The sequence below is a fragment of the Sturnira hondurensis genome, unplaced genomic scaffold (genome assembly GCF_014824575.4).
Source record: "Sturnira hondurensis isolate 20B ecotype Veracruz unplaced genomic scaffold, ASM1482457v3 Scaffold0008860, whole genome shotgun sequence".
Taxonomy (NCBI): Eukaryota; Metazoa; Chordata; class Mammalia; order Chiroptera; family Phyllostomidae; genus Sturnira; species Sturnira hondurensis.
Genome location: NW_028081491.1, coordinates 4247605 through 4312880, shown reverse-complemented (window position 1 = coordinate 4312880; position 65276 = coordinate 4247605). Strand labels below are relative to the sequence as shown.

General features: G+C 38.6%; 1 protein-coding gene across 1 annotated transcript; it reads right to left on the bottom strand.

Moving 5' to 3' along the window:
* Positions 1–15945: 15945 nt before the first annotated feature.
* FAM240B (family with sequence similarity 240 member B) lies at positions 15946–59227 on the bottom strand. Its single transcript, XM_037056169.1, has 3 exons — positions 59131–59227; positions 30324–30469; positions 15946–16348 (listed from the first exon to the last, which is right to left on the bottom strand). The coding sequence occupies exons 2-3, from the start codon at positions 30464–30466 to the stop codon at positions 16255–16257; spliced, it is 237 nt and encodes a 78-aa protein (XP_036912064.1). The 5' UTR covers positions 30467–30469; positions 59131–59227; the 3' UTR covers positions 15946–16254.
* Positions 59228–65276: the final 6049 nt, after the last annotated feature.

Genomic DNA, 65276 nt, shown 5'->3' with positions numbered 1-65276 from the left:
AATGTAAAAACAGGAGGAAGCCTCAGAAAGAATGCTAGATGAAGTAGAGGCAAGTCAGCTATCAGATATAGAATTCAAAGCACTAGTTATCAGGAAGTTCAAAGAGCTCACAATGAGCTACCAGAAACTACTGGAGAACTACAAAGAACTCACTGCAAATTTCATGTATCAACATGAAAAAGGAAAGAGAAACTATTAGCAAGGGCCAAGAGTAAATGAAGAATACAATCTCTGAACTGAAGAACACAGTAGAAGGGATCAAAAGAAGGATCGATGAAGCAGAAGATGAAATCAGCAAGTTGGAGGACAAAGAAGAATAAAACAGCCAAAAAGAGCAAGAAAAGTTAAAAAAGGAAAAGAGGCTCAGAAAGAATGATGAGGGATTCAGAGAAATGCAAGACAACATAAACACAATAATATCCAAATAATAGGGATGCTAGAGGAGAAGAGGAGCAAGGGATAGAAAATCTATTTGAAAAAGTAATGAGGGAAAACTTCCCTAATTTGATGAGAGAAAAAGCCACAAGAATCCAGGAATCACAGAGAGTCCCAATCAAGAGGAACCCAAAGAGGCCCACTTCAAGACACATCATCATTAAAATGGCAAAATTCCAAAACAAATAGGGAATCTTAAAGTCAGCAAGAGAGGAAAAGGAACATACAAGGGAGCCCCAATAAGGTTAGCTGCAGACTTCTCAATGTAAACACTCCAAGCCAGAAGAGAATGGCAAGAAATATTCCAAGTTATGAGAACCAGAGGCCTACAACCAAGGCTACTTTACCCAGCAATGATCTCAATCAAGATAGAAGGCCAAATAAAGAGTTTCCAAAACAAAAGAAGTCTAAAAGAATACACTGCTACCAAAGCAGCTCTGCAAGAAATACTAAAAGGACTGCTTTAAGGAAAGGAAGGAAAAGACAGAGACACAGAGAAACACAGGTATAAAAATGACAATGAGTACCTATAAATAATAACCTTAAATGTAAATATTTAAATTCTATAATCAAAAGACAGTGAATAGCTGAATGGATAAGAAAGCATGACCCACACATATGCTGCCTATAAGAAACCCACCTCAGGACAAAAGAGCATCACAGACTAAAAGTGAAGGCCCGGAAACAAATTTTCCAGGCAAACAGCCAGAAAATAAAAGCTGGGGTAGCAATACTCATATCAGACAAAATAGACCTCAAAAAAAAAAGGAGCCATAAACAGAGACCCTGAAGGTCACTTCATAATACTCAAGGAAAGAACCCACCAAGAAAACATAAACATTGTAAATATATATGCTCCCAATATAGGAGAACCCAAATATATAAGAAAAATCTTAGAGGACTTCAAGAAAGATATTGACAGCAACACAATTATAGTAGGGGATTTTAACACCTCACTGTCAAAAATGGACCGTTCTTCCAAACAAAATATCAACAAAGATATTGTGGCATTGAACAATGCCCTAGATGAAATGGACTTAACTGATAAATATAGAGCCCTTCATCCCAAAGCTAAATACACATTCTTTTCAAATGTACATGGAATATTTTCAAAGATAGACCATATGATAGGAAACAAAACAGGCCTCAACAAATTTAGAAAAATTGAAATCATACCAAGCATTTCCTCTGCCCACAAGGGACTGAAACTGGAAAGCAATCCCAAGGGAAAAAACCCAAAACACTTAAAATCATGGCGATTCAATAGCATGCTATTTAACAATGAATGGCTCAAGAATGAAATTAGGGAAGAAACCAAAAAGTTTCTGGAAGAAAACGAAAATAAACTCATGACAATCCAAAACTTATGGGATACAGCGAAGGCAGTCCTGAGAGGAAAGTTCATAGCAGTACAGGCCTATCCCAAAAAGATAGAAACATTTCAAACAAACGAACTAACCCTAGGCCTACAAAAATTCGAAGAAAAACAAAGACAGCCCAGAGCAAGTAGAAGGAAGGAAATAACCAAGATCAGAGAAGAATTAAATGACATCGAGACTAAAAGCACAATTCTAAGGATCAATGAATCCAAGAGCTGGTTTTCTCAAAAGATAAACAAAATAGACAAGCCTGTAAGCAAGCTCATCAAGAAAAAAAAAAGACAGACGATGAAGATGAACACAATTAGAAATGAAAGAGGAGAGATTATGACTGATAACACTGGAATACAAAGGATTTTAAGAAATTACTATGAAGAACTATATAGCAAGAAATTTGAAAACTTAGGTGAAATGGACAAATTTCTAGAAAAATATAATCTTCCAAAACTGAGTGAAGAAGAAGCAGAAAGCCTGAATAGGCCAATAACAGCAAACTAAATTTAAGCAGTAATCAAAAATCTCTTAAAGCACAAAAGCCCTGGACCCGTTGGTTTCACAGGAGAATTCTACAAAGCACTGAAGGAAGAGCTAACCCCTATTCTTCACAGACTATTCCAAAAAATCCAAAATGATGGGAAACTCCCAAACTCTTTTTATGAAGCCAGCATCATCCTAATTCCAAAACCAGATAGAGATGCAACAAAGAAAGAAAACTTCAGGCCAATATCTCTGATGAACACAGATGCTAAGATTCTCAACAAAATATTGGCAAATCACATCCAACAATACATCCAAAACATCATACACCACAACCAAGTGGGATTCATCCAAGGGATGCAAGGATGGTTCAATATCTGCAAATCAGTAAATGTAATACACCACATAAACAAAAGCAAAGACAAAAATTACATGATCATATCAATAGATGCAGAAAAAACTTTTGATAAGGTACAACACCTATTTATGATAAAAAACACTCAGCAAAGTGGAATAGAGGGAGCATTCCTCAATATAATAAATGCCATGTATGAGAGACCTACAGCCAACATCATACTCAATGGGCAAAAACTAAAAGCTTTTCTACTAAGATTGGAAACAAGACAAGGTTGTCCACTTTCACAACTTCTATTCAATATACTATTAGAAGTTTTAGCCACGGAGATCAGAGAAGAAAAGGAAATAAAAGACATCCAAATTGGAAAGAAGGAAACAAAACTGTCACTGTTTGCAGATGACAGGATAGTGTACATGAAAAGTCCTATAGACTCTACCCCAAAAATGCTTGAACTAATAAATGAATTTGGCAAAACAGCGGGACACAAAGTCAATATCCAGAAATCAAAGGCATTTTTGTATACCAACAATGAAACAGCAAAAGCAGAAATCAAGAAAAAAATCCTATTCGATATAGCAAAAAGAAAAATAAAATACCTAGGAATAAATCTAACCAAGGAGGTAAAAGACCTGTATGCAGAAAACTACACAACACTGAAGAAAGAAATCAAGGAAGACACAAACAAATGGAAACATATACCATGTTCATGCATCGGAAGAGTTAACATCATCAAAATATCCATACTACCCAAAGCAATTTATAGATTCAATGCAATACCTATTAAAGTACCAATGGCATATTTCATAGATACAAAACAAACACTTCAAAAATTTATATAGAACCATAAATGACCCTGAATAGCTGCTGGAATTTTGAGAAAGAAGAGCAAAGCAGGAGGGATCACAATACCTGATACCAAACTGTATTACAAGGCCACTGTAATCAAAACAGCCTGGTACTGGCATAAAAACAGGCATATAGACCAATGGAACAGAACAGAGAGCCTAGAAATAAACCCAAGTCTCTAGGGTCAATTAATATTTGACAAAGGGGGCAGCAACAGAAAATGGAGTAAAAATAGCCTCTTCAACAAATGCTGTTGGGAGAACTGGACAGCTACATGCAAAAAAGTGAAACTTGAGCACCAACTTACACCATACACCAAAATAAATTCAAGGTGGATAAAAGACTTAAATATAAGCTATGACAACATTAAAGTCCTAGAGGAGAACATTGGCAAGAAAATCATAGATGTTTCACGCAGCAATATTTTTACTGATATGTCCCCTAGAGCAAGGGACATAAAGGAAAGAGTAAACAAATGGGATCTTATCAAAATTAAAAGCTTTTGCATGGCTAAAAAAAAATAGTATTGAAATAAAAAGAGAACCAACTATATGGGAAAATATATTTGTCAATGATACCTCAGACCAGGGTTTAATCTCCAAAATATACAAAGAACTTACTCAACTCCACTCTAAGAAGACAAGCAATCCAATTAAAAAGTGGGCAAAGGACTTAACCAGACACTTCTCCAAGGAGGGCATACAGAGGATCCAGAGACACATAGAAACATGCACAATATCGCTTGCTATCAGAGAGATGCAAATTAAAACCACAATGAGATACCACTTTACACCAGTCAGAATGGACATCATAAACAAAGCAAGAACCAACAAGTGTTGGAAAGTTTGTGGAGAAAAGGTGACCCTAATCCATTGTTGGTGGGATTGCAAACTGATACAACCACTATGGAAAACAGTATGAAATTTCCTCAGAAAACTAAAAATGGACCTGCCTTTTGACCCATCAATTCCACTGGTAGGATTATATCCTAAGAACCCTAATGCACCAATCCAAAAGAATTTATGCATCCCAATATTCATAGCAACACAATTTACAATAGCCAAGAGTTGCAAGCAACCTAGGTGCCCATCAGTAGATGAGTGTATCCAAAAACTACGGTATATTTACACAGTGGAATTCTATGCAGCAGAAAGAAAGAAGGAGCTCCTACCCTTTGCAACAGCATGAATGGAACTGGAAAGCATTATGCTGAATGAAATAAGCCAGATGTTGAAGGACAAATACCATATGATCTCAGCTTTAACAGAAAGCTAAACAACAAAACAAAAAACAAGCAAAATATAACCGAAGACACTGAAATAGAGAACAGGCAGACAGTGACCAGAAGGGAGCGGGGAGGAAATTTTAGGAGAAAAAGGGGAAGGATTTACAGGAACTAGTATAAAGGACACATGGACAACAACTAAGGGGGTGGAAATGGGAGGGAGGTTGGGAACACTGCCGGGGGGGTGGGCTGAGATGGGAGTAAAAGACAGAAAACTGTACTTGAACAACAATTAAATTTAAAAAGTAAAAAAAAAAAAGTAATAAAAATAAATAAATAAATAAATACATAAATAAATAAAAAGAAAAAAATGTCGATGTTTGGAAGAGATTTGATAGATTTGATCAGTCTGCAGGACTCAGCCTCCCTACCAGCTCATTTAATTTTCTGCACTGTAGGGGCCTCAGGGGAAGGGGTCTGTGAGGGACCCCTTCCTTTGTATAGCATTTTGGTACACTTTGCACTTTTACTATAGGTATACACTTTTGGGTTGGCCAAAAATTTTTGTTTAGTTTTTTTCATAAAGTAAAAGTCACATTTTTCATTTTCACCAGTACCTTTATTTATTTGGATATTTTGAGTAGCTATTTTTTGCTATTGGCTTCTAGTGGGTAAAAGCCAGGGGGGGTGCTGTTAAACATCTTCCAATGAATAAAACAACCCACCTTATAACAAAGGGTTATTTGGCCACAATTCCAATACTACCAAGAAACTTCATATACCACTTTTGACATGTCTGATCAATCACAGAGCCTTCTTCATATACTGCACAAATCTCCTTTTGCCTGTCAGTTGTATTTTTACCTTCCTTGAAACACCTTCCTTAAAGCATAATATGCCAAAAATGTTGCTTATTTTCTTCCATCTTCAATATTAAAATGGCTACAGAAAAATTTACCAATTTTGATAAGTTTTTGAATGCATGCTGATATGAAAGCTATCATAATACAATTTATCAGAATTGTTTTAAATGCAGTTCAAGACAACTAAACACTACTAGAGCTATTATATGGGAAAAACTAAATAAACTTTTTAGCCAACCCAATATTTGAATCTTTGATACACTAAAATAAATATGCAACTGCCCAACACCTATTTAGTGCTCTGGAGAGAATAGGACACTTTCACATACATCTGTCAGCCCAGAGAAAGGAGAAACTCTCTTCTGTTTTGTTGTGGGGCTGGGCTCCCAAACCCCCACTGTAATACCATTGGCACAAATTTTGAGTTATCTGTGCATCATCTGTTTCGTTATTTGCTTAATATTTTAAAAATATGCTCACTTTGTTTTACTTAAGTAAATGTGTTTTTTAAAAACCTTTACATGTCTCAATCAGGTTTTACCAAATATCTTTGTATTCATATCTATTAAGTATTTTTTATTTATTTATTTTTAAATATTTTATTTATTTATTTTTAGAGGGGAAGGGAAGGAGAGAGGGAGAGAAATATCAATGTATGGTTGCCTCTGCCGAGGACACACAATGTATCGTGTGTCCCCTGCCGGGAACTGGCCTGCAACCCAGGCATGTGCCCTGACTGGGAATCAAACCGCGATCCTCTGGTTCACAGGCCCGTGCTCAATCCACTGAGCTACACCAGCCAGGGCTATTAAGTATTTTTTAAAATGTTTTGTTATGTTGGTGTTTAGGTAGATGTTGAGAAGGGAAGCAAAAGAGACTAGATAATGACCTTAATGAACTGGGAAGCAGGGACTTGTTTGCTTCATCAGGAAGCTACAGCTTTTTACACTCCAGGGGACCACATCACTGTGCTCTGTCAAGGGAATTAACACTCCTTCCTTCCTTTCATTCTGGATTGTTGGGGGACACAGGGGAAGGTGTTAGACCATAATGGCCTGTCAGTCTAACTAGGGGGTGTAAACCTATCCAAAAGCCATGGAAACTTGGGAAGTTGATTGGCTATTCTAAGAAAAAGTCTGGTCCATCTCAAACCCAAGCTCTCAAACCCAAGTTCCTGTACATAACCCCAGGAGAACAAAGAATCTCTCTTTAATGCCCAGGTGACCTGCACTTGCCCCATGCATTCATAAATCCTCTCTCCATAGCCATGTGGCCCTAGCATGGACCATGGCTATAGGGACTCCACACACAGGCTCGACAAGTGAGGCTGCATACCACAGCAAAGCAATGGACTGCAGCTGGGAAACACATGCTAAGCTAGCTAGATGCTTGACTGGACTGTATTTTGATAAGGCACAGAATATCTGGACATTGACTCTACTTCTGGCCCTTATTTTCCATGGTGGGATAAAAGGGGATGGGACACTAGAAACCCAGGGGGCAGCATCTATTTCCACATGAATAAACCATCATGCCACCCCACAATCTTCGTATGGGTCCTTGAAATGCTGTCCTTGTGATCACATAGGAGAGTCTAATTTCCACCTACAACTTTTACCAGCATTGATCTGTTGGCCACATAGTAGGAGAAACTTCTACTGCCCTCGAAACGCTTTTCTTGTGATCCCATGAAAGAACCTAATTCCTATCAACAGTATTTTGATCTGATTGCTTAAACAACAACCTTCCACTATCATCTCTCAACCAGCCTCCTGCCAGGTCAGCTAGCAGTAGAGCATGATCTGCTCACTGCCTTCTGGTAGTTGTACCTGGGGGAAAAACACAAATATTGTACAAATAGAATGCATAGAGCTTGCTTTCTGGTCAAGAAGACAAGAGTCTTCATTTAAGGCTATCATTTATTGCAGACTTTGGTATTTAAGATGCTGTCCAGGCATTTTGCTTATGTAATCTTCACGGCTGCCCTGAGGCTCAGAGAGGTGTAAGCCCAGGACTCTTCACCTGGCATCCCAGGGCCTGGCTTGTCCAGAGCACCTCCTACAGGCCCAAAACCATGGGGCCTTTGAGAGTCCTGATGCATATTAGCATGCTAATAATTCTAAGAAATAAACACTTAAAATGAAGTTGGTTTTTGTTTTTTCAGTCCAGAACTTCTCCCATTTAGTTAATAATGAGATCCTCTGCCCTCCTGCCTTTTTGAGTGGAATTATTATTCCCCCAAAACAGGAGGAAGTGAGCCAGACCTCTGTGGACCCCTCTTTGCAGATGTGGGAAGAACTTCTCTTCCCAGCTCAGATGCTGATGTGCCTATCTCCCGCCAGTCCTGTCTCCAGCCATGCTCTTTCTGGGCAAGTGTCCAGTCTGGGATCAGTCACTGTGGCCAGACAGCCATGAGGGATCACTAGATGCCACTGGGTCAGGGCCCTGGGGTCAGTGCCTATGTACTGGGGATGAAGCTCAGAGAAGGACCTTTTTATTCTTATTCAGGACATTTTTTTAATTACAAGAGAAAGACAACTACAGTGATTTAGGGCATAAAAAAAGGAAAAGAGATTATGTATATGTCTTCTCAAGAAGTCAAAGGACCCAGAGGATAAAGCTGGTTCCAGATCTGTCTGAGTTCTGAACTCTTCCCTCCCCATCCTCTCCCTCTCAGCTTCGTCTTCCCGTGTATTGACTTTATTCCTGGACAACACTCTACCTAGGGTGACTATTTCTCTACAGTAGTCCCAGACTCCATCATTATCACTGGTAGACCCAGAAAATCATGTGTTTCTCTTCTCTGCAGTTCCAGTCCAGGCTCAGGCCCTGGCTTTCTCTGGATCCACTTAGCTCATGGTCATCCCTGAGCCAATCTCTGGAACTTCTTTGATGGGTCAAATTGTGTCACAGGTTTAGGGGTAGGGTTAGCCTTCCCTTTACCACAGAAAGGCGAGTTAAAGGGGGGCATCTCCCCAAAATTATTTCAGTCTGTGGTAAGGGAAGTGGGAGAGTGACACCAATCAGGCAAAATTAATAGCTCCAGTATGAGTAGGCAAGGGACACTGTGAGCCAGGAGTTGTCTATTAACCCTGTAAGAGCAGTTCTGCTTCTTACAATTTATCCTAAACAGGTAATTATTTAAATAAATTAGTATACAGCCAACAACAAAAAAATAATGTGAGTCATATTATTGAGTGAAAAGACATATTACAGAAATCATTTGTAGTAAAATTACAATTTAAAAAAATTATTTCTCTAGCCCTGGATGGCGTAGCTAAGTGGATTGAGCTTGGGCTGTAAACCAAGGTTTTGCTGGTTTGATTCCCAGTCAGGGCGCATGCCTGGGTGCAGGCCAAGTCCCCACTTGGGGGCACACAAGAGGCAACCATACATTGATGCTTCTCTCCTTCCCGTCTTCTCTCTCTAAATAAAAATAAAATTTAAATTGTTTAAAAAATTATTTATCTTTTTGATTCTATGTAAATAGAGAGATGCTCACTAGTTTTCTAAATACTATATCAGTAGTGTTTATTGCTACATGGTAGACTTTGTGTAATTTTTACATGTTTTTTTTTCCTGAATTTTTACCACAAACAAGTATATTTTTTATAAAAAATACTTGGAAAAGTACAGTTATTTATTCCTTTCAAAGAGTACTTTAATCTAATGTGAGATTCTCAGCATGGAGGAATCGTACTTCCCCCTTTAGAACCTGTATGTCTTCTAGGAGCATCTTGGACAGAGCAGGCTGAGTCGAGGGCTTGAAACTCCTCGTTCCTAATATATTGTCTCTTGTCCTTGCCGTGGTCAAGACAATGACCTAGGGAGGCCTGGCTTTGTGCCTTCCTTGCACTTTACCAGTGGTTCAGTGCTCATGGTGTTTGGATGAGGTGGCCAGGTGTTGCAAGTCATCCTCTGATTTTCTCTACAGCCTTTGGGCACTGCCCATCACATCTCAATGCCTAACACAGTAACTTTTTTAACCAGTGCCACTCTTCCTCTTCCTCCCCACTTCTCTAGGTCTCCTGTAGCAAAGCCTCTCTCTCCTGGCTCTCCTGGCTCTCCTGGCTGGGTACATACTGTACCAAAATTAACCTGAGAGCTTGAGCATTGGTCTGGAACTCAAGAGCTCTTCTCAGTTTCACCATCCAATTGCTTTGTGAAAAAAGACACTTTCTACTTTCATTTCTTTTGTCACTATTACGGAATCATTTGTCCAAAAGTCAAATGGACCTTTGTTGCTATATATCAAACATAAGTAAGCTGTGGTTTAAATTCAGTAAAGCCTCTTTGAGCAGCTAAGCTCACTTCTCAGTTGGTACATTCCAAGATTTAGCCATTTTCCAGCCTACATTTCACACAAGTGTATTAAAGAAAAAGAGCTAATTAATTTTGAAATAAAAGTCAAAAGTATGAAGATGTTTACCTTGAATCACAACATAAGGCAAATTTGTCATGTTTTTCCCTATGTTCCATCATTTAGACCACCCTCTTATTTGTACCTTAGTTCACCTTGAACAGAGTGGAAGATCATAAAGGGTATATTTTCTAATTAGGCTGTTTGGGTAATCATAATTTTGGCAAAGACAATCTTCCAACATCTGTAGAGTGAGTGCATTCTCCACACTGCTGCCAGGCTGGTTTTACTCTGTTACTAAGACAGATCTTAGCAAGTTACTGACCTGCTTAACAACCTTTGATGAGTCTCCATTGTTTTTGTGATAATGTCCAAATTCCTTAGCCAGCATTTCAAGGGCTTCCCCATTTAACCCCAACCTACCTCTTCCTTACTCTCTTCTCTTCCCTTGCTGATAGCATAGCCGATATCTCAGGGATGCTGTTGTCCCTCTTTCACAGACCTCACCCTCTCTGTGAGATCTTCATGCCTCCCCATATCAGCACGTGTGCCCTTCTTGCCATACTGACTCACTCACTTCCCTTTATTGAATTATAATTACAAATAAAAATTGTGTATATTTGAGCTATATAATGTGATATCTTGATACACATATATTTTGTAATATGGTTAACAAAATAAAACTAATTAGCATTTCTATCACCTCATACAGCTATTTGTGTGTGTGTGGTAAGAATGCTTACGATCTACTGTATTTGTTCAAGTATACAATGCAGTATTATTAATTATAGTGGTTGCTATTAATTATAGTGGTTGCTGCAGGCTGGCAGGTAGGAGAAGTAGGGAGACGTACAAAGTTTTATCTCTTCAGGTGACTAAATTCTAAAGATCTAATGTACAGCCTGATGACCAACCCAATTTTAATTGTTCGTCTTCTCCACTGGATCCCTGCACTCTTTTGGAGAAGCCATTCCCAAATCTGGCTAAGCATTGAGCTCTCATGGCAGCTTGATAAAAATACAAAAATTCTTTATCCTCATACCAAGACAACAGAGTGAGAATCCCTGAGGGTGGAGCCCAGGAATTCATAAATTTAAAAAAGTTTTCCAGGTAATCGTGATCAGCAGGCAGGCTTGGTAACCCCTGCCCCAGGACTGACCATCATCTTTAGGGACAGTAGGTATAGAACAAGGCAGAGAGCTGAGCTACACCAAAGTCTCACTTTGTGCCAGGTCCTGCTGTAGAAGCTTTTGCATCTACTTATTTTATCTCAGCCACCTGGAGAAACAGATGACAGTGTGTGCATTACTACAGATGAGGAAACCACAGCTCAGGAGCTTAGGTCCCTTGTCCTAGACCCCCAATGGCAACAAAACCAGTTCTGCTGTCTCTTTAGACTTATATTCTTTTTACTTAATCCATATTAATTAAATTAAATTAATATATTTTAAAAATATATCTTATTGATTATGCTATTACAGTTTTCCCAGTTTTTTTCTTCCCTTTATCCCTCCTCGATCTTGCACACTGACCCTTCAGCATTTCTGCACCTTAGTTCATGTCCATGGTCTGTACATATAAGGTCTTGGGCTTCTTTATTTCCTATACTACTTTTAGTCTCCTTCTCTCTATTTTGTGCCTATCAATTATATTTCTTATTCCCTATACCTTCCCTCACCATTCTCTCCCGCCTCCTCCCCACTGCTAACCCTCCATGGGATCTCAGTTTCTATGAATTTGTTCTTATTCTAGTTGTTTCCTTAGTTTTTGTTTTTGTTTTTGTTTTTTTTAGGTTGAGTTGTTGATAGTTGTGAGGTTGTTTTCATTTTACTTTTCATAGTTTTTTATATTCTTCTATTTCTTAGATAAGTCCCTTTAGCATTTTACATAATAAGGGCTTGGTGATGATGAACTCCTTGAACTCGACCTTATCTGAGAATCGCTTTATCTGCCCTTCCATTCTAAAAGAAAGCTTTGCTAGATAGAGTAATCTTGGATGTAGGTCCTAGCCTTTCATGACTTGGAATACTTCTTTCCAGCCCCTTCTTGACTGTAAGGTTTCTTTTGATAAATCAGCTGACAGTTTGATGAGAACTCCTTTGTAGGTTACAAATCCCCTTATCTCTTACTGCGTTGAAGATTCTCTCCTTATCTTGAATCTTGGGGAATGTAATTATGATGTGCCTTGGTGTGTGCTTCCTTGGATCAAACTTCTTTGGGACTCTGAGCTTCCTGGACTTCCTGGAAGTCTATTTCCTTTGCTGTATTGGAGAAGTTCTCCTTCATTATTTCTTCAAACAAGTTTTCAATTTCTCATTCTTCCTCTTTTTTCTCATTCTTCTGGAACTCCTACGATTCGGGTGTTGGAACATTTAACGTTATCTCAGAGGTTCCTAAGTCTCTCCTCATTTTTTGGAATTCTCGTTACTTTATTCTGTTCTGGTTGAATGTTTATTTCTTCCTTCATGTCCAAACCTTTGATATGAGTCCTGGTTTCCTTCCCATCACTCTTGGTTCCCTGTACACTTTCCTTTATTTTGCTTTGCATAGCCTTCACTTCTTCCTTCATTTTATGATCATACTCATCATACTCATACTCATCATACTCATCATACTGTGAGCATCCTGATTATCAGTGTTTTGAACTGTGCATCTGATAGGTTGCCTATTTCTTCATTGCTTACTTGTGTTATTTCTGGATCTTCAATCTGTTCTTTCATGTGGGCCAAATTTTTTTGTTTCTTAATGACTGTTATGTAGTAATGGGTGGAGCCTTAGGTATTCTCCAGGGAGAGGCAACCCTCTTCACTGCATTGTGGTGCTGTATGTGGGAGAGGGGTTTAAGAGGGAGCAATGCCGCTTGCTCGACTCTCAGCCAGCTTTCAGTCTGATAGCCACAAGCAAATTGAGCCCTTCTGGTGATGATTCCTGGGTTGGTGATATTGTGTAAGTTTTAGAACCCTGGGGTCTCTCCAAGGAACTTTCCTTTGAGGCTGGAAGTTTCTCCCATCTCTGCAACCCCCACAGATTTTCTTCAGCTGGAGGTTTTGAGCCTTTAGTTCCCCACATTGGAACCCTAGATTGTGTGGTCTGTCTCACTCCCCAGTTGTTCCTCCCAGTTTATCCACACACAAATGTGGGACTGCCTAGTCCTCTAGTCACCACCTTGCTGTGAGTCCTTTCTACCCTGGCTGCCTGTTTCTGCCCCTCCTGCTTGTCTGGATGAATGTTTCTTCTTTAATTCCTTGGTTGTCAGACTTCCATATAGTTTGATTTTTTGTCAGTTCTGGTTATTTTTTGTTTTTAAATTTGTTGTTGTTCTTCTTTTAGTGTTGCAAGGAGACAAAGTGGATCTCTCTATGCCTCCATCTTGGCCAGAAGTCAAAATAAATTAACATCTTGTTTCAGAATTTCCATGATTTTCTCCCCACATTCAGTTAACCTTCAAGATCTACCCACTCTCTCTGCTCAACTCTTTTTTCAAAAATAGCCTCCTCGTTCATTTATTGCCATCTTAGGCCATATCCCTCTAATCTATTTTCCCAAATACAGCCAAGTGATCATTTAAGCTTGAAATTTTTCAAATCATTCTGTTTATGGTACCTGTTACCACAATAAGCTTTTTATTTTTACACTGACAGGTATATCTATTTTTTCTGTTCAGCTTCGAGGTTTTCAGACTTATAATGGTAAAATTATAAAGGAAGCAGGCCTTCCCTTCCTTGTCCTCTAGACTTCTAATGCAAATGCCAATCCAGGGGTTATGTTTTACATTGTATAAAATATTTGCACACAGAGACATAGAAAGGCACCTTTGGAAAATGGGCAATAGGTGTGCATAAGCAATTCACAAATGAGAAAATTAAACTCATAAACAAACAAATGAAAAAAATCCCATGATCACTGAAGGTCAAAGAAACAAAGTGATGCCACTTAATATCCTTCAAACTAGAAAAACTTGAAAACAGCTATCACACTGATTGCTGGCAGGGAGAAAAGAACTCTCATTTGAACTGTTGGCTCAAAGGGCAATTTCATCAGCCTTTCTGAAAAGCATTCTAGTAACACTTTAAGAGTAGAAACTACAATATGTTTGTTTTAATTTTCCATTGTTGTGCATCTATTTTCTAACACAAAACCACTCATATAAAGGACCTGTGGATAAGAGTATTTACTGCTATATTGTTTGAATAGCAACAACCTGGAAATTGGGTAGCTATTTATCTCTAAAAGAATCATTGACTTTACTATGAAACATCCACATCATAGTAAAATAGGATCCCATTAGAAATGTGAAGTATAGCTATATATTGACCTGGAAGCCTGTGTATGAGGTGCCACTGAGTGAAGAAAACAAGATGCAGAAACTTGTGATATGATCCTGTTTTGTAAAATGTTACCACATGAATGCAAAGCAATTAAATGTAGAGTTCGTGTGTAAAGTTTATATAGAGAGTACCAGTGTGAGTGTGTGTCTGTACATGGCTATGTGAACACAGAGGAAACTGCAAGAGGACCCATAGTGTGTTACTAACATGGGCGAGGGATGCAGGAGTTGAGGATGATAGAGAGTAGGGAAGAAAGGGAGGGAGTGAGCCAAAAACAAAGACAAAGGAGAAAGGGTTAATAGTAAGCTGTTATAAAATCATATCTGCATGTATGAGATGATCATACTTATGATTTTTATAAGCTACATATATGTATATGTATTACAAAATCTGAAGTGTTAAAAATGCAAATCTAATCAGCTCATTCTTCCTAAAAATTTTCAATAGCTACCTGTTCCCCTGAGCATCAATCCAGAATCTCCAGCCTGGGCTCTGAAGCCCCTGCTCTCCTCTCCACCCTCCTACAGAACAGCTAGCTACCCTCCTCACTCTGTATCAATGTCACACATTGCCTTGGACCTGCAGTCCCTGCCCTGCAGCCCTCCTGCTCTGCTTTAGCTCTTCACATCTACTGTTCTTCCCTGCCAAAGCCATTTTTCCATTCCTATTTTCCTGGATAACTCCAACTCATTTTTGTAAGTCTCAGCCTAAACACCACTTTCTCAGGGAATTTTCCTGACCCACAGATATGGTTATGTACCTTGATATATATTCTCATTGATTCCTTGTCCTTAATAAAATTCTATTTTACTATTAGCCTCTTCCCCCCAAACTTTGCACAAATTTCCTAAGCTATACTTTCCTGTTTTACTGTTTATTTGTTGTGTCCACATTGGATAAGAACCCATAGCAGAACCTGAGCATAGAATCACCTCTTCCAACCTTCTTGCCACCCCATGGCTCTCTTAGTCATGATGAGCCCTTTTAGTTTTCTAGGGGCAGAAGTTTATAGCACCAACTGACATCCTTAGCACTGTTTCAGATTATCTCCCATCTCATCCCCAGGGTCCTTCTGGCCAGCTGTGTTCCCTGGCTGCCCAGGGTTCCCTACTTTGCTCCTGTCCCTCAGAGAGGAATCCCTAAGCAGAGGAGCCTAGTAACTGATAGAATCCCTCCTGCTCTGTGATCCTGATCTGAGCTTGAGAGGAGGTTACAGTGAGGGTGACTTGAAATTCCAGAATGTGTCTGGAGACAGCTGGAGCTGACATTTGCTATTTCACCAGAGAACTAAGACAGTGAGTTAACAGAAGGCACACACCACAGAGGGTATGATAACCAAGTTTATTAAACACTATTTTGTTTTCACTGGACACTTCTAATTAAGCATGTTTATGAAAAAATAAAATACAATTCATATGAAGAGAGAAACCTTAGTTCTGTTTATTTTCAAACTCTACTGTTAATAAAGTCTTCTCTTTTTAATGATTGCTTTACTTCTGTAAGTGGTTGCATTTTTGCCTTTGCACAAAAGGGGAACAGAAAGAAAAGACTGTATGACTCTGTTTTCCCAAAAGATGAAGGGGACCCAGATTCCCCTCAAGATAACTGCCCTTGATAAGCTTAGGTAAAACATTTAGATTTCAAAATGAGAAGAAAATATGGAAACAAATTTTACTACATGGATATTTGAGAATGGGGGAGTGCTAGTTCCAAGAGATTTCAGTATTAAATAACCTGAGCTTCACGTCCCACTGGCAATCATCCTGTCCTCTGTGCAAGAAAGAGTGAATTGGATAAAATCTTCCATAACCTCTATTAGCATGGGAGGGGGCAGTAAGTTTCACATATAAATCTCTCCACAAATGGGAGGTCAAATAGAAAGTGTCCTGCTTAGTAAGTCACATAATGGGGGTGCTAGTTTTATCTCCTAGAAAAGTGCCTTTGATGGCTTGTTATCTTTGAAGGGGATGAGGCAGGAGGATTTCAGTCCACAATGTTCCCCTGCTTTCCCTTCTCCCCAGGATTGTCCAGCATCCGCAGTCTTTCCTCCAGTCTCTGCTTCCATTCTTCTCTGAGCCTTAGGAGGGGAAACAATACACATGGCTTAGTGCATTTGCCTCCACATCGGCTGGCCCAGTAAAGTTTTCTTTTCCTGCTAACGATATATATTTTTAGTTAAAAAATGTCTATTGATTTGAGAGAGAGAGAGAGAGAGAAACTTTGATGTGAGGGAGAAATATCAATTGGTTGCTTCCCATATGTGTCCCAAATGAGGATCAAATCCACAACCTAGTATGTGCCCTGAGTAAGGACTGAATCCATGACCTTTTAGTGTATGGGACAATATTCAAACAAACTGAGCCGCATAGATAAAGGCCTTCTAAAGAATATCTTTAAGAGAAACACATGAATTTTACAAATTAGTGAAGGAAAAGATGAATAGACAAATGAGAAAACTCTACAATATATAATTTTCTCCTGAAATTGATATGTAACTCAATGTAAACTCAGTCAAGATCTTAGCAGGACTTTTTTGTAGATAAGAACAAACTGATTCCAAATTTTATATGAAAAGGCAAAAGAGACAGATTAGTGAAAACAATTTTGAAGAAGTAAGTTGGAGAACTGCCACTACATAATTTTGAAGCTAAATATCAGGCTACCACCATCAGGATGGTGTAGCATTGGTGAAGGAACAGACAATAGATCAATGGAATGAAATAGCGAGTCCAGAAATAAATATACATAAATATGGCAAATTGATTTGGACAAGGGGCAAAGACAACTCAATGGAGGTAGCCATATATGTGCATGTGTGGTGTATAAATTTAAACAACAAATGGAACTAGGACATCATACATCTGTATTCAAAAGAAAAGATGGGTTTTGGTCCATACCCCACATCTAGTAGCATACAGCTGATGTAAAATGTAAGACTAAGACTTCTAAGAAAAAAATCCATAAAATAATATCTTCATTATTTTCCTGCAAGTAAAGGAAAAAATTTTTAGATAAAATACAAAGAATGATTTATTTTAAAAAAAGAAAAGAAAATTTGGGACTTAAATTTACTCTGTAAAAGACACTGTAAGGAGAATAAAAGACAAGCCATAAACAGGGAGAAGATATTTGCAAATCACATATTTAGGGACTTGTTTCCAAAATATACAACTAAATATACCACAGGCAAAAAAATTTGAAGACGCTTTACTAAGAAGTGGTATGGATGACAAATCAGCATAAAAGATGCTCAACATAATTAGAAAAATACAAATTAAAACTGCAATGTGATATCACCCACACCATAGAATGATCAAAATAAACAAACAAAAAAAACCCACCAAGAACCCACAAAAACCCGCTAGAGAAAAACATGTAAAAAAAATTAAAAATACGAAAGCCAAAACAAATGTTGGCAAGGACATTGAGTAGCTTGAACTCTCTAACAATCGTTGTGGAAATGCAAAATGGTATAGTCAGTATGGAAAACAGTTTGGCAGTTTCTTATACAATTATACTTAAATTTACCATACAACCCAGTAATCTCGATCTGGGCATTTACTCAAAGGAAATGTCAATTTATATCCACACAGACACCTGTATGTAAATGTTCATGGTAGTTTTACTTATAGTCACCCAAAACTGGAAATAATCTAAATATCCTTCAACTAAGGAATGGATAACCAAATTATGACATTTCTATGTAACAGAATAGTACTCAACAATGAGAAGGAATGGGAGATTGATACACACAAGAATTACATCCCAAATATACTTTGTTAAGTGAAAAGAGGCAGACTCAAAAGACCACATACTATAAAATTTACTTATGACATTCTGAGAAAGGTAAAACTGGAGGGATAGAGAACAGATCAGTGGTTGCTAGGGATTGGAAATTGGCAGAGAAATTAACCATAAAAGAGTAGAATGAGGACATTTTTTCAGAGCAATGGAGCTGTTCTATATCTTGATTGTGGTGATTACATCATTCTGAGCATTTATCAAAACTCATAGAACTGTACACAAAAAGAAAACAAATGCATGTGCTTATAAGTCAATACAGAAGAAGCTCTGTAGTCAAATGCGTAGATGATGTAAATTGGCTCCTCCAGAAGAAGAAATTCATCTGTTGCCTATACATATGACAAATTTCAATGCAACTTGTAATCAATTAAATTCAGTTTAAAACACAAACTGAACTAACAAGCAAAACAGAGACAGACTTATAGATAGAGAGCAGATTGACAGTTCTTGGCAGGGATCTGGGGAAGCCAGGGGTTGGGTGGAGGAATTGAGAAAAAAAAAGAAAAGAGAGAGAGAGCAAGAAAGAACTCATGGACATGGACAACAGTATGGTGACTGCAGCATTGGGAGATGGGTGGAGGTGGAAGAGGCTATGGGGGAATAAATAATGATGAAAAAACAAACTAAACAGAAGAAAAAGTTAGTGAAATTCTACATTCATTTGTTTGATTAATATAGTTAAGTTTGACAACACAGGATATTAGCTACTGTAGAAATTAGTACTCCTATACTCAGGGTGAAAGTTACAAGAAAAGAAGGCTATCAAACTTCTAAAAACTCTTATTTTTGACCTAACATTTTCATTTATATGAAGTTATCCCAAAATATTTACTCATATATGCAAGAAGGTATGTACAGGTGTCTTTATTATGACATTGTTTGTGAAGCCTAAAAATGAAAAATGAACTTTTGAATGTGACTGGTTAGATAAATTGTTACATCATTACAATGGAAAACACTAAAGAAGAACTGAGTGGGCTATCTTCTTAAGGTAGACTAAGTTTAAAAAGTTAGGGCTTTTTACATAAAAATACTGGATACATATTATTTTCTTATTCAAACTGGTGTTTGGGGGAAAGGTATACAAGGAACCATGTATGGTGGTGCTCTGCAGAGAGCTGGTCTAGGAGGCTCAGTGGGAAGGAAACTCACTCCTAAATATAAAATCCTTTCTTGATGCTTGAATTTAAAAAAAATATGCACCTGTGTTAATTTCTTAAGAGTAAAGATAACCAAAATGAAAAATTTAGATAATTACTTTTATTAATTTTCTTGGGCTGCCATAATAAAATACCAGATTTTGTGGCTTGAACGATAGAAATTTATTTTCTCACAGTTCTGAAGGGTGGGAAGTCCAAGATCAAAATGTGGGTAGGTTTGGTTTCTCCCAAGATATTTCTTTGGCTTGTAGATGGCCCTCTTGCTCCATCCTCATATGGCCTTTTCTCTCTAAGTATACATTCCTGATGTCTCTTTAATGCACTCAACCTCCTCTTTTAATAAGGACATCAGTTAGATTGGATTAGGGCCCACCCTAAAAGTCTCATTCTAACTAAATCAACTCTTTTAAAAGTGCTATCCTCAAACATTGTTACATTCTGAGGTACAGGGTGGGAGTTAGGGCTTCAACACATGAATTGGGGGGTATGATTCAGTTCATAACTGGTTAAGTGAAACAATACATTCTAATACAGAAAAATAAATACACAATAAAATATTTTAAATGATTCAACATTATTTTTCACTCTTATAAATAATACTTAATACTTAATACTCTGCCCATGTATCAGTCTATTTTCTCCAGAGTGATTCCCAGAGGTGAATAGCTTAGAGGACATAAATAATTTGAAGGCTCTGGGAACATTTTACCCTATTGGCTCCAGGAAACTTCTTACTTAAAACTCTCTTCAAGTATGGGCCCAAGAAAGAATGGAGGAAATCTGGAGTGTCAATATGTTAGCTTGTTGTTTGTTTGTGGTGTTGCTTAAGCAGATTAGCAACTGAGAATTGGAAGTTAAAACACTGAGAGAATTAGGGGCCTAGGAGAATGTTAAGACACCGGTTATAATCCATATTCTACCTCAACTTGAAATAAAAGTAAATTACATAAACATAGTTTACCTGTTTGAAAAGGAGATAAAACAGAACTGTTTTTCTCCCATTGGTGGGCAACTGCCTCACACAGATCTTGCCACATTTTACTTAAGTATTTATTACTCTTATATAGATTTCTGTTGGTATTCATCTATGAGTAATTTTCCGTTACATTTCTTCATTATGATTATTAAATATTTATTCTATGTTTTAATTTTTTAACCAATCTCTCCAACCTGGAGACTATCTAGGTTCACAAATTGTTTTTGCTTAGTATCTCTGAAAGGTTCTGTAACTAAATCTGCCTCAAAAGTACATAAATTTTGTCACTGGGATCTTTTAAATCTCACTAATAAGGGTTGATGTTTGTGTTTCACTGAATTTGAGGGACTTCTTTTTTATTGTTTTTATTTTTAAAGCTTTTATTTATTTATTTATTTATTTATTAATATATTTTATTGATTATGCTATTAGAGTTTTCCCATTTACCCCCCCTCCCATCTGCATTACCCTCCTTTAGTTCATGTCCATGGGTCATACATATAAGTTCTTTGGCTTCTACATTTCCCATACTATTCTTAACCTACCCTCTGTCTATGTTCTACCTACCATTTATGCTACTTATTCTTTCTACCTTCCCTCCTCTCTTCTCCTTCTCCCACTCCTCCACTGATAACCCTCCATGTGATCTCCATTTCTGTGATTCTGTTCCTGTTCTAGTTGTTTGCTTAGTTTGTTTTTGTTTTGTTTTAGGATCAGTTGTTAATAACTGTGAGTTTGTTATGATTTTACTGTTCATATTTATTTTTTTTAAAGATTGTATTTATTTATTTTTAGAGGGGAAGGGAAGGAGAGAGGGAGAGAACTATCAATGTATGGTTGCCTCTTATGAATCCCTTGCTGGGAACTGGCCTGCAACCCAGGCATGTGCCCTGACTAACTGGGAATCGAACCAAGTTTGTTTGGTTCACAGGCCCGCACTCAATCCACTGAGCTACACCAGCCAGGGCACTGTTCATATTTCTTATCTTCCTTTTTCTTAGATAAGCTCCTTTAACATTTCATATAATAATGGCTTGGTGATGGTGAACTCTTTTAATTTGACCTTATCTGGGAAGTACTTTTTCTACCCTTCCATTCTAAATGATAGCTTTGCAGGATGGAGTAATCTTGGATGTGTTCCAAGGTTACATACTTGCCTTCCATTACTTGGAATATTTCTTTCCAGCCCCTTCTTTCCTTAAGGTTTCTTTTGAGGAATCAGCTGATAGTTTTATGGGCACTCCTTCATAGGTAACTGTCTCCTTTTCTCTTGCTGCTTTTAAGATTCTCTCCTGTCCTGGGTGGTGTAGCTCAGAGGATTGAGCACGGGCCTGCGAACCAAAGGATTGCGGTTGGATTCCCAGTCAGGGCACATGCCTCAGTTGCAGGCCAGTTCTCGTCAGGGGACACATGAGAGGCAACCATACATTGATGTTTCCCTCTCTCCTTCCCTTCCTCTCTAAAGATAATAAATAATAATAATAGCTTTTTTTTTAAGTGAGCTTTTTTAAAAAAAGATTCTCTCCTTATCTTGAATCTTGAATAATGTAATTATGATGCGCCTTGGTATGTGCTTCCTTGAGTCCAACTTGTTTGGGACTCTCTGAGCTTCCTGAACTTCCTGGAAGTATTTTCCCTCTGCCATACTGGGGAAGTTCTCCTTCATTGCTCCTTCAAATAAGTTTTCAATTTCTGGTTCTTCCTCTTCTTCTGGCACCCCTATGATTCCAATGTTTGAAAGTTTAAAGATGTCCTGGAGTTTCCTAAGTCTCTCCTCATTTGTTTGAATTCTTGTTTCTTCATTCTGTTCTGGTTAAATGTTTATTTCTTCCTTCTGGTCCAAACTGTTGATTTGAGTCCCAGTTTCCTTCTCATCACTGTTAGTTCCCTGTATATTTTCCTTTATTTCATGTAGCATAGCTTCCATTTTTTCCTTTAATTTGTGACCACATTCAACCAATTCTGTGAGCATCCTGATTACCAGTGTTTTGAACTGTGCATCTGATAGTTTAGCTATCTTCTCATTGCTTAGTTGAATTTTTTCTGGAGGTTTGATGTGTTCTTTCATTTGGGCCACTTTTTTTGTCTTATCATGCCTGTTAGGTAGTAAGGTGTTCACCAGGTTGGGGCAACCCACATGGCTGTGTCCTGAGGCTGTATGTGGTGGGGGGTTGGGGGTTCCAAGAGGGAATGATGGCACTTGCTCCACTCCCTGCCAGTGTTCAGTCACTTCCCCCACTACCCACAAATTGGGCCCTTCTGGTGCTGATTCTTGGGTGGGTGGGCTTGTGTACATTCTAGGACCCTGTGGGTCTTCCCAGTGAACTCTCCTGTGAGGCTGGGAGTTTCTCCCACTGCTGCCTCAACTCCATGAATGTTTTCAGTCAGAGGCTTTGAGACCTTATTTCCCCACACTGGAACCCTGGGTTGCATGGTCTGTCTCACTCCCCAGTTGTTCCTCCTGATTTATCTCCACTCAAATGTGGGACCACCCAGTCCTCTGGCTCCCTCCTCACTGGATCCTGCAGCCACCACCTTGCCGCAAGTCATCTCTGCCTGGCTGCCTGTCTCCATCCTCCTACAGCCTAGATGAATGTTTCTTCTTTAACTTCTTGGTTGTTGGACTTCCATTCGGTTTAATTTTCTGTTAGTTCTGGTTGTTTTTTGTTTTTAAATTTGTTGTTGTCTGTCCTTTGATTGTGCAAAAGGGCACAGTGTGTTTACTTATAGCTCCATCTTGGATGGAAGTTATTTATTCATCTTTAGAGAGAAGGGAAGGGAAAGATAAAGAAAGGGAGAGAAACATTGATGTGTGGTTGCATCTTGCATGCCCCAACTGGGTTCTTGGCCAGCAACCCAGGCAAGTGCTTTGACTGGAAATTGAACTGGTGACCCTTTGATTTGTATGTCAGTACTCAATCTACTGAGCCACACCATGCAGGACTGAACTTGAGGGACTTCTTGATATAACATGGGTTCATTTAGTAATTAAACAGGCTTTAACTCTTTCTTAGTGTGGTAGGCATGAAAATGTGCTCTCGGAGATCTTGCTGGTTAATTGCCTTCTTTTATAAATAAAGGTTGATTGAAATACAGCCCTGACCATTTGTTGACATATTTTCTGTACTTGCTTTCACATAGCAATGACAGAGTTGAGTAGTTACAAAACAGGTCACACGACCAACAAAGTAAAAAATATTTACTGCCTTGTCCTTTACAGAAAATGTTTGCTGAGCCCACATTTGGATTTAGGTCAGTCAGGGAGAAAATTTCCATAATGAAGATTAAATTTAGAAGTGGGCATTGTCTGTAGTCATCATGTTGTAAATAACAAAAACAAACAAGAACCAAAAAGAAAAACAAAACAAAAGAATGTGAAAATAGTAGAAAACTATTATCTTTTTTAAAAATATATTTTATTGATTATACCATTACAGTTGTTCTATTCCCCCCTTTATTCCCCTCCACCCGCACACTCCCTCCCCCACCATTCTCCCCCCCTTAGTTTATAACCACGTGTCTCAAGTTCTTTAGATTCTATATTTCCCCCACTATTCTCGCCCTCCCGCCTATCTATTTTCTACCTACCCTCTACGCTATTTTCTCTGCCTTCTCCCCCCTTCTCCTCCTCCACTCCCCTGTTGCTAACTCTCCATGTGTTCTTCATTTCTATGGTTCCCCTCCTGATCTAGTTGTCCTCTTGGTTTGCTTTTGTTTTAGGTGTGGTTGTTAATAACTGTGAGTTTGCTGTCCTTTCACTGTTAATATTTTTCGTCTTCTTTTTCTTAGATAAGTCCCTTTAGCATTTCATATAATAAGGGCTTGGTGATGATGAACTCCTTGAACTTGACCTTATCTGAGAACTACTTTATCTGTCCTTCCATTCAAAATGGAGGTTTTGCTGGATAAAGCAATCTTGGCTATAGGTCTTTGGATTTCATGAGTTGGAATACTTCTTTCCAGCCCCTTCTTGCCTGTAAGGTCTCTTTTGAGAAATCAGCTGACAGTCTGGTGGGAACTCCTTTGTAGGTGACTATCTCCTTATCTCTTGCTGCTTCTAGGATTCTCTCTTTCATTTTAATCTTGGGTAATGTAATCAGGATGTGCCTTCGTGTGTTCCTCCTTGGGTCCACCTTCTTTGGGACTCTGTGCGCTTCCTGGACTTCCTGGAAGTCTATTTCCTTTGCCAGACTGGGGAAGTTCTCCTTTATTATTTGTTCAAATAAGTTTTCCACTCGTTGCTGTTTCTTTCCCCCTTCTGGTATCCCTATAATCCGGATGTTGGAACGTTTCAAGATGTCCTGGAGGTGCCTAAGCCTCTCCTCATTTTTTTGAATTCTCATTTCTTCATTCCTTTGTGGTCAGATGTTTTGTTCTTCCTTCTGGTCCATTCCATTGATTTGAGTCCCAGTTTCCTTTCCATCGCTATTGGTTTCCTGGACATCTCCCTTCATTTCAATTAGTTTAGCCTTCATATGTTCCTCTAATTTGTGACTATAATCAACCAGTTCTTTGAGCATCCTGATAAACAGTGTCTTGAATTGTGCTTCTGAGAGTCTGGCAATTTCTCGGTTGCTGAGAGTTATAGGCTCTGGGACTTTGAGTTCTTCTTGCACCATCTTTTGGGCTGTTCGTGCCTGTTACATAGCAGGATTGGAGCCCTAGGTGTTCACCAGAGCAGGGCAACTCAGTCGCTGGGTTGTGACGCTGTATGTGGGGGCAGGGTCAAAGAGGAGCAATGGCGTCCCATCTGCCGCCTCCTGCTGCGGCCCCCACAGGTGTGGCAGCCGCCACCATCACCCAGGCCCACGCGTTTCGTCCCACTGCACGTGAGTGTGCCACCGCCGTCAGCCCTCACGCCCTGGGTCCTGCGTGGTCCGTCTCACTGTGCACGAATGTGCGACCATGGTCGGTGTGCCCCACACCCTGACTGGGTCTGGGCCACTTGCGCGTCTAGGTCAGGGGATCTGTCCTGCCCGACCCTGCTCTGCTGCTGGCTCCGCCCCTCTTACCGTCCTGGTTGAACAGTTAGTTGTAGTTGGACTTCCATATAATTCAATTTTCTGTTCTTTGTCTGTGTCTTTGTTCTCCAAACCTTTGTTGTATTCAAACTTGGTTGTGGGAGAAGGCACAGTGTTTCCACCTATGCCTCCATCTTGGCAGAAGTAGAAAACTATTATCTTTAATGATGCGATCTCTTTGCTAGCTTGGATAGTAATTAAGTATTTTCTCTGATTTTGTTAAATCATGGTTGAATTATAACTGTAGGTTGGCTATAGATAGAAGAGTTTGGCAAAAACCAAAAGAAGCAAACTATGACAAAAACTTGGCTGTATGCAATTTACAATAAAGAACATTTCTTGTGGGGGAGACTTTTCTCACAAGTCCCCCCCATGTGCCACGAATGAAAGTAAACACGAGAGAGAGATGACGTGATCTGCTTGGGGAGGAAAGGTGGCCAGTTTCCCAGAGGAAAAAGGCTGTGAGCAGTGGCCAGTTTCTCAGGGGAAAAGGGCATTGAGCCCCTTCCTCCAAGGGCTTTTATTGGGTTGTAATACACAGGAATACAGGGAGGCAAGGATTAAACAGTAGATAACATTCAAAGAAATCTGAGGGCTTAGTCTGAGTCAGAGTCTGTCAGGAAGAGAGTTTTATGGTTTCCTGCTCAAACCCTTAACATATGAATGAAAGCACTCTTAGCAGAGCATATTTCACAGGTTTTTTAGGAATTCTTTGTGATGCCAGATTTTTCCCCAGGACATGCTCTAGCAAGGCAAGGAGCTGCAACCCTCCCCATCAGGTATTCAGGTTCAAGGGGATTAGAGGTAGGAAGCGCTTCTGCCAGAGGACATGGGGACTCGGGCTATGTCAAAGCCGGGGGAGGGGGGCAGAGTCCATTGCTCTTTGTTGCAGCCCCCTGAGTCCTTCCATTATGGCCTCTCAAGTGATTGTGTCTGGCCTAGGTTGCCCTTCCTCTGAGGGGTCTTACTCATCAAGGACTTCTGACCATGCTTTGGGAGCAGGGAGGAAACTGAGGCAGCATTTGCTACCAGAGACAAGTTTTGTCTCCTGCAGTTCACACTCCAGAGATGACTGACTCATCCTCAGCCACAGTAGAGTTACAATTCCTGAAACCAGGCAGAGTAGCTCAAATGGAAAGGCAGATCCCAAAAGGTGGCAGCTAGAGCTTTCAGTTAGCTATGCTCTCCATTGCAAGCTATCTTGAAGGACCTCTGAGTAGAGCACTTTTGTGACTACCCCAATATATAAAGAAGAGTAGTAAAATAATAATCTTCATCATGAAGGACTTTATTGTTTACAGAATTCTTGGTCTCCTGTTTCAGATCTCAGTGCTCCAATTGTAATCTCTGAACTTTTGTTTTAATATGAAAGGTAAGATGATGATTTTGCTGCTCCTACTCCAGTACAGTAATGAACAGACCTTTGCAGTGGTTTTCTCTTAGTGAGGATAGATAGATTTGATTTTGGTTTTCTTGTGACCTGCAACTCACTGGCAGGATCTGGTGATAGGGTAGATCATGCCAACAATCAACACAGGCTGGCACCCTTAGCACACCCAATGGACCAACTCAATTTATCAGCCACTCTGCTTACCCACTCAGCTTGAATTAAAAAAATCTAATTAAATTTTTTCTCACTAGTTGTTCTTTGAAGACTAAGTCTTACTTTATAAAACGTTTGAAATAATGATTTCATCTAGGAGGTTGTGAGTGGAATATTTTGTTACCTGCAGCTGAAATCATTCTGATTAACACAGTTGATAAGCAGGAATCTGAGCAGAGGGAGGTGAGTGGTCTTGAGTTGAAGCTTGATAAACCTTTCTCCACTCAAGTCTACCATATTTAATGTCTACTTGACACTGTGAGTTCTACTAAATTCTTAAGAGGTATTTTGAAGACTGTACTGTATGTTTCTCAGTTATGATTACAGTCCAGTCATGTAGACTTAGGTATTCATATAATTTATCATCTAAACTGAAATACTTTTGATAATAAAAGGGAGTATAATATATAATTATAACAAAATGATAGATGTATACCTAAACTGTCCTGATGAACCAGCAGTTTTGGCCATCTCATACCTATGCTGCACTTGACTTTTCTCAGATTGCCTCAATCAGTTATTCACAAACAGTTTTCAACTTCTCCCACCTATGTTGTGTTGCTTCTTTCTAGTTGATTCAGAGAGAGTAAGGGAATTTCACACTTTTCCTAGAGATCTCACCTCCAGGGCCTCTGCCAGATACATCAATTGCCACATTGGTCTTAGTCAGTAAACCTGTAGGCAAATGTTAATGAGCATGTCCATGACAAAACACATTTCCTTCCACACAGCTTTGGCACAAGTTCTTGCTGTTCAGCAATGTGGGAGCAATGTAAAATAGTACTAACTTTGTTATATCAACAAAAGGGGTGATGGAAAACTTTGAGTTTTTTTGTCTTCTACTGTTCACTTAGAATATTTCTTAATTGCACAGTGACTTGAATGAATTTGCCTATAGAGTTGGAGGGTAGACTAATAAAGGATGTGTGTGCTGGGAGCATGCACTTGTGTGTGTTGGGAATGTGCAGTTTGGGGAGGCGTAGCCCATGGGGCTAGAATAGGGCTCAGGAGATTTATGGCATTCATTGGTTTGCAAGTGTACACTGCATTTCAAACTCTCTGATCACAGCAGCAGCATTTAAACAAATGGTTTTGGCCAAAACATTTATATATTTTTTGTGCAACCAGGTTTACTAGAGATATATGTGGATGTTTTTTGTTTTGTTTTTATTTTTTGGCAAAAATAATGACAAAACCACTAATTTGTCATTAATTGTTTACCAAATTAAGAAGACTTTTGAATTTTTTATTCATGGTTTATAAGGGCCATAGTTTTGGTGAAGCTCAGAACAGAGGAGGAGACACAGGAAGCTTTCCCTACTCCCCTGCTCCTTAGATCTTCCTCTGCTCCAAGTTATGCAGCTGCTTTGCCCATGTCTCTAAACTTTTATTTGGAGGATATAATGATGAAGTCTTTCAGGACTACATCACAAATGTGAGCACATTTTGAAGATTTATTCTTTTGCCCATGGAAAGAAGGCAAATTATCCCAAACTTTGATGGGGGTTATCTCTGTGGCACATGGGAACCTGGATAATTAATGCATTTGTTTTATGTACCATTTGCAATTGGCTACATTTTCTATAAGTTTTTTCCCTAATTACAAAATGATTCCATATTGTTATAGAAACTTTGGACAAAGTAAAGCATATACATACAATATCTGTCATCCCATCAGTTCAATATCACCACTCTTAATATCTGAGTGTATATTTCTAATCTTTTTCTATACATACAGATTGACTTTGTGTGTGTGTATTTATACACAAGTATTTTGACAAAAATCAGATCACATTGCAAGTTTTGCTTTTAATATTACACCCCTGAGCTTTCTGAAGGGAAGATGCTATACAGCATTCATACTGGGATCTGGTTCCCAGTGGGCTTGTGGGCAAGGAGTGAGGGGAGGAAGATAACAGGGACCACACAATTGACTTATTTTGCTTTCCTAGAATCTCCAGATGTAGATACTTTAACATGTGGATCTTCCAGCATGTGAAAAAGCCTGGATTTGCTTGCTGGAATGGTGGCAAAGTTCCTCTCTGGGTATAAAGAGACACTATTTCCCCTTAGAGACTTAAGAAAGGTTTTTACAAGTTCAACATTGATTCAACACATGTGAATTACACATATTTTCAGGTCAGCATTATCAGAAACATGGAGACAAAGTGCCATGCTGACTAGCAGAACACTCAGCTCCCACTCCCCTTGTGAGTGGACATTTTGGCAAACAGACAGCTTGGCTGGGCTGTTTATATTTTAGAGACAGAAAATCCCAGACAGTCCCTGAAAAAGTGAGTTGATCTGTCTGCTCTAAGGCTCTGCACATGTGAGAGCAGGTGCTAGCCCTTTTAGTCAGAGCATTGTTGAGACATGTGACACATGTCTTGTCATATAAGTTAATGTTCTCTTTTGAGCAGAATTTTTTGGCTAGAACAAGTTCATTTGTCAATGAGGAAAAGACCACATTAGCCTTCCCCCAGTATCTTAATATCATTTCAGATGTAGAATCTTTCACACTTACACATATATATTGATCTAATCCTGAAATTTAATATTCCACGTACTGGGGATTGCAACAGAGGTGGAATGAAGAAGAATTTTTTAGTTCATCAAAGTATTATAAGTGACAGAACCTCATTTTTATTTACATAAAAATGCTCATCTTTATCTACAAATCATTGGTGCTCAGTTAGGGGAACTTGGCCTTCCAGAGGCACTTGTTAATGTTAGGTTGATATCTTTGGTTCCACAGTGGGACAAAGCAGTCCTACTGGCATCTAATGCTTTGAGAGATACTGCTGAACACCTTTAAAAACACAGGATTGCCCCCCACAACAAAGAATTATCTGGCCCTAAATGTCAAATACACTGAGGTTGAGAAACCCTGGTATAGATTGTGGTAAGTCTGAATAAATAGATGAATTAGTCATATCTTTAATTTTCTATATTTTATGATGTTCTGGCATCTTAAAAATCTTGCTGGCCAGAGAAAGACTGCCTTTCTAAGGGTTGCCCTTTCTGACGGAGAACAAAATGCTTGACTGCTATCATCTAAACCAATCCTGCACTAGTTCTCTTAACCACTTCCTTATCTAACTGTCATATATGAAATCACATTTCCCCTGTTCTAAATCATTCTAGAGCAGGTGCCAGGCAACTAGGGACCACATCTATAGACAAATGCCCTCTAGAATTATTCAGACTAGCCAGTCTTAAGCTGTTTAACCACTTCTTCCTTGCCTTACCCATGGAAACCCCATTAAAGGCTCTGGCTTAGATTTTCCCTTTTGTTCTGTGTTCTGCTGCTTGGTCAAAACCTGGTGCTACCTCTGTGGCTCTGCAGGGCATGTGGTGACCCTGCCACCCCTGAGACCTCATTCTTAGGTGAATGGGTAATAAAAACAATTTAGTCTTTCCACCTTCACATCTGTCCTATTTCTGGGGAAATCTACTCTTCAAAAGTAGCAGAGAATGAACCCACATACTTTTTCAGGGCACTCCTTCCCTGACGATCTTCTTCCAGTTCCCGGTAACAAGTCTGTTTGCTAATTTCTTTTTCCCAGAAGCTTTTGAGCTCATGACACGTTTCACAGCAAAAGACTTCCCGACGAAGGTATTGATTATTCATCGCCTAAAAAACAAACAAACAGAGAAAAAAACAAATCCCAGTGCTCCAAATAAAGCCATTCTAATTTCAGAGTGGGGAAAGATGAGTTTGAACCAAGACATTGCCATTTACACTTTTTGTGACTGTGGACAACTAAACTCTCGTATTCACTATGACTCTATTTCCTCAATTGTAAATGGGGATAATAATAGTTATTTCAGAAAATATTGCAAAAATTTTGAAATGAACAAAAAAGATGTCTAGTAACACTTCCATGTTATCTGATTATTATTAGAGCTGGCCAGTTTTATTATCTTTGAGCTAGCTTACAACTTAAAATATAGAAAATAATATGGTAGCTCAAATCATTCTTGAACATAGAAATTTAAATAAATTTTGACCAATGGAATGCAGTTAATATCCCCATAAGTATCAACCAATTTTTCAAATACTTGTAAATTCATCTCAGTATTCTTGATTGCCTATTATGTGTGTTTTTTCTTGAATTCTCCTTTGAATCAGTTGAATTATCTTTCTAGTTGCCTAGTTGCCTCATTATGATTAATAAGATACTTGACTTTTTTTTTATTGTTGTTCTCTACAGTTGTCTGCATTTTTCCCCACCACTTCCCCCAACTCCAGCCATTCCCACCTCCCTCCCCTGATCCCAGCCCTACTTGGCTTTTTGTCCATGTGTCCTTTATAGTTGTTCCTGAAAACCCTGCCCCCTTTGTCCCCCATCATCCCCTCCCACCACCCTCTGGGTACTGTCAGTTTGTTATTTATTTCAATATCTCTGGTTGCATTTTGCTTGCTTGTTTGCTTTGTTGATTAGTTTCCATGTATAGGTGAGATCATATGGTATTTGTCTTTCAGCACCTGGCTTCTTTCACTTAGCATAATGATTTCCAGTTCCATCCATATGGTCACAAAGGGTAGGAGCTCCATCTTTCTTCTTGCTGCATAGAATTTCTTTGTGTAAATGTACCAGTCTTTTTAGCCACTCATTTACTGATGGGCACTTAGGTTGCTTCCAGTACTTGGCGATTATAAATTGTGCTACTATGAACATTGGGGTGCATAGGTTCTTTTGAAATGGTGTTTCAGAGTTCTTAGGATATAATCCCAGCAGTGAAATTGCTGGGTCAAAAGGAAATTCTATTTTTAGTTTTCTGAGGAAATTCCATACTGTTTTTCACAGTGGCTGAACCAGTCTGCATTCCCACTAACGGTGCACTAGGGTTCCTTTTTCTCCTCTCCTCTTGTTTATGATGGTCATTCTGACCAGTGTGAAGTGTTTTCTCATTGTGGTTTTAATTTGCAACTCTCTAATGGTAGTGATGCTGAGCATCTTTTCATATGTCTCTGGGCCCTCTGTATGTCCTCCTTGGAGAAGTGTCTTTTTAGGTCTTTTGCCAATTTTTTAATTGGGTTGCTTGTCTTCTTAGAGTGGAGTCATGTGAGTTCTTTATATATTTTGGAGATCAAACCCTTGTCTGAGGTATGATTGGCAAGTACATTTTCCCATAAAATGGTCCTCTTTTCATTTTAATGCTGTTTTCTTTAGCCATGCAGAAGTCTTTTAATTTGATGAGATATCATTTGTTTATTCTTTTCTTTATGTCCTTTGCTTTCGGGGATATATCAATGAAGATGTTGCTGCATGGAGTATCTGAGATTTTCCTGCCGTTGTTTTTCTCTAGAACTTTTATGGTATCATGAGTTATATTTAAGTCTTTTATGCACCTTGAATTTATTTTTATGTATGGTGTAAGTTGGTGCTCTCGTTGTTTTTTGCACGTAGCTCTCTGGTTTTCCCAACACCATTTGTTGAAGGCGCTATTTTTACTCTATTTTATGCTGCTGTCCCATTTATCAAATATTAATTGACCAGAGAGACTTGGGTTTATTTCTGGGCTCTCTATTCTGTTCCATTGGCCTATGTGTCTGTTTTTATGCCAGTACTAGGCTGTGTTGATTACAGTGGCCTTGTAATACACTTTGATATCAGGTATTTTGGTCCCTCCTACTTTTCTCTTCTTTCTCAAGATTGCTACAGCTATTCGGGGTGGTTTATGGTTCCACATACATTTTTGAAGTGTTTGTTCTCTGTCTGTGAGGTATGCCATTGGTACTTTAACAGGAATTGCATTGAATCTGTACATTGCTTTGGGGAGTGTGGACATTTTGATGATGTCAGTTCTTCCAATCCATGAATATGGTGCATGATTCCATTTGTATGTGTCTTCCTTAATTTCTTTCTTCAGTGTTGTGTAGTCTAGGTCTTTTATCTCTTTGGTTAGGTTTATTCTTAGGTTTTTAGTTTTTTTGTTTCTATATGAAATGAGATTTTTTTCTAATTTCTGTTTCTGATATTTCATTGTTGGTATACAAAAATGTCTTTGATTTCTGAGTATTGACTTTGTATCCTGCTGTTTTACCCAATTCGCTTATTATGTTGATTCTTTTTTTGGTGGAGTTTATAGAATTTTCTATGTACACCATCATGTCATCAACAAACAATGACAGTTTCCCTTCCTCCATTCAAATTTGGATGCCCTTTATTTCTTTTTCTTGTCTGATTGCTGTGCTTAGGGAAGATGCTATACAGCATTCATACTGGGATCTGGTTCCCAGTGGGCTTGTGGGCAAGGAGTGAGGGGAGGTGCTGAAAACTGACATCCTTATCTTCTTCCTGATCTTAGTGGGAAAGCTTTTAGTTTTTACTCATTAAGTATAATGTTGGCTGTAGGTTTCTTGTTTTTGTACTTTGTTATGTTGAGGAACATAATAAAGCTCTGTTATGTTCTCTCTATTCCCACTTTGCTGAGTATTTTTATCGTAAATGGATGCTGTACCTTATCAAATGCTCTTTCCACATCTATTGATATGATTATGTGATTTTTATCTTTCCTTTTGTTTATGTGATGTATTATGTTTATGGACTTGTGAATACTGTACCATCCTTGCATCCCTGGGATGAATCCCATTTGATCATGATGTATGATCTTTTCAATGTATTGCTGGATGAGGTTTGCCAATATTTTTGTTAAGGATTTCAGAATCTATGTTCATCAGTATACTGGCCTATAGTTTTCTTTCATTCTTGTGTCTTTTTCTGGTTTGGGGATTAAGATTATTGTGACTTCATAAAAAGAGTATGGGAGTCTTCCATTTTCTTCGATTTTTTTGAATAGTCTGTGAAGAATAGGGGTTAACTCTTCCTTAAATGCTTTGTTGAATTCTCCTGTGAAACCATCAGGTCCAGGGCTTTTGTGTGCAGGGAGTTTCTTGATTACTGCTTTGATTTTGTCAGATATTATTGGTCTCCTGAGACTTTCTGTTTCTTCTTCATTGAGTTTTGGAAGATTACATTTTTCTAGAAATATGTCCATTTCACCTAGGTTTTCAAATTTCTTGGCATATAGTTCTTCATAGTAATATCTTACAATCCTTTGCATTTCTGTGGTATCAGTTATAATTTCTCCTCTTTCATTTCTGATTGTGTCTATTTGGGTTCTCTCTCTCTCTCTCTCTCTCTCTCTCTCTCTCTCTCTTTGATGAGTCTGCTTAAAGGCTTGTCAATTTTGTTTGTCTTTTTAAAGAACCAGTTCTTGGACTTATTGATCCTTAGAATTGGTCCTTTAGTCTCTATACCATTCAATTCTGCTCTGATCTTGGTTATTTCCTTTCTTCTACTGGTTCTGAGTTATCTTTCTCATTGTTCTTCCAGCTCTTGTAGGTGTAGGGTTAGGTTGTTTATTTGAGATGTCTCTATTTTTTTTTTAGATAGGCTTGTATTCCTATGAACTTCCCTCTTAGGACTGCCTTCACTGTGTCCCATGAGGTTTGAATTGTTGTGAGTTCATTTTCATGTGTTTTCAGAGGCTTTTTTATTTCTTTCTTGATCTCATTCTTAACCCATTCATTGTTTATTTGCATGCTATTCAGTCTCCATGAGTTTGAGTGTTTTTGAGTTTTCTCCTTGAGGTTGGTTTTTATGTCAGTCCCTTGTGGTCAGAGAAAATGTTTGATATAATTTCAATTTTCTTGAATTTTGTTGAAGCTCCTTTTGTGTCCTATCAATGTGGTCTATCTTTGAAAATGTTCCATGTGAATTAGAAAAGAATATGTATTTTGCTTCTTTGGGATGAAAGTTCTATACATATCAGTTAAGTCCATTTGATCTAGAGTATTGTTCAATACCTCAATATCCTTGTTGGTATTTTGTTTGGAAGATTTGTCCATTTTTGACAGTGGGGTGTTAAAATCCCCTACTATAAGTTTGTTGCTGTCAATATCTTTCTTGAAGTCCTCCAAGATTTCCTTTATGTATTTGGATGCTCTTATATTTGGTACATATATATTTACAGTGTTTATGTCTTCTTGGCGGATTCTTCCCTTGAGTATTATTAAGTGACAGCTTGGAAGACCCAGCTTCTGGGTCCCTTTTTGTGAAGTCTATTATGTCTGATACCAGTATTGCTACCCTGGTTTTTTTTCTGTCCATTTGCGTGGAATATTTTTCCTGACCCTTCAGTATAGTCTGTGTGGGTGTTTTGTTCTTAGGTGGGTCTCTTGTACCCAGCCCATGTATGGGTCATGAGTTCTTATCCATTCAGCTATTCTATGTCTTTTGCTTGGAGCATTTAATCCATTTACATTTAAGGTTATTATTGATAGGTACTTATTCATTGCCATTTTACTTCCTTTCTACCTGTGTTCCTTTCTTTCTCAGTCTTTTTCTTCCTTTTCTTAAAGCAGTCCCTTTGGCATATCTTGGAGTGCTGGTTTGGTGGAGGTGTATTCTTTCAACCTTCTTTTGTCTGGGAAACTCCTTATTTGGCCTTCCTTTTTAATTGAGAACCTTACTGGATAGAGTAGTCTTGTTTAAAGGCCTTTGAATTTAATTGCTTGGAATATTTCTTGCCATTCCTTTCTGGCTTTCAGAGTTTACATTGAGAAGTCAGCTGCTAGTCTTATTGGGACTCCTTTGTTTGTTACTTCCTGTTTCTTTCTTGCTGCTTTTACGATTATGTCTTTGTCTTGAAATTTTTGTATTTTAATTATGATGTGTCTTAGAGTGGGCTTGTTTGGGTTCCTCTTGATTGCTTAGTCTTTGTGTTTCCTGAGTTCATGTGACTTTTTCTCTCATCAAACTAGGAAAGTTTTCCATTATTACTTTTTCAAACAGGTTTTGTATCTGTTGTTATTCTTCTTCTCCTTCTAGGACACCTGTTATACAGATATTATTTTGCTTCATGTTGTCCTGTGGTTCTCTTAACACCTCTTCACTCTTTTTGAGTCTTTTTTTTTCTTTTCTTGCTCTTTCTGGCTGTTTTTTTTTTACCTTGTCATCCATCTTGCTGATTCAGTCCTTTGCTTCATCTAACCTGATTTTGAGTCTTTCTACTGTGTCCTTCAATTCAGAAATCGTATTCTTCATTTCTTTTTGGCTCTTGTCGATAGTATCTATTTTCTTATTCTTGCTCATATAGTTTGTAGGGAACCATTCCATGTGGTGTGGGGAATGTAGCCCAGTGCCACTTGGAAAAGCCAGTGCAGAGTGAGGTCTGGTACACAGAACGAACACCCACGGATACACGGATAGGTTTTTCCATGGGGAATCAGGCCTGCATTGTACCTAGGCTGCTATGAGACCTGCTTTTGCTAAAACTCCCTCACCCTGAGTTAAGGCTGAAAATGTTTAGTGTATATCTCTGAAGCAACTTCCTAAAGTCTGTGCTAAGCCTTTCAAGAATGGAATGTAACCAAATCAATCATTTTTATCATTCCCTTGCATTTGCAACATTTTTCTTCCTTTTTTGTTATCTGTAAGAAGGAATCACTTAAAGTAAACCTAAGGATAATGAATGAAAACCTTCTTTGATGTAATTTGACTGTAAAGCAATAAAAGCCTTTCTAGGCAAGGGTCAAGTCACTCTCCTCTTGAGCAAGTGGCCAAAGAACTCTCTCTCTCAGAGAGTGGCCATGCCATCCCCTTTTCTCCACAGGACTTCTGCAGTCTGTGTGAATTTGTTCACCACATTCAGGACACACAGACCCTGTGGGCCAGAGTCTGCATCAATAATTTATAGTGAGTTCATCACAGTTTCCCTATAGTTTTTGTTAACTCTCATTGAGCTCATTGAGCTTCTTTATAACCATTGCTTTGAACTCAGTATCTGATAGGTGACTCGCCTTTTTTCATTTAGCATTCTTTCTGAGGCTTCCTCCCTTCTTTTCATTTGGGGATTATTTCTTTGTCTTCCCATCGTTTATGTGAAATTCTTCTTGTTAGCCTCTGTTTCTTAAATTGATCTGTTCTGACTCTCTGGGTTTGTGGTGTAAACTTCTATGTTAGGAGACCTGTGAAACTGAGTGGTGCAGTCTCCTTGATCTCCTGAACTTGCTGTTCTTGGCCTGTCATTTATGTTGGCTCTCTGGATGTCTTTGGGTTTTAATTTTGGTTGGGTCTTTCTTTGGTGGGTCCTTCCCTCCAGCTGCTTGACTGAGGGTTCCTCCACCAATCACATCTTTTTGCTGTTGTGCTGGTCTTTCTCTCTTCTGAGGTTATGAGGTTTTTCTCTCACTATTGTTCAGTTGTTTGAACTGGGTAATTTCTCCACCATTTAGGTATAATTCCAGATTGGTCCTGGGTGGAGGTTAGTGTGGTTTTCACTCACTCCTCTGCCATCTTCTTTTATTATCTGTTTGTTGTTCCCTTCTTGGTGGGTTCTTTCTTTCAGCGGGTATATTGGTGTTCACAAGTAGCTCCTACCTACTCTTGTATGTGATCAGTTGGAGGGGAAAGGAAGAATAGATTAAGACAGAGGGAGTGTATTCTATGGGATTAAAGTCCCAACACAGAGAGAAGAGATAGGCTATCCTTTGGATAAGTATAGTGTTAACCATGATATTTCACCCAACTAGCCATTTTTTATAAAAGGTGGAAAAGAGATAAGACTCTTGTTAGAGGGGGGGAAGGATTGTGAGCTGAATCCAGAAAAGAGAGAGATTATGGGAGGCCAGATTATGAGATATAGTGAGAGTAAATTATAGAAAGTAGGCATAGTGTGTGAGAGACTAGAGTTAACCACAACAGTGATACAGCTCCAGAAGACAGTGAAATGAGCCAAGATCCAGGAGGGATGCTGTGCAGTATTTACCATTGTATGGAACAACAATTGTTTGCAATAGTACTGGAACAACAATCATATAACAGAAACTATATGATCTGAATAGGAAGAACAGGAAGTATACAACCTAGAGTAGTGTGTTATTGGAACACAAGTGAAGTGAAAGGAGGAACATTAAAATATACCATGAAAGAGAGAACAAGGAAAATCAAACAATGAAATTAAACACAAATAAAATGAAAAACTAAATATAGAAAAGAAATAAAAATACTAATACTATAAAAGAAGTAAACTAATGAAAAATAATAATACAAATAAACAATAACATTCAAGTTCTCTGAAACAGCAAAGTGAAATTTGTCTCAATTTCTCAGTTGTTGAGGTTAGCCTTGTGATCCCTCTTTAGGTCTGTCTCTGGACCTTTCATAGCACCAGGTCTTATTGTCTCATAAGGAGGAGACAATAAGACAATAAGACAATTTCTCTGAGGAGAAATAAAAGGAAAGAAAAAAGCTTCCTGCTGACTTTAAACCCACCAAGCAAGTTCTGCTAGTCTTCCTGAATGCTGCATGCTAAGAGAGGTTGGGCTTCTCTTTTCTCCCTTCCTAAGGCTTTGAGAGGATTGGGGCCAGGTCTGGGCCACAATCTTCACAGTTGCCCAGTGTCCAGCCCAGGTCCTCCATGCTCTGCTGGCCCCTACTACCCATCTGTGCCAGGCTGGCATCTTCAATCCACCAGTCGTGCCATCCTTGAGGTGCTCTAATTAAAGGCAACTTACACACCACCTTCTCCCTCTTTGCCATCCTAGTTGCAAGGCACTCTCAAAGTCTCTTCAGGGTAGTTCAGTACCCCTACTGAGTTAAGACTTTCTGGGGATTGCTGACTCCCTGAGCTCTGCTGCTGTCCTCTGCTGGAGGCACGTACTCCTTCCTCTTAGCTAGCCAGCTGTGCTGTGTAGGGGCAGGAACACAGCCATGGTCGTGACAGCAGCAGAGGTGGTCACTATGGTAGAGTTGCCTAAACAGCAACTGAGAGCCTTTTTTAAAATGAAATCCTCCTGTTCAAGCTTGCCTTTCTTAACAAGTGCCAAGCCTCTCACACAGTCCAACTTTCCAATGAGATTGGAGACTATCCAGGTCAGGTCCATCACGGCCCAACTCTTCTTTCTTCTCTAGGTGTCACTGGGCTCCCCAATTTATTTGGTAATAACCCAACCGGTGTCCACAGTCCCAGCGGGTGAACACCATCCCTGTGCGTCTCCCACTTCATCTTTATTCCCCCCAGTGACTTGAAGCATGCAGGTCAATCCTGGTGGCACTCTGTCCTCCCTATTTGGCAGGGGAACAAGCTGTTGATTTGGTTTTAATCCAAGGATCCTGCAGCATGCACGGCTCCTGGTGCTGCAGCAGCTCTGGTCCCTGAGCTGTTCCCAGGGACCTTACTGTCCCAATGCAATCTCCTTACCATCTGTTTTTCAATATCCTCTACTATTTTGGCCTCCAACCTTCGTATATGCTGGGATTCTGTTGGCTGTTCACTCTGTTCATCAGTAGATCGGCTAGCTCTTCCACCTGTGCACAGGGGTTACTTGAAATATTTTTTTTTACATCTGTATGACAGTAATGATTTTAATTTTGTTGCAAAAATATTCTTTAACAGTTACTTCATAGTTGCATGTGTGTGTAAAATGCATAGTGTATGCAAATAGCAATTAGGCACTCAACAAATGTTATTACTCTTTCTACCCTTCCTTACAGAATGACAATAACCTTTAGGGTTTATTGAGCACATAGTGTGAAATAGGCATTTTATCCTCACTACAACTCAGAGGTAGTTAATTTTATACACACTGGTATGTTGAGAAAACTGAAAGAATTTGCCCATTGCCTCATAATTGAACATGAAAGAGTGGGAATTTGAACCAATGTCTGTCTATCTTCAAAATAGATGGCTTTCCTCTGTAAATTCTCATTACCTTTGAAAATGCTCACACCCCAGACAAGCTTATTTGAGATGCATGTGTGTATCCCAGGAAAGCACACATGTTTAATACTCAAAGATGTTTATTTTTTACTCAAACACAGACCACTTCACAAATCTTAGTTGCTCTGGCAGGCGGGTAGACACAAAGGACTGCAAAACAGATCCCTCTCTGCCTATTGCTGAATACCTACTCAGAGAAGAGCTTTGGCCCTGTCTGGAAATTGGAAAGGACCTGGATGTTCACTCCCCCACTACAAAGTCTCAGTGATTCTCTTAAACTTGGATTTCCAAGGGCAGCCATAGGATCAGGCAAGAAAGGATTTGAGAAAAGAACATAAATACCACTTCTTTGTTATTTTGTATTTATCACATATAATAGTAATTCTATTTTATAGAGTTATAATGTTTTAGGAAGGGAGAAAGCCTTAGGAAGGGAGAAAAGAGAAGCCCAACCTCTCTTAGCATGCAGCATTCAGGAAGACTAGCAGAACTTGCTTGGTGGGTTTAAAGTCAGCAGGAGGCTTTTTTCTTTCCTTTTATTTCTATTATATTATATTATATAATTATATAAATATTATATATTTCTATTATATTATAATAATACATAATATAAAACAAAATATAATTTATAATATAGAATTATTTATAAAATAGAACAAGATAGGATATTTTCTTTATATTATATTTATAATAGACTGACACGTGCATTAGAGAGGGGGCAAGACCTTCCCATTTGGAGAGATATGTAAATGCTATGAGTAAGAAGAAACTTCATTTCCTGGAACTTAAAGCGGTTTTAAGTATTCTTTAAAGATTAAAAATATACTTTTGGATTGAGCAAAAAGGAAAAAAGATTCATGGACACAAAGATTCATACAACAGTATGTTGGTTGCAGGTGGGAGGGGATAAAAGAGACTAAATGGCAATAGAAAATGTACAATAAAAATTTTTAAATAAAATAAAATAATTTTTAAAATATTTTATTTATTCATTTTAGAGAGAGGAAGGGAGAGAAACATCAGCGTGTGGTTGCCTCTCGCTCACCCCCTACTGGGGACCAGGCCTGCAACCCAGGAATGTGCCCTGACTGGGAATTGAACTGGTGACCCTTTGGTTCACAGGCCAGTACTCAATCCACTGAGCCATACAAGCCAGTACAAAATAAAATAATTTTAAAGGTTAAAAAAAAACTTTTCTTATTTTTCCTCCTAGACCCATCTTCTATTCATCTGGTCATTCCTGTAACCAGGAGCATGAGGAAGGGCATTTGTTGGTTTGGGCAGGTTGAGAATGCCAGCAAATGGGTGTGTGCGGAGAAGGGAGAGACATTGTCCCAGTCTGCCAGGGGTTCCATGGGCAATTCTTACTTATTGTCACACACAGATGCATGAGAGCCATTGTTCTCTCATTTTTCCCATAAAGAGTTGATTTTTTAAAGTAAAATATATTTTAAATATATGTTATGTAAATTTAAGGTGTGCAACATGTTGATTTGACAAAATTATATATTATAATATGATTGCCACTGTAGTGATAGTTAGTACCTCCATCACATCACATAATTATAATTTCTTTTTTGTTGTGGGAACAATTAAGATCTAGTCTTCTAGCAAATTTTGTGATTATAATACAGTATTATCTACATTTACTATAATATGCATTAAGTTTCCAGGAACTATTTTTTCTCCTATTTTCCCATCCTCTAGCTCTTGAAAACCATCATTTTACCCTCTGTTTTCTGGAGTTTTGGCCTTTTTAAAATTTCCCCTCTATGTGGTATCATGTAATATTTCTCTTTCCCTGTCTGACTTATCTCATTCAGTGTAAAGTGCTCAAATTCCATCCATGTTTTTGCAAATGGCAGGATTTTCTTCTTTCTCATGACTTAATATTATACAAACATACCCACACAACCTCACATCTTCTGTGGATATATATATATATATATATATATATATATATATATATCTCCACATATATATATATATATATGTAATACATATATATATGTATTACATCTCCTTTACTCACACATCACTCATTATCAGAAAAATGTAAATTAAAACCACAATGAGATATCACCTCACATCTGTTAGAATAGCTATTATCCAAAAGACAAGAAATAACAAATGGAGAATATGAAGAAAAGGGGACACTTGTGTGCTATGTTAGGAATGTAAGTTGGTGTAGCCACTGTGGAAAACAGTGTGAAGGTTCCTCAAAAAATTAAAAATTAAAAATAGAATTATTAGATGATCCAGCAGTTCCACTTCTGGGTATATACCCAAAGAAAATAAAACAGTATTGAAGTGATATCTGCCTTCCCATGTTACAATTTCAATTGCATTATTTACAATAGCTAAGATATGAAAACAACTTAAGTGTTTATTAATGAAAAAATATAAAAGAAAATTGATTTTTGAGATGTGAATTGACTTTGATGTCATACAGCTTGAGAGCAGTACAGCTGTCACAGTCCAGAGCCAGTACTGTCTCCACCACACACACCCATGGCCTTGGTAAGGAGGAAGTTCAACTTTGCTGACCTCTCCTCCTTGGAGGTGCCCAGAGGTCCTCTTTCTTGTGGCTGATGGACACTGAGGATTTTGTGACATGGGGTAGAGTTTCTTGAAGAGAGGGACCAGGTCTTATTTTGGTTTTTAATAATGTTTTTTAAAAATTTTTAAAAATTATTGCCCTGGCTGGCGTAGCTCAGTGGATTGAGCGCGGGCCTGCGAACCAGACAATCGCGGTTCGATTCCCAGTCACGGCACATGCCTGGGTTGCAGGCCGGTTCCTTGCAGGCTAACTACCAGCAGGGGATGCACAAAAGGCAACCATACATTGATGTTTCTCTCCCTCTCTCCTTCCCCTCTAAAGATAAATAAATTGATTAATTTAAAAAAATTAATGTTGTTCAAGTACAGTTGTCTCCATTTTTACCTCATTATACACCCCTCCATCCCACCCATCCCCGCCTCCCATCCTTGAACCTGCCCCCTTTGGCTTTGTCCATGTGTCCTTTATACATGTTCCTTGATGGACCTTCCTCTATTTTTCCCCATTAACCCTCTCCCCCTTCCTTCTGGTTACTGTCAATTTGTTCTTTATTTCAATGTTTCTGATTTTATTTTGCTTACTTGTTTGTTTTGTTGATTAGGTTCCACTTGTAGGTTTTTAATATCTTGAAGCTTAGTTATTCTTCATTAAATTAAATTAAATTATTTTCCTCCAAGTTAATTTTCTCATTAAAAAAAGCTGGCCTGGAAATGACATGTCCCTTTTGGAGTATGTCAGACACTTGGTAAAGTCTGACTTTAGGTAGAATAGTAGTGATTTTGTACTTTCTGGGTGAGGGAAGTGGTCAAATCCAGCTGCCTTCTGTTAGCTTGTCACCTGCTCCCTCACAGGTACTCTCTGAACTTCTGTTTGAGTTCTGAGTAGGGAGTGGGACCCATCCTTCAGCCTGACAGGAAGATACTCTACATCTTCTAAGGGCCTAGTTACCTTATTTTCTTTCCTAGGCTAATGGAGTCAGTACATAGAATTCTAATAAATTCTAAGACACCACACTGAAAGAGTGGTTAACAACTATGTATATCAGATTTTATATTTTATTTATAGCACTAGAGTATAGGATGAGTGCCCCTCTATAGCAGTTAGGTTTCGCCTGGATTTAGTTCAAGCTGCAGGGTTATCTAAGGCCACTCGTTTTCCTGATGTTTCCTCTATCTATATAAATCCTTTGAACTGGGAGGAGGGTGTTAAAGCAGAACTTGCAATTTAACTAGAAGAAAGATAATACATGATTTATTAACACATCCCTTTATTATAAGATGATCTTAAAAATTTCAAGTTCATATTAGGTATTTGGTACTCAGAGAAATAGTTCGGTTAAATAGGTACTCACTGGAATTTTTGTCTCCTTTTGAAATTTAGTTTTAGCATTTTCTTCTAAAAAGCTTTTTATTTCCATTTTTTGAGGCTTATTCAGGAACACAGATGGTTCATATCATCACATCGTCATATCATTTCGCATTTCACATCCACTCCATGTAATAAAACGGTGTGGTTTGGACATGGAAGGAGATCCTGTAATTGCCTAATTATGAACTAAGTTAAGGAAATAGCTGAAAGAAGGGTGATGTTCAAATGAAATCAGGATGAGCCCAAGGGAAGTAGGCAGCAGGTTTTGAAGAATTTGATGCATTATGGCTCCGCTTCCCGTTTTCTTTGGGGCAGGAAGCAGTTCTGAAGCATTCCCCCCCCCCCCCCCCCGCAACAAGGAGCTTGAGTGGTGGCTGTGACATTTGTGAGGACTTAAGGAAGAATCAAGAACTCAGATGCCCTCAGGGGCCACCAGGTATCAGTCACAAAGCAGTGAAACTACTAGACCTGAGCAACAGGGAACAGTGGGCACCACAGTCATCTGCAGATCACACTCTCTGCTTCCAGACATCCATTCAAGAAAGGGTCAAACCTTGTACATGCTGAAAAAGAAAAGATGGCTTTCAGCTAGTTGCAGTCTGAGGGCATCTTGGTTGCGTCTCTTAAAGGATGCATTCTCTATCTGCAGATTTGCCCTTCTGTCCTATTCCTTAGCTTTTCTCAAAACCTCCTCTGGTGCTCTACCTGCAGGGAACCCTGAACAATGTCACTTTCTATCTGCCTCCCTCCATGCTGCCTAGCCTCTCTGAACAGCCGCTTTCTCGACTCTGTACGTGAGCATGTGAAAACCGCTTCCCCCATCCTCCACTGGCCAGACTCACTCATGTTGTCATCCCAGCAGCAACTGGAGTTGGAATTCTACACCAGGACTCACTTCACCCCCTAGGGGACATGTAAACACAGCTGTCCTGCCTGCCAAGCACAACTGCAGTCCCCATCTCACTCACCAACCTGGAAGCTGTTCCCTAATAACCAGGATGGCCAGGGAGCTGAAAAAGATTACAAGATTGTTGCCACTATTGTGACTTCGGTCAATAAACTCTTCCTGTGCTCTGAGCCCAAGTTTTATCATCTATGAAGTGATGATTAAATGTGGTAGTATAGAGGAAAATGCCCCACACACTTCCATTCATTCCCTGAATGTTCATACACAAACACAGCAAATGCTTGTTCTATAAGAACAAGGGAGCTCCTCTATAATGGAGCTCACAGTCTGTTGTCCCTTCCCTTACCATGGAATCACCACTTAAGTTCTCACTGTCTTTAGTTTATACATCATATTAAATGCTTTGTTCCTTATTGACTCAGTCCATATTTAAGGTTTATTTATCTCTGTTGTTGGGTTGACAAGACTATAAAGCCTTCAATCTCAGGGATAAGATGCTTCCTTTCTTGTCCAAGTTCCAGTGTTGGACTGTGTACAGAGAAACCTTTAGCAAAAGCTCTTGGTGATGAGTTTCACCCTTACATCATTTAGGATTTATATTTGAGGATCATTGTGTTCAGACCTAGAAGCACATTCACTGAATGATGCCCAACATCTTTAAGAAGTGATTATCTTACTAAAGTTGACAGTTGCCACTCTGCTAAAGCCTGGACTCCATCCACTCCCTCCCCCCACCCATGTTATTTCACAGTCCAACCACTTGTTTTGCTGGAAACTGCTGGGAAACATGAACTTCAGCATCTAACATCATGACAACTTGTAAGAACTTCTACAAGAGGACATGCATTCTGATTTAGACGGGCTATACCATCCTCTCCCCCCTTTATCTTTTACTTGCTTTTCATTTGTTGCTGCTTTTACTGTGCTCATTGTCAGCAGCATGGTAGTAGCTGGGATCATCTAATTTTTACCCTCAAGAAACAAAATCGATAGCAATTTTAGAAAAATATCAAAATAAAGCAAGGAGCAGGAAATAAAAGATGTCTAAGTTTTCCTTAGGGGTATTAACTGTTACTCTGTGTCTGCATGTGCTTCACACAGAGAAAATCATCTGCATGCTGCATCCAACATTGCCCTGAATAAGAGCAACAAGGCTCTCAATGATTTTCCCCAGTCATTCTTTCAGTGGGGTCAGGAAGAAGGAAAGTCACTGTGATCTCCTGTGACACAGATCGATGGTGCTTTTCTAGTCACAGAAATAAGAAATTCTACAGAATATGCAGACATGTAAACCAATCAGGTACCCCAAACCTCCAGAATCACTTAAAGATCTTTGAAATCAAATATTACTTTTTACTGAGGAAATTTTCAAAATTAGGTGTTTCCATTCTATTCTTATGCAACTTTTTAAATAAATCCAAGTTTAGATTTTTACATTCATTTCTTCTAAATTTCAATTTGCTAATTTCTAAAGGAACCATTTTTTAAAATATTTTTTTATTTATTTTTAGAGAGGAGGAAGGGAAGGAGAAAGAATGGAAGAGAAACATCAATGTTTGGTTGCCTCACATGTGTCCCCTACTGGGGACTGGCCTGCACCCCAGGCATGTTCCCTGACTGGGAATCAAACCGGTGACCCTTTGCTCCACAGGCCCGTGTTCAGTCCACTGAGTCACACCAGCCAGGGCTCAATTTGCTAATTTCATCCGATAGTGTGTGCAGATTGGAGGGAAACAGACTTCTCAGGTGATCTTGTGTGCTTTTGTTGCCATTTTATTTTCTTCTAATCCTGAGATACTCTAAGAATATTGAATAATTTCTTTTTATTGATACTCAGGTAGTTTCATTTTTCTTCATCCTCAATGGCTCAAAACTCACAAGCAGCAAGTTTAAATAACTGTAGTGGGTAGAAGTCCACGAGTGAGTTTTTCTGGATATTTTCATGACACTTAGGAATATTATCTGCTTCTCCCCCTTTAAAATATTTATCAGGCCCTGGCTGGTGTAGCTCAGTGGATTGAGCACAGGCTGATAACCAAAGGGTCACTGGTTCAATTCCCAGTCAGGGCACATGCCTAGGTGGCAGGCCAAGTCCCCCAGTGGGGGCCATGTAAGAGGCAACCACACATTGATGTTTCTCTCCCTTTCTCCCTCCCTTCATGTCTCTCTCTAAATGTAAATAAATAAAAATTTTTAAAAAGCTGAATGTAAAAAATATTTATCAGATTCACTATACCTATTTTTTGTTTCTCCAATTTTAATAAAAACATGGGTACAGAGAAATGTTTCTCTTCTTTGAGATAGACAATAGGGTAAAATGCATTGGTATTAGCAACTGATTCCTTGTCCTGGGGTGACACCAAGAGGTAAAAGTGAGTTCAGATATGAAGCAGGACTGTTTTCACTAAGGAGCCAGATAAAACCTTCTGGCATGCCTTCACCTCCTGGCTGGTGGGCTGCTGGTCTGTGATATCTGCTTTATTTTTATGCTCTTTATTGAGTACATACTGAATGTCTGCATTCTTCAAAGTGCCTCAGAACTCACGTTCATTTCTCACAACCCTACTCTTCTCCACTGTTGTCAAAGAAAGTACAAAAAGGCAAGCCATTGCAAGTGATGGAGTTAAGTATTCAAAAAAACCTGCCAAACACCAAAACCTGTGCTTATTAGTGTCATACAATGGCCAACCAGCAGAAAAGATGTCACTCATGGAAAGAGAAGGGTAACTCAAGAAGCAAACCTCCTGGTTAAATTTGTTCTGAGCAATGTGAAAATCATTAATTCTTTATCAAGGCTGAACTAAATTAACTTTTTTTCAAGATTATTCTGTACTTATTACATTAAGACAAACTTCCTTTTCCCCTCTTTAATACCTTTTGTCAGAGGTGCACACTATGATCAGTTTTACATATGTCATGATAAAGACACATACAAACATAATGCACATAAGGCACTGACTCCTCCTACACCACCACTTTGTAAATTGCACCCTCCTCACCATCCTATACAAATGCCCATTTCATCACTGGCAATTTTGCCTCTGCATGTGCCTGGGGATATGGCTATCTCTTCATTTTTTTCCTCAGGTGTTCTTTGTCACCTGCAATAAAAATACCTTAAGGAATAATGTTCTTAGGTCCAGTTGCTAATATGACTACAACTTTTAATGGGTTTTGATAGGTTTTTCCCCTCATCCCACCTTTGGGCCCTACTGGACAGAGATTAAAATGGAGTTTTTTAGCATTTGCATTTTAAGAAAAATTTATTGTTGTTCAATTACAGTTGTCCCCATTTCCCCCCTACTACTCTCTTCTGCCTTACCCACTCCCTACCTCCCACATTGAGTCCTCCCCACCCTCCACTGTTGTGTTTGTCCTTGGGTCCTTTATACGAGTTCCTTGACCCCTCCCTTCCTCTTCTTTCTCCTGTTATCCCCCTCCCCATCTCTGTTTACCATCAGTTAGTTCTTCATTTCCATGTCTCTGGTTCTATTTTGTTCACTTGTTTGTTTTGTTGATTAGGTTCCACTTATAGGTCAGATCATATGTCTCCTTCACAGATGGAAGAAGGAGCATTATGTGAAAGTGCTTCTCAGTTTAGCATCTTTTTAGAAAACATTTTCTTCTTAATCTTTCCTCCAAAATTCAGTAGGGCTATTTCAATTTAAGTCTTGAGTCCCCGTCCACAGTTTCACCTCCAACTGATATGCTTCAAAGCTATCTCAGATTTTCCTGCAATTTGATATTTCAGTGTTAGGAAAAGGTGCAGGGACAATAAAATGGCATTCGGGGAAGTAAGGTGACCTTGGAAAACTTCTATATCATTTCTAAAGCTTACATTTATCATATTAAAAATGGATTTTTATGTGAGTTAAATAATATTAGCGTCTGAGGTGTTTAACATAATCTCTGGCTCATCATCATCCTCATCATCACCATCATCATCTATATTCATAGCAAACTGCATGGAGTACAGTCCTAAATGTTATCTCATTTAATTCTCAATGTATTGTGTTAGTTTTTATTATTCCTGTATTTGTGAATGAACGATTGAATCTGTGAACTTAAGTGAGTGTCCCTCAATTTCCAAGGTAACACTGGAGAGAGCCAGGAATCTAGTTCAGACCTCCTGACTTCACAGGCCCTGGTCTGTTCACTCATCTGGTACTGACAATACACCTAAGTAACAGTGAACAATGAATCTTTTTTTGCAGTTGTCAATGAGATCTTGAGAATTACCTCACTTAGTGATATCAATACATCTGGGAAGTAAGGTGTATTATTTTCTCAGTTACCAGACAAGAAGCCAGGCTTAGAAAATTCAAATTCTTGTCAAAATCACAGAACGAGTAAACGCTGGTGCTGAGCTATGAACCTATGATATCTGATTCCAAAGGTCCTGTCATCACCTCCCACAGTTTGAACCACTTTCTTCACTCATTTAGGGGAGAGTTTACCTACCCTAGAAAAAATAACTAATTAGTATCTGTCATCAAAAAACATAATTACCCCAAAAGCTCTGCCAGGTCATTGCTTGGACCCACTCACATCCAACTGACACTTTCAGTCCTATGAGCTTGATCTAGGGGACTTGCTCACCAGATCAGTCAGCACCTTTGTAGAGGACAGAAGCTCTGGGCACCGAGCTGGGGATGAGGATCAATAAGACTATAAATTTCAATCTAGTTACTTGAATGGCTCAAAAATTAAATTTCAAAATGCTTTATAGGTCAATATTGAATCAATATACAAACTTAGAATATGGACAATAGCAGGATTTTATCTGCATTAAACTTCCTGAAGTTGACGACTATGCTGTAATAATGGAAGAGAATGACTGTGTTCTTAGGACATTCACAATGAAGTATGTTGAGGTGAAGGCTCATGATGAGTCAGCTTATTTTCAAATAGTTCATAGAGAATATGTAGGTGATGTGTGTATTTGGGTGAACAGTATATGAGAATTTTTATTCTTGTAATATTTCATAATCTTGAAACTTTTAACATAAAAAATAAAAATTACTTTTCTCTCTTTTCAAGAGAAAAATTGCTATTTACCTTGTTTTTTTTACAGTTATTCCATGCACCCCCATCCTCTTACACAGTCTACAGACTGTAAATAAACCTTGAATACTCTTTACATTTTAAAATTCTTTGTAGTGAGCATTTTGTAATGCTAACAGTAAGGAAAACTTATGATATAGGTGGGGGGCATTGCAAAAAGACAAAGGAACAACCTTGAAAAAATTCTTGATAGTCAAAACTGGGCAAAATTTGAGCAGCAAAATAAATAACATGATATTAGTTACAACCCAAAGAATGAATCCAAACTAATATAAATTAATGAAATGAATTCATGAAGGAGAGGAACAACTATTCTTTCCAGAGCCATTCTGACAAATAAATGAGAGAAATGAAGAGAATAGAAAAGAAATGAAGAGAATAGAAAATCACCATGAGAATATCACAGTTATAATTGCTATAGGCAAGATCCACTGATGGAATAATAAAGTTAGTGGATAAATTTTAAGGAGAAACAGAATATTTGCTCGGCTTCAAAAATATCCCTCTAAAATTACTAATTACTGCTATATTTATAAATATGACCACAAAATGCTTGATTGCTCTCCCTGCCTCCCTTGCAGGTGGGCCTGAATTCCCCTCTCTTTGCATCTGGGATGACCTGACTACTGATGGGAAAACAATAACTTTAGTGGAGAAACAGACACCACCTCAACCATGTACTCAAGGTTCACATCACTGGTAATAAGCAATGTTGATATCACATGTCCCTTGATATGATGTGACAGATGGGCACATTGCCTCTGTGGTGTACTTCCTCAAACTCCACAAACTTCAGTATATTCATTAGAAAACTGCCCAAAAAAATTAAATTCAAAGACATACTACAAAATATCTAATTAGTACTGATCAAACAGATCAGACGTGTGTGTGTGTGTGTGTGTGTGTGTGTGTGTACATCCTGGATTAAATCCTAGAACAGAAAAGGACACAAGTGGAAAAATTGAAAGAATATGAATAAATTCTGCAGTTAATTTTATTGTGGCAATGTTAATTTTATAGTTTTGACAAATGTCCTTGGTTATGTAAGATACTAACATTAGAGAAAATTGAGTGGCAGATTTACAAGTTTGTCTACAGCTAAAATAATCTCAAAATAAAAAGTAAAACAAACCTGTATACAAGAACATATACATCTTCCTGACACTATTGACAGTTATGAATCATGGCTCAGTCTTTCACTGAAGAATATTTTCAGTGAACAGAGAGATATCCTGTCCTGAAGCCAGCAGCATCATTGAGCTCAGCCTGTGTCATGGAAAGAGCCCTGGACTAGGAGTTAGGAAATCTCTACTTTCCATATGAGCAAGTACTTGAGCTAAGTCTCTGTTTTCTCATCTGTAAAATGAAACAATATTTGCTTTCACATAATTAATAAGTTTTTCATTAAAAAATCCACTATAGGAAAAGTTTATCACCTGACACACTAAGTAATTAATAAAATTATGGGCTGTCTAATTTACAGCCAAAATATTGATTACCTACCAATCGAGGGCCACAGACTCAGAAGCCTGTGGGGGTCCAGGTATATTCAGAAAGCTCTGTGGCAAGCTCTGGTACACATGTCCCATTGTGAGGAAGCACTGCCACTCAACTCCCACTGATTTTTGCCAGTGGAGCAGATATTGAAGTTTCCAAGAGAAGCTGGAAATTTTGATTTTTAAAAATGTTCCTCTTATTTTTCAATTGTTGATAATGAATTTAAGACATTTTAAAGCACTGTATGGACCATAAAAACATACATGTTGGCCAGATTTGTCCTTTTTAGTCAGCAGTTTTTGATTTCTACACGGACTAATAGGGAAAACCTCTGAGTTCCCCATGGATCAGGTAGCTTTGCCTTAGATTCCAGGAGAAACATACACTAGGACAGACAGTGTTAAATGAAACACTGCAAAGCAAAAGCAAACAGAGTTTATCTTCTCTCTCCTAGGTCACTGCTAAGCACTGTAGGTTTATATTATTAATACCCAGGCTGTTTCATTCGATGTCTAGTTACCTAGTTGAGGTTGGGCCATCCTGCCACACACAGAGGAGCACCTGGGTCTGCATCTCCCAGCTCCATTGAAACACAGAGCCTCCATGCCTGGCTAGGTTGGAGCCAGGAGCCAGGTCTCCATTCTCCTTGATTTTGATCACATACTGTTGTTCCTTCAGCTAGATTCTAAACTACAATGGGGCAAGGCCTTACTTCATCTGATGTCCTTCACACAAGGTGTCATAGACTTGCTTGTCTAGTGAACAAAACACCTATGATTCTTTCATGCTGATACCATTCATCTAGTCAGTCAAAATGGGTGCAATAAATTTTGAATTAAAAGTGGTAACTTCTAGGACTTCCGCCAAGATGGAGGCATAGGTGGAAACACTGTGCCTTCTCCCACAACCAAGTTTGAATACAACAAAGGTTTGGAGAAACAAAGACACAACCAAAGGACAGAAAATTGAATTATACGGAAGTCCGACTACATCTAACCGTTCAACGGGGATGGTAAGAGGGGCAGAGCCAGCAGCGAGCAGGGTTGGGCAGGACAGGGCCCCCGACCCAGGCGCGCAGGCAGACGGGAACCAGTTGGGGTGCGGGGCAGACTGCGGGCCCATATTTGTGCACAGTGAGACAGACCACACAGGCCCCAGGGGGCGAGGGCTGATGGCAGTGGCACACTCGCGTGCAGTGGGACGAAACGCGTGGGCCCGGTGACGGCAGCAACTGCGGCACCGATGAGGGCCATGGCGGCAGGCGGCGGACAGGATGCCATAGTCCCTCTTTGACCCTGCCCCCACATACAACCTCACAACCCAGCGACTTAGTTGCCCTGTTCTAGTGAACACTTTAGGGCTCTGATCCTGCTATGGAACAGGCTCGAACAACCCGAAAGATGGCGCAAGAAGAACTCAAAGTCCCAGAGCCAATAACTCTAAGCGACCGAGAAATTGCCAGCCTCTCAGAAGCACAATTCAGGACACTATTTATCAGGATGCTCACAGAACTGGTAGATTATAGTCACAAATTAGAGGAACAAAGTCACAAATTAGAGGAACATATGAAGGCTAAACTAATTGAAATGAAGGGAGATGCACAGGAAACCAATAGTGATGGAAAGGAAACGGGGACTCAAATCAATGGAATGGACCAGAAGGAAGAACAAAACATCCCACCAGAAAGGAATGAAGAAATGAGAATTCAAAAAAATGAGGAGAGGCTTAGGAACCTCCAGGACATCTTTAAACGTTCCAACATCCGAATTATAGGGGTACCAGAAGGGGGAAAGAAACAGCCACGAGTGGAAAACGTATTTGAACAAATAATAAAGGAGAACTTCCCCAGTCTGGCAAAGGAAATAGACTTCCAGGAAATCCAGGAAGCTCAGAGAGTGCCAAAGAAGTTGGACCCAAGAAGGAACACACCAAGGCACATCATAATTACATTAGCCAAGACCAAAATGAAGGAGAGAATCCTAGAAGCATCAAGGGATAAGGGGACAGTCACCTACAAAGGAGTACCCATCAGACTGTCAGCGGATTTCTCAAAAGAGACCTTACAGGCAAGAAGGGGCTGGAAAGAAGTATTCCAAGTCATGAAATCCAAAGACCTACAGCCAAGATTGCTTTATCCAGCAAAGCTTTCATTTAGAATGGAAAGACAGATAAAGTGCTTCTCAGATAAGGTCAAGTTCAAGGAGTTCATCATCACCAAACCCTTATTATATGAAATGCTAAAGGGACTTATCTAAGAAAAAGAAGATGAAAAATATGAACAGTGAAAGGACAGCAAACACACAGTTATTAACAACCACACCTAAAACAAAAGCAAACCAAGTGGACAGCGAGATCAGGAGTGGAACCATAGAAATGAAGAACACATGGAGGGTTAGAAACAGGGGGGTGGGAGGGGGAGAAGGGGGGATAAGGCACAGAAAATAGCATAGATGGTAGGTAGAAAATAGATAGGGGGAGGGCGAGAATAGTGGGGGAAATATAGAATCCAAAGAACTTGAGACACGTGGTTATAAACTAAGGGGGGGAGAATGTTGGGGGAGGGAGGGTGCGGGTGGAGGGGATTGAAGGGGGGGAATAGAACAACTGTAATGGTATAATCAATAAAGTATATTTTAAAAATAAAAAATAAATAAAATAGTTCAGTACTCAAAAAAAGTGGTAACTTCTTTAGCAAATTTTATACTCTATTCCTATTAAAATATATAAAGAGTTAATATCAGAAATTTATGAAGAACTTAAAAAACTCAACACCAAAAAACCAAACAATCCATCTAGAAAATGAGCAAAGGACCTGAAGAGAAAATTCTCCAAAGATATATGGACAGCCCATACACATACAAAAAAATTCTCGACAGTACTAGCCATCAGAGAGATGCAAATTAAAACCGCAATGAAATATCACCTCACAGTCATCAGAATGGCCATCATTAATAAATCAACAAATAACAAGTGCTGGCGAGGATGCGGAGAAAAGGGAATCCTAGTGCACTGTTGGTGGGAATGCAGGCTGGTATAGCAACTGTGGAAAGCATTATGGAATTGCCACATCCAGCTCCGCCAACCATGCTGTCTGACAAAGTCCGAGCATGGGGAGGACGACTTCAAAGAAGCGTGTTCTGTCCTGGCGGACGTGGCATGAATAGATATGTGGTGTTGATTTTAATCTTGTTGTCTCTTGGTATTCTAACCTTTACCTTTCTGATAATTTGGAATCTCCTAGAAATGCTGACCATTCTCAGAGCTGAACAGCAACTAGGTCAGGCTGAGAACAATATCACCTTGGCCTTTCCCCAAAATAACACCTCCTCTGAGGCCCCAAAGGAGGAAGGGCCCATGATGTCCAGTGAATTCAGGGGAAATAACACTTCCTTCCCTGACCTGATTAAGCAACTGTAGGATAAGATGATATCAGCTAGTATGGGGCCTGGAATACCCAAGGCAGCCCCCTTACATAAGTCCCGAGGCAAATCCCCTCTAATGAAATAGCCCCTGAATGTCTAAAGTTGTTGGAATAACAGCCCCTCGTTTACCTTGAATAGGGATATATATCTATTAGAATTAGACAGGCAAAGAAATAGCAGAAGCTAGTTAGCTATTAAGCATGTAAAACACAGTTACTAGGGAGATAGAGTTTATAGTACACAGAAAAATATTTTAGACATAAAGATAGATAGCTAAGTCAGACATCACAAAGGCTTATAATGAGTTTCCTAACCTCTGCTCGGTCTAGCATACTTTTGCCCCATATCAAACTCTGAGAATTTTAATAAACAATAAGATATTCAAACTCTGTACATAGGACTATTTCAAATTGTCTGATTAATGGTTCTCCTGGTCAAAACAACTTTTGTTTAACATAACTGAAACTATGGGAACTTTCATACTTTTCCTGGTTACCTTTGTATTGATTTTTTCTGCCTAACTGATCATGCTATGCACCTGTAAATGTTAATCACTACCAAAAATAAAAATATAAAAACCTGCTTGTAGTTGCAATAAACAGAACAGAGCTTCACTGTCCTTTGAGGCGTGTTGTCATCTGTTACCCATAGCCAACATCTTACCCACCTTTCAGGAATCCCTGGACCCTGCTGCGGCCGGACCACGGCATGGAATTACCTCAAAAAATTAAAAATGGAACTGCCTTATGACCCAGTGATTCCACTTCTGGGAATTTATCTGAAGAAACCTGAAACTAACTCAAAAGAATATATGCACCCCTATGTTTATTGCAATGTTATATATAACAGCCAAGATTTGGAAGCAGCCCAAGTGTCCATCAGTAGATGAGTGAATAAAAAAGTGGTGGTACATTTACACAAATGGAATACTACTCAGCCATAAAAAACATCTTACCCTTTGAAAAAGCATGAATGGACCTGGAGAGTATTATGCTAAGTGAAGTAAGCCAGTCAGAGAAAGACAAATACCGTATGATTTAACTAATATATGGAATGTAATGAACAAACTGAACTAACAAGCAATAGGGATAGACTCAGAGAGCTAGGTGGGGCTAGCTGTCATGGTGGGTCCAGGGGGTGAAGGGATTGAACAAATAAAAAGAAAAAACCTCATGGACATGAAAGACCATGTGGTGATTGCTAGGGGGAGGTGGGGTGGAAGGAAGTGGAGCAGTGTATAGGGTGTATAAATGGTGATGAACAAAGACTTGACTTGAGTTGTTGAATACACTATACAGGGTACAGATGATATTTTGTAGAATTGGGCACCTAAAACCTGCATAATTCTGTTAACCAGTCTCGCCCAAATAACTTCAATCAAAAGGAAAACATTAAAATGTGTGAAAGGTAAGTTGGCTGGTTAAAATAAAAAAATTTGGCTTAAATATTGTTTTGCCCCTGCCCCTGGCATCCCAAACTTCTAGCCCACTGGCTGTTTGACATTCACTAATCATAATGTTATTTTTTTTCTAAACAGAAATGGGCTGTATATTCCTTTTAAAACAGTTGGCACTAGCCACAGTCTGATTGTTCCAAAATAATTGTTTCCAGAAATGTTTTCTTCTTTTTAGCTAATTAAATATCTGGAAAGAAGGGTCCTTAATCATCTCTATTTCCCTGTTGAGTAAGAATAAAATCATGTAGTGGTTGTCCCACATTTCTATCCCACTCTTTATTTGAAGGTTATTTTGATTACAAGAACAAGCCAAATTATTCCAATTCATAAAGACTAATTTCTTAGAGACTCAAGGTGTGTGAGGGCAGCTGAGTCTAAGCACAAGTTCGGGAGGACTGTTGTAGTGGGGTGGGGGAGGAGTGAGCATGGCTGTCAAGGAGAGCAAACACAGTTGGCACACTTGGCAGGGGTGTTGAGGGAAATAAGACACTTGCAAGCAAGAGTAATGGGGCAGAATAGCATTCACTTTCCTTTTCCTCCCTGAGTACTGTTTTCTTATTTTGGGGATGGTTCATATATTTGGAGATATATATGAAAATTATTGCATGCCATAATTTATTCAATTGTTCTCTTTAGAAAATCCCTCAAATAATTTGGCCAATGGATTTCAAACTTTTACACTATTGGCAAAGATACCTGTTTAAAACTGTGCTTGACCCTGGATGGCATAGCTCAGTGGATTGAGCATGGGCCTGTGAAGCAAAGGGTCACCGGTTCGATTCCCAGTCAGGGCACATGCCTGGGTTGCAGGCCAGGTCCCCAGTAGGGGACACATGAAAGGCAGCCACACATTGACGTTTCTCCCCCACTCTTTCTCCTTCTCTTCCCCTCTCTCTAAAAATAAGTTTAAAAAATATTTTTTAAAAAACCTGTGTTTGAAAAAAAATGTAAATGTAGTACATGTACACAGCAAAATATCTCAGAAAGTACTGAAGCATATAAAACAAATAGTAAAAGTCTTTTTTCTCCTCTCTTGTTGCAGCAAGTTATACTTCCAAAAATATCCATTGTTAATGCTGTTTTATTTATCTTTCCCTTTTAATGAAAGCATGTGTGTGTATGTATATATATATATATATATATATATATATATATATATATATAGGATGGTGGAAAAGCTGGTTTATAATTGTCCATACAAAAATAATACAATAATTAATAAATAATACAAGCATAACAGACTTTTGCATAGTCACAACTGTAAACCTACTTTGCCCCACCCTATATATATGTAACTTTTTTTTTGCCAATAGTACCATGCTGTATATATTGTTCTGCATTCTGGTTTCTTCACTTAAGAAAATATCTCCTTACCAGTCCACATGGTTTTTCATAGCTGCCATTTTTTATGGATATACCATAATATACTTACCCATTTTTACACTGATAGACATTTAAATTAATTCCTGTTTGGGTCTATTACACACACAAAAAAACAGAGTGAACCATTCATTTTGTTAATATATACAAGTATATGTGCAGCACAAACTCCTAGAAGTATAATTGCAAGTCAAAGGCCATGTGCTGTTAAATATTGAATGTATAATTCCATATCACCCTCTGCAATTATGTCAGTGTTGGAATGTTTATTGACTCAGAACATCCTCTACTATAATGATACTTCCAGTCTTCAACTGGGCAGAAAGTCCAGGCTGTCAATGTATTTGGCTCTTAGTGAAAAGGCACAAGCACAGCTTCTGGTCTTGTACTCAGAAGAACGTAACCAAACATGCTACCCCAAGACAAACCCTGAAAATAGTTGGCACTCAAGAATATCTGTTGAATTAATGAATAAACAAATCATGGCAGTGGCAATATGCAGACAATGTGTATTTTAATCCAGTTATGCATCAAATATAAATGCATTATTTAAACAAATAAACATTAACCTCAATTTTATTGCATTCTTATGCTAATGGAAAAAAGCACATAGTTTGAGGTAGGTAAAAAGAAATGCTCAAGTTCTAACAATCAATAGATATTCTAAATGACCAATTATAATTTGTTTCTCCTACTTTCTTTGAATAATATTTGGCATATAGTTATTTCAACCATAATATTATTAATCTTAAATACATGTTTAAAGGTCTTTTATGAATTTCACTCACTTTTTCAGAAAGTTTGTTTTTTAGAATTTGGCAGATTCTTTGCTTCACTTTCCTCATCTATGAGTTGAGATGTCTGGTTTAGTAGAGGCTCATCAAAGTTCTCCCTTGCTCTAATAGGGAAATACATCATCAAGTTCAAGAAAAGAGTCTGCCTTCAACATCAGAGGGGCTTTGTATTTTAGTTTTTTTACCTCCAAATGAGGATATCTGGTTGCCTTTCCCATATGTGAAGAACAAATATTAATAATTAGACAGGCTTTTATCAAAAGGGGGCTGTTTTATGATAAACAAACAGTTATATTTATCTGTATTCTCCACAGCAAAGGCATTTTTAACAGAGTTTATATCTATTAAGATAATTAGTTTTATTTGCAGTGACATCACTAATTTGGAAAAGGCATAATTCCAATAGCAATTCTTAAACTTATCTTATGAAACTTACATTTAAAAAGTACTAGACCTTTCTTTTAGTAAATATTGATTTTATCAAAGAACATTTATTGAAGCTTGACTTTGTGCAAAGCTCATGTACTTATGTCATCATATGGGGTTAGATAATGGTCATGTTTGTAAACTAAAACAAAATTAAATTCCACAGTTTAATTTTTTAAGTTCCAGGTTATTCAGTCAAGTAAAAAACCCAAATTAAATTTTAACCTTCTTGCATCAGCTTTCAAAGAGCCTCCATAATTCTGGCATCTGTACTGAATGTTTCCTTAGGACTAAGTTATTCATCAATCAACATGAGATATATTTTGTGTTTTATTTAATCTTAAGAGAGTCTTATTCAGTGAAATCAACGCTAATTTCTTTCTTTTTTAAACATTTTTATTGTTCAAGTACAGTTTTCTGCTTTTTCTCCTCACCCCTCACTAATTTCTGTTTTTTCCCACACTCTTTAACTTGAAATTCATGCATTATTGACACAGAAATTGGAGAGGAAAAAAACTCTCAGCCTGTCTAAATCTATTCCCAAACCAATGCAAGGTAGGCTGTTCAAAGTGGGGAGAAATGAGTCTAAGTGGACAACAAAGGCACAGGAATAAGGAGTTTATCTTAGTTTCTAGCCCCAGATGTGGGCTGTTCCCATTCCTGACAACACAAACTCCAACAAACTATACCTTAAAGATGAATTTGCAGGTGAGCTAATATCTTGCTGGGGTGAAAAGACAGGCAAGTCTCACAGCCCCACTTCTGACTCCTCAGCTCTTACTTGTGAAGGCCACAGGCACTGTCCTGCAGTCTCATTTTTGTAGCCCTTTATATTTGGAGTGGAGGACTTAGAGAAATCCCTTGGCCTTTCAAGGTCATTTGAACCAAATTAGTAGCAGAATCAGACAATATCTTTCCAGGGACATTGCAGCCTTCCCTAGTGGTGAGAGATGCTCTAAACATCTCTTGCTACGCCACCCACCTCAGGATAGGCGACCTTTTTTTTGGCAGGTCCCATGAATGCTGTGACTTGGCCTGAAACAAGAGAGATGATTTAGAACATGCACTGGATTATACATGTGCCCTGTTTGTCTGACACTTTTGAAAAGCCACTATCTTCCCTTCAATGTGCAAAGGGGACTGGAATGGTGGGACAAGTCCCTCTTGGGTGTAATATTACAGGAAGATTTTGAAAGGCATCTTGTTCTTTGGAACTATTAATCCTTGAATAAATCTGGTGATGACATGCATAGTCTGCTTAGTTCTCTCCCAGTTGGAGCAGGAATTGACTTCTGATGAGTGGTTTCCAATAAAATGCATCCAAATGAGATCAACTTCTTGCTTTGGAGTGGCTCTTATCCTATTACCAAGGAGAACATTTTATTCTTTGGAAAAATATTTAGAATGCTCACTCCTCTGATAACAAAAATAGCTCCAGTTTTCATCAAATCCTTCCACCATGCTACTAAATGCACATCCATTACTTGGTTTACTGGGTTATTAATTTATACCTTTGATTACATGTGACAACTCATCTAATACTGATGTTCAAATTTTATCTTACTGACATGTTAATATTTAATGTTGAATCTATAAAGGTAATTTAATAAGCCTGTTTACTTTAAACTGTATTCCTGCTTCAATAGCAGAACCAAATTTTACACATGAAATTTGTATTTTTTAAAAAGAGAAAGGAGTTAATTCTGAAACCATTGTGCAGAGTACGTCCTATAAGAAAAGTAACAATCTAAAGAGAGAAAACACAATTAAAAATGTTTCCAAGGAGTACCTTGAAATCACAGAAGTGAAGTTTCATATACAGTGTATATATCCTGCTTAAGAAAATGAAGTAAAACTATAACCGGCAGATGACAGATTACTAGATGATAGTTTTCCTTCCCCTCTCTTTCCCTCCCTTCTCCTTCCCTTTTTTTCCTTTCCTTCCAGCCTCTCTTTTCCCCTCTTCTCCTTTCCCCTCTCTGTGCATCTCCCTGTAGCTCCCTCTCCCTCTCTTCTCTCTTTCCTTTTCCTTCCCATTTATCACTGATATTCCAAGAGCCATGAAGGTTACTTTGATTACGTGAAATTCCTCAGTCTTTGTTTAAACCATTAGCAAGATTATAATAGAAAGCTTATCAAAATACTTTTTATGTGATGTTATTCTACTTTAGCAAATCTATAAATACCTAATCTGCTAACATGGGATTTTGTACAATTAATAACTTACTAAAGTGTGGCAAATTCTAATTCAGTTGAATTTAATTCAACTGAAGTTTTAATCTATAAGTGTTTGGATGTTTAATTTTGATCTTACTTTTATATTTAACCTGATTGGAAGAAGAGGGGCACAGAGCCTAGGTCACATGACTAAAAAGTGGCAGAACTGGGATTTGAAGCTCAGCTGTTCAACTCCCAAGCTCTTACTCAAATGAAATGTTCAGTTTCAAGGAAGTATGTGACTTTGCCTTAAGCCCCAAGTGTTCCCATCATTCATCCTCTTATTGATAAAAGAAGGAGGAAAGAAGAAGAAAAGTGAGAGAACATGTGCTTCCTCTTGGAAGGTGGGACAGGAACAGGAAGAGATGTCTGTGGTCGAGGCAGGGTCCACACAGGGCCCCGCATCCAAATACACAGTGTGCTCTCCTCAGCCATTTTCTTTTTTTCCCCCCTTGGCAATTTTCAAGTATCACCTTCCTTTTTCCTCCCCTGCCCCAAAGAGCCATCACTGCCTTTTTTCTTGCAACTTTCCTTCCTCCGCCAAAACAAGAACTAAAAATGCTTTCTCCTCCCTAGTCACATTCTCTTCAAATCCAGATAATTTATTATTTCATTTTCTTGCTTAGAGTATGTGACTTCTGATTAACAGTATTTATTTCTCATCATTATAACATGTTTTATAAGATCCATTGCTCATTATTACTTCCCATTCTCTTCATCTTACCCTCTTGAATTATTTTTCTGATATAAATGTCATTTGTTTACCAGACTTCTTCAATTGTGTCCAAAACTGGGGACTCCTATTGGTATTGAATTAGTGACAATGATCTTTAGTTAACACTATATATGCCATATATGTGATAGATGAAAGATTAATGTCAATCAGCAGAAACAAATAAGCCCAGTGTTATTTATCTAAGAACAGTCGGCAATAAAAATTGGCAAAGGACTGAATAGGCAGCTCTAAGAAGAAATGCAGATAGTAAATAAATATTTGAAATTCTAACCAAATTTATTATTAAAGAAATACAAAGTATAATAGTGAAAAAATGTGTTTTAGGTATTTGGTGATAAAGAGTGATGATACCCAATGTTAGTAAAGATTGGGGAAACAGAGACCCTTATACTATGCTGGTGGGAGCTTAGATTAAAAAGTATATAGCATAATTTTTATTCATTATTGGGAAATAAGTTACTTTAATCTCCTAAGGAATAAAAGATTGGTGTAAAGACTTCACTGGTGGAAAAGATTGAAACAGCACAGACATATTTAGAAATGTTTTCTCTCTACTACAATTTCCTCCCACCCTGCCCCTATTGTACTCCTCTCCCTAAGTATAACAACTGCTAACAGTTTGTTGCCCATCTTTCTAGTGCTTTTCAATCATATGCTTGCAAAGTGTGTGCATACACACATATATTTCTATTATATGAACTCATATTGCTTAAATGAATATTCAACTTTATTTTGTCACTTAATATGTATGTTTATGTTTTTTCACTCAATACTTAATAATGTCATTCCTTTTAATAGTTGCAGAATTTACCTTGGTATGGTTATAGCAATACTCAGTGGGAGGGGGAATTCTTCCCTCTAGGGTATATCTGGGCAATGTTTAGGAACATATCTGGCTGTCATATCTGGATGTGTGCACTGCTGACATTTAATGAGTAGAGGTGAGGGATGCTGCTAAACATCTTACAATGCACAAAGCAGACCCCCACTATAAAAAATATTGAGTTCAATAGTTAATAGTCCTGAGGTCAGAAATGGGCTACAACATAAAATTTCCCTTATTTCTAGGTATTTAGATTTTGCTAGCCAATTATACATACACTAAACATCTTTATGTACACTGTCCAAGTCAGGGGTAGATCCAGTTTTTGTACTTCAGCTTATATAATATTAGAGTCCTCTCTAGAAATATAATTATGAAATGAAAAATATAAAGCTTCTGTGGTCTATACAAGTGATTAGCCCTGAAGCTTCAGTATCTGCAAAGTACATGGCTTCTCTTTCAATTATTTCTGTAGGACAGATTCCTAGAGGTAAAAAAAAAATTGCTGAATCAATGTCATATGCTATCCCCTGCAAAATTCATATTTTGAATTCTAATCTCCAATGTTATGATATTTGGAGGTGGGGTCTTTGGCAGTGATTAGGTCATTAGGGTCATTCAGTCATGTGGACCATTCACTAATCTTATGAATGGTATTAATGCCCTTATAAAACAGAGTGTTCTTACCCTTTCTACCATGTGAGGATACATGCAAAAGAGAGGGTTATCTATGAACCAGGAAGCAGGCCTTTACCAGATATGAGAATCTGACTACACCTGCACCTTGATCTTAGACTTCCAGCCTCTATAACTGTGATGAACAAATTGTTGTTGTTTACAAGAAGCCCACTCTATGGTATTTTTGTTATCACAGCCAGCTAACAAAAGAAAGTCCTTTGTGTTTTGAGCAGTGATATTATATTGCCTTCCAAAAAGGCTACAACAAGTTTTTATTTTACTGTTTTGTAATGAAAACAACCTTTTCCCAGAGGGAAATTTTGCAATATATATCAACATTTTACTTAGCAAGTTTACATAGGAATCCCATTTATGGAAATTAATCCCATAAAAATGTTTCTTAAGTGGACACAGCTATATACATGAGGGTAATCAAAATAGCATTGTTAATCACAACAAAGAATTGGAAGACCAATTAAAGGCTAACAACAGGACCAATCAGTAATAAAGAATTATGATACAAATTTACAAAATGCTGATATATAAAGATTAGACATGTCAAACACACAATTTATGGGATATGTTTCAAGGACATAATCTTCAAATTTTAATACTTAGGACTTTATAACTCCCAAATGCCTCTGTGTTTCGTCAACTCTATCTTTTAGCATCCCCAACAGATGAGATCTAGGAAGGGGGTGACAAAAGAAAGATACAATATCGATTTTGGGGTTCTATTTGGTGCTAAGATTCTTTTTTTTGAGAGGCAAATTCAGGCCACTGGTTTGGCCCAGCAACAAGATCAGGCCCACCTGTGAGTAAGAGTCATTGGGCTTATTTCTACAATACAATTCTTATTTTAACTTTAGGGCAGCAAATTTTGTGCAAGGACAGCTTTGAAAAGTGTAGGAAGACCTCAAATCCATTGGAAAAAAAGGTTTGATTGAAATTTCTTCTAACAGATTCTACTGGGCAGCCATTAAAAAGTGGTTGAGGAGACTTCCGGCCAAGATGGGAGTGTAGGTAGACACACTGTGCCTCCTCAAACAACCAAAATAAGTACAACAACAATTCAGAAACAAAGTAACAACCAAAACTGAAAGAAAATTAAACTGTATGGAAGTCCGACAACCAAGGAGTTAAAATAGACACATCCATCCAGACCGGTAGGTGGGGCACAGTTGGGCAGCCGAGCAGAGAGGGGTCGCGGCACTGGTAGCAGTGACACTGGGAGCACAAGGCAGAAACAGGCACACAAGGAGGCATCAGGTAAACCCTGGGCACCCAGGTGGCAACAGGCAGACCCATCGAGGCCGCGATTGAGAAGTGGGGCACTGCGCAAAGTGGCTGGCTGACCATGCAGCTGTCCCACATTCACATGCAGATAACTGGGGAGCAAGACAGATCACGCAACCCAAGGTCCTAGCACCAGGAAATAAAGCCTCAAAACACTGATTGAAAACACTTGTGGGGGATTGAGTGCAGGGAGAGACTCCCACCCTCACAGGAAAGTTTGTTGGAGAAACCCACAGGGTCCTAGAATGCACACAAGCCTGTTCACATTGGGAATCGGCATCAGAAAGGCACAATTTGTTTGGGAGAAGTGGTGGAAGAGGATGAGGTGCAACTGAGAGCGAAGCAAAGTGCCATTTTTTTCCCTCTCTGACCCCGCCCCCACACATAGCGTCACAACCCAGAAACTTGGGTTGCCCCGCCCTGGTGAACACCTAATGTTCTACCCCTCATATGTAACAGGTGAGAACAAACCAAAACATTATGGCTCAAGCAGAAAAACAGCTCAAAGCCCAAGAGCCAATACTTCTAAGAGACAAAGAGATAGCCAATCTATCAGATGCACAGTTCAAAACACTGATGATCAGGATGCTCACAAAACTGATTGATTTTAGTCATAACTTAGATGAACAAATGAAGGCTAAACTAAATGAAATGAAGGGAAATGCACAGGGAACCAATAGTGACGGGAAGAAAAATGCATCTCAAATCACTGGAGTGGACCAGAAGGAAGAAAGAAACAACCAAACAAAAAAGGATGAAGAAACAAGAATTCAAAAAAATGAGGAGAGGATTAGGAACCTCCAGGATATCTTAAAACGTTCCAACATCCGAATTATAGGGGTACCAGAAGGGGAAGAGGAACAGCCATGAGTGGAAAACTTATTTGAACAAATAATAAAGGAGAACTTACCCAGTCTGGCAAAGGAAATAGACTTCCAGGAAACTCAGGAAGCTCAGAAAGTCCCAAAGAAGGTGGACCCAAAGAGGAACACACCAAGGCAGATCATAAGTACATTAGCCAAGATAAAAATGAGGGAGGATTCTAGAAGCAGCAAGAGATAAGGGGATAGCAACCTACAAAGGAG

Coding starts and splice junctions, on each gene's coding strand:
- FAM240B (XM_037056169.1), bottom strand. CDS start 30,466: ATGAATAATCAATACCTTCGTCGGGAAGTCTTTTGCTGTGAAACGTGT. Junction 16,349..30,323: donor GGAAGGAGTGCCCTGAAAAA/GTATGTGGGTTC, acceptor TCCCCTCCTAAG/GCTCAGAGAAGAATGGAAGC.